General features: G+C 38.1%; 1 protein-coding gene across 1 annotated transcript; it reads left to right on the plus strand.

Moving 5' to 3' along the window:
* Nucleotides 1–26,359: 26,359 nt before the first annotated feature.
* On the plus strand, nucleotides 26,360–55,801 carry HDAC2 (histone deacetylase 2). The gene is made up of 14 exons (XM_032274983.1): nucleotides 26,360–26,785; nucleotides 36,570–36,682; nucleotides 37,979–38,096; nucleotides 40,006–40,080; nucleotides 40,528–40,666; nucleotides 43,058–43,199; nucleotides 46,907–46,999; nucleotides 47,080–47,188; nucleotides 50,332–50,472; nucleotides 51,028–51,136; nucleotides 52,048–52,178; nucleotides 52,946–53,101; nucleotides 54,676–54,733; nucleotides 55,427–55,801. Exons 1-14 carry the CDS (start codon nucleotides 26,734–26,736, stop codon nucleotides 55,455–55,457), a joined length of 1,467 nt encoding a protein of 488 aa, XP_032130874.1. The 5' UTR covers nucleotides 26,360–26,733; the 3' UTR covers nucleotides 55,458–55,801.
* The last annotated feature ends 16,288 nt before the right edge of the window (nucleotides 55,802–72,089 follow it).

Consider the following 72,089-nt stretch of genomic DNA (forward strand, 5'->3'; position numbering starts at 1 on the left):
ACCTTCTCCAGAATTTTTTATTAATGAGGTCTAAAATGGCATTCAATTTTCCAGTAGCTACTTCACATTTTCATCTCATATTGAGTTTTGTGGCCAATTAAGACCCTCAATGTCATAATTATTGAGCAGTGAGGCCAAAGCATGCTAGGACCTCATTGGCAGCCTGATGAGGAAGTAGAGGGAGGGAGAAGAGGAGCACAGCACAGGGAACTTGGTATTAATCTGGAAGTACTAACATGGGATTGACATCCGCTAATGATCTGTGAAAGATTTAATACTTTATGTAGTGGTATTCTATTCTTTTTTTTCTGAGATGAAATCTTGCTCTGTCACCCAGGCTAGAGTGCAGTGGCATGATCTCGACTTACTGCAACCTCCACTTCCCAGGTTCAAGTGATTCTCCTGCCTCAGCCTCCTGAGTAGCTGGGACTACAGGCATGCACCACTATGCCTGGCTAATTTTTGTATTTTTAGTAGAGATGGGGTTTCACTATATTGGCCAGGCTGGTCTTGAACTCCTGACCTCATGATCTGCCCACCTTGGCCTCCCAAAGTGTTGGGATTACGGACGTGAGCCACCACATCTGGCCAGTAGTGGTATTCTTTACACCTTGATTAATTTTTCATGATGTATATATTTCTAACAATGCATAATTACAGAATCACTTTTTTTTTTTAGTTTAAAATAACAAAGACAAACACTGGATTGATTTAAGTGAGTGGGAAACAGCAGCAGATAATTCTGGACAGCCACAACATCTGGAGTCACTTGGCTAACCATTCTGTGGACCAAGGTCCATTAGAGTTGGACAAAAATCTAGCCAATAGACAATGGGGCTTGGGAAAAAGCTCCAGGCCTGGACACCTGAGAAAGGTGGTTAAAGACAGGATGGGCCCTTTGGGGCTCAGCATACAGGTAAGTTAGGAAGGAGAATCATTAGCTGCAGGGACAGACAGACTAAGACTTTTGTCCTGGGCGGGACTCGGAAGAAGTCACTTCACTTCTCTAAGCCTGTTGTCCTATCTGTAAAATTAGGAAAAAATGTCTTTTGTGGGATTGTGGTGAGATTACTTGAAGGGGAAAATATATATCTGCTCCAGAGTAGACACTGAATATATAACAGTTAAGGACTTGGTGGGCTGTATGTTTTGAGCTAGGCTGGATTTCAGGCAGAACCATGCTCAGTAGAGGAATCAGAGATCAGACAGATAGATAGATAGATAGATAGATAGATAGATAGATAGATAGATAGATAGATATATGAACATGTGCAGATCGTGCAGGTTTATTACATAGGTATCCACATGCCATGGTGGTGGTTTGCTGCATCCATCACCCTGTCATCTACATTAGGTATTTCTCCTAATGCTATCCCTCCCCAATCCCCCCACCCCCTGCTACTCCTCCCCTAACCCCTCACACCCCAGGACCCGGTGTGTGATGTTTGCCTCCCTGTGTCCATGTGTTCTCATTGTGTAACACCCACTTATGAGTGAGAACATGTGGTGTTTGGTTTTCTGTTCTTGTGTCAGTTTACTGAGAATGATGGTTTCCATTTTCATCCATGTCCCTGCAAAGGACATGAACTCATCCTTTTTTATGGCTGTGTAGTATTCCATGGTGTATATGTGCCACATTTTCTTTATCCAGTCTATTATTGATGGGCATTTGGGTTGATTCCAAGCCTCTATTATTGTGAACAGTGCCACAGTAAACATACGTGGGCATGTGTCTTTATAATAGAACGATTCATAATCCTTTGGGTATATATCCAGTAATGGGATTGCAGGGTCAAACGGTATTTCTGCTGAAGCAGAACCCACAACCACCCCTTTTCCCAGGTGCTCTGTTCCCGGAAAGTTGAGGCTTTGTAAGTCCCTGATGGGCTGCTGTCTTTTTTTTTCTGAGATGCCCTGCCGAGCAAGAAGGGAATCTACTTGACAGGCTGCCCGCAGAGGACTTGCTGAGCTGCAGTGCTGGGCTCCGCCCAGCTGCTGTGTAAGCTTTGGCATTGTTTACACAGACATTGTTGAAGCCCCCTACTGGAGCCTCAGCAATGACAGGCGCCCCTTCCCCCACCAAGCTGGGCCATCCCAGGTCGAGCTCAGACTGCTGTGCTGGCTGCAAGAATTTCAAGCCAGTGTATTTTAGCTTGCCGGTCTTCATGGGGGTGGGAACTGCCAAGCCAGCTCCCTTGATTCCCTGGCTTCAGCCCCCTTTTTCAGGGGAATGGGCAGTTCTGTCTTGCTGGTCTTCAAGGTGCCACTCGGCTAAAACAGTCACCCGGTTTTGTGCTGGAAATCCTGGGCGCTGGCACGGTAAGCGGCAGAGGGAATCTCCTGGTCTATGGGTTGTGTAGACCATGGGAAACGTGCAGTATCTGAGCCGGAGTGTTGGAAAAAGTCCCTAATGTCTTCCCATGACTAGGAGTGAGAGTCTGGCCCCTTGCACCTCCCGGGTGAGGCAGTGCGCCACCCTGCTTCAGGTTTTCCACCTGGGGCTGTTCGCTGTCTAACCAGTCCCAATGAGATGAACCTGGTACCTCAGTTGGAAATGTGGTGATCACTTGTCTTCTCGCTAGGAACTGCAGATGGGAGCTATTACTATTTGCCATCTTGGTAAAAGTTTTACTGTTCTTTTTTGAAAAAATTTTTTTTATTTTACTTTTTCTGGGTACATGTGTAGAATATGCAGCTTTGTTACATAGGTATACATGTGCCATGGTGATTTGCTGCACCTATCAACCCATCATCTAGGTTTTAAGCCCTGCATGCATTAGGTATTTGTCCTAATGCTCTCCCTCCCTTATCCCCTAGCCCCCGACAGGGCCAAGTTTGTGATGTTCCCCTCCCTGTGTCCATGTGTTCTCATTGTTCAACACCCACTCGTAATATGAGTGAGAACACATTTGGTTTTCTGTTCCTGTGTTAGTTTGCTGAGAATGATGGCTTCCAGCTTCATCCATGTCCCTGCAAACGACATGACCTCATTATTTTTTATGACTGCATAGTAGTCCATGGTATGTATGTGCCACATTTTCTTCACCCAGTTTAACATTGATGGGCATTTGGGTTGGTTCCAAGTCTTTGCTATTGTATATAGTGCTGCAGTAAACATACATGTGCATTTGTCTTTATAGTAGAATGATTTATAATCCTTTGGGTATATACCCAGTAATGAGATTGCTGGGTCAAATGGTGTTTCTGGTTCTAGATCCTCAAGGAATTGCCACACTGTCTTCCACAATAATCAAACTAATTTACAATCCCACCAACAGTGTAAAAGCATTCCTATTTCTTCACGTCCTCACCAGCATCTTTTCTTTCCTGACTTTTTAATGACCAACATTCCAACTGATGTGAGATGGTATCTCACTGTGGTTTTGATTTGCATTTCTCTAATGACTAGTGATAATGAGCTTTTTTTCTATGCTTGTTGACTGCATAAATGTCTTCTTTTGAGAAGTGTCTGTTCATATGCTTTGCCCACCTTTTTACAGGGTTGGTTTTTTTTCCTGTAAATTTAAGTTCCTCGTAGATTCTGGATATTAGATCTTTGTCAGATGGATAGATTGCAAATTTTTTCTCCCATTCTGTAAGTTGCCTGTTCACTCTGAAGCTTGTATCTTTTGCTGTGAAGAAGCTCTTTAGTTTATTTAGATCTCATTTGTCAATTTTGGCTTTTGTTGCAATTGCTTTGGGTGTTTTAGTCATGAAGTCTTTACCCATGCCTATTTCCTGAATGGTACTGCCTAGGTTTTCTTCTACGGTTTTTATGATTTAGGTTTTATGTTTAAGTCTTTTATCCATCTTGAGTTAATTTTTGTATAAGGCATTAAAAAGGGATCCAGTTTCTGTTTTCTATGTATGGCTAGTCAGTTTCCCCCACACCATTTATTAAATAGGGAATCCTTTCTCTATTGCTTTTGTAAGCTTTGTTGAAGATCAAATGGTTGTAGGTGTGTGGTGTAATTTCTGAGGCCTCTGTTCTGTTCGAATTGTCTATATCTCTGTTTTGGTACCAGTATCACGCTGTTTTGGTTACTGTAGCCTTGCAGTATAGTTTAAAGTCAGGTAGCATGATGCCCGCAGCTTTATTCTTTTTGCTTAGGATTGTCTTGACTATGCAGGCTCTTTTCTGGTTCCATATGAAATTTAAAGTACTTTTTTTCTAATTCTGTGAAGAAGTCACTGGTAGCTTGATGAGAATAACATTGAATCTGTAAATTACTTTGGGAAGTATGGCCATTTTCACCATATTGATTCTTCCTATCTGTGAGCATGGAATTTTTTTCCATTTGTTTGTACTGGTCCTGTAATAGGGAATAAGTCCCATGAGATCTGATGGTTTTATAAAGGGCAATTCCCCTGCACACACTCTCTTCCCTGCCACCATGTAAGAGGTGCCTTTGCTCCTCCTTCACCTTCCACCATGATTGTGAGGACTTTCCAGCCATGTGGAACTGCAAGTCCATTAAACCTCTTTTTCTTTATAAATTACCCAGTCTCAGGTATGTCTTTATTAGCAGCGTGAGAACAGACTAATACACTGTTGAATCATAAATACTGATCCAACCAACAATTTTCAGCACCTCTGATATGTGATCACTCTGCTGCAGCTGACACCAGCTATATCTCCAACTCCTCTTGGCTTGTGTGCCTCCATTGACACCATGCTTCCACATGGCCTCCTCCTACTCTAATGCTCCCACAGTCTCCTCTCCAGCAGGAGGTTCTTCGCCTCCTCTTATAAATACTGCTGTTCCTTGCAGTTCTGTTCTGGGCCTCTTGTCTTCCGATTTCACACATTCTTTCCCAGTGATCTCATCCACATACCTTTGATTGATTTTCCACTATTTGCTACTGACTCTCAGATCTTATATCCTGTTAATTACTCATAACTCAAAACCCCTCAAAGTTCTCTTGGAATCTTTGCATTGTGGTGTTATTTCTGAGGCCTCTATTCTGTTCCATTGGCCTAAATATCTGTTATGCCTTTAATCTTCGGCCTGCCACCTCCTTGTTTTTCCCGAACTAGAGCTCTGGCTCAAAAATAACAACTGCTATGGTTTGAAGTTTCTCCCTTAACCCTACTAATTCATATGTTAACCCCTAAGATGATGGTATCAGGAGGTGGGGCCATTGGGAGGTGATTAGGTTATGAGAGTGAAGCCCTCATTAATGGGATCAGTACTCTTATAAAGGGGATGCCAGAGAGCTCCCTCTCCTTTTGACTATGTGAGGACACAGAAGATGGCTGTCTATGAACTAAGAACAGGCCCTCACCAGTGTCTGGTGCCTTCATCTTGGACTGCCCAAGCCTCCAAAACTGTGAGAAAAAATGTCTGTTCTTAATAAGCTATTTAGTTTATGGTATTTTGTCATAGCAGCCCAAACGGACTAAAACAACCACTGAGCAGCTAAGTCATCACCATAATCAATGTAATCAATCCTATTATATCCCAGTGTTTTAAAAACTATTTATCATGACCCAGTACTAGTCCTAGAATTAATTTTGTGGGCCATAATCAACTTTTTAAAGAATAGAACAAATAATAAAATGGAATGGAATAGAAATAGCAGAATGCTTTCCACCCTAGTAAGTATTGTTTTAAGATTTTTTAGTGTGTGTGCATTAGGTTATAATAAAGATTGTATTTTTTAATTGTGTCTCATAGACAAAAGTTTAGTGCCCACTGGATTAGACCACTGTGTCTTTCAGAGCACCCTGAATCAAATTATAAGAAAAATAATTTGGGAACTAAATTTTCCAGGCTCAGTCACAGGGTCCTGGTGCTTACTTGCTGTGTTTTCTTAGGCAAGTGACTTAACCTCTTTATTTCTCAATTTTCTCATCTGGAAAATGGTTTTAAAAATTGTATCTCCTCATGGACCTATAGCGAAGATTAAATGAATTAATATAGTTCTTGCCTGACATGGATGAGTGCTTTCTAAGTATCATCTACTCTAAAACAATAAAATATCTAAATACTTTATTAAAGATATTAAAGTCATGAAAGTACATGAGAGATATTGAAACATAAACATACTGTATGTAATATGAAAATAGAAAAATTCATCAGATTGCTTTACCTAAAACAATCACACTTTGAAAGACTTTGTATTCATTCAGTGTCCTTTCTTGGCTTGGGAATCTTCTTCACCATTTTAAAGATTTTTTAATCACTTCTTTTGAGGAAATTTTGACTTAATTTTTATAGGTCTAATAAATGATTATCAGCTTTGGATTTTATTTATATCCTGTAGGCATGGAGGTTATTTACGTATCATCCATGCCTCCTTCTTCCTTCTTACCCTGATATTAGTATAAAATATGCTTCCTGATATTAGTAAGAGATATGTTTCTGTTCTACACATCCCCATGCTTCTGGGAAGGGACTGTATTCCTCACTTAAGGCAATGCTTCCAGCTTTGTTTGTGAGTGACAAAAAACTAAAACAAACAACAACAACAACAAAACAGTGCTTTTATAGCAGTGTACAATAAAAGGAAGTGGCCACTCTGCTTGGAGATGACTGGCCAGATGTGACAGTGGCTTTGGGGCAAGAGCAAACGGCAGCCCTAAGGCCTGAAGGGATCAATATCTCTACACGTGTAACCCATTCTCAGCATAAGGTGGAAACCTCTGGACTCTAAACCAAGAAGTGTATGTCTTTCCGACTGCCACAATTACCAGTTCAGCATGGGCTTGTGATCAAGGCTGGCCATGGAAACTGACAAGAAGAACTTAGACCCCATCATATCTTCCTCTGTCTTACTAGATGAGAAGGAGGACGACCATTGCCCTAATTGATGCCAACTTTAGGATGACACTACCTCTGTGGATGGTAGAAAAAGTCATCTAAGAAACCTGGCTCTGACAAAGCTGCAGAGCTGCATCAGCCAACCCTGAAGCCTCCCCTATTCTGGATTCCCTATTAAGGAGATAATAAATGTCTTTATTGTTTAAGCCATTTTGAATTATGATTTCAGTTACATTCAGCCCAAAGCATTTTAGCTGATTCAATGGCTTGTTCTATTTTATAGATTTTTCAACACTATAATTCACAGAATTATACTGTACTATGAAATATAAAGTATTACACACAACTTTGATAATTGGTGTTATGGACCACAGAGCACAGATAATCACAAGTGTTTAAATTTGGGGTTTTAGTTTCTTCTCAGACCCCCATTAACCCTTCCTTGGAAAAGGTTACTGCTAAGTAGCGGTTTTTTGCTCCATCCACATCTCATTTAGATTCTTCAGCTTTTTGGTGGAATCAAAAAGCACTTCCCTAAGTCTGGGTAATTTCAGCATGTAAGCTGCTGGAAGCCACAATGACACCTATCTGAGTAACTGCTTTTTTTGGTAGTCCATAGGACACTCTAGCTCAGCAATTTCATATTTACTATAAAAAGATTTGAGTTCATAAAATCAATAACTGTGGGCATGTGTATTAGTCCATTTTCATACTGCTATAAGAACTGCCTGAGACTGGGTAATGTGTAAAGGAAATGTTTAGTTGATCTATAATTCAGCATGGCTGGGAAGCCTCAGGAAACTTACAACCATGGTAGAAGATGAAGAGGACGCAAGCACCTTCTTCACAAGGCAGCAGGAAGGAGAAGTGCTGAGCTAAGTGGGGAAGAGACTCGTGAGAACTCACTCTGTCACAAGAATGGCATGGGGGAACCACCCCCATGATTTGATTACCTCAACCTGGTCCCTCCCTTGACAAGTGGGGATTATAGGGATTATAATTCAAGATGAGATCTGGGTGGGGACACAAAGCCTAACCATATCAACATGTAAGCCCTTTGCCCTCAAAATGGCCCATGATCGATTGTGCTGGCTCTCATGTTGTGGCCATCTTGAATGTGTCAAAACTCTACAACTGCCACAACTAGGAAAATGCCAGGGCAAACACCATGAGAGCTTTTTTGTATATCGGCCATTGCTCTCCCAGCTCTTCTTCAGGCTGCTACCTGGCGTCATCCTCCAAATGTATTGGCAGGCATAGATGCACCCATGGAGCAGACAGCCTGGGAACTCACAAAAACCTCCCATATGGACACCATTTCAAAGCCCCCCCCCCCCCGCTTCATTGACAGAGAATGGGCAATGGGTTCCAGCTCCTGCTTGTGTCTCAGCAGGTGAGCGTATGCAAAAGGAGAGGAGGGGACTTAGCTTCCACAGCCCTAAACAGTGGTTGGGACAGTAACAAAGCAGCTCTGAAGATCCCAACCACACAGCTGCCCCTACATTTTCAGGCAGCTTTGGATGACAAGTGGTAGCAAACTCACATCTTTGGCTTTGCAATCGCTGTAAAGGAACTTCCTCCTTCTCTGCCACTGAAATTCATCTAGAAGATGCACATCTAGATATGAGTAGGGGTCACTTGAATTGGCTAGCTTATTCTTACAAACTCCCTGACTGCTTTTTGTTTGTGTGCCTAATATTAGAAATATTAAGGAGCTGAAGAGCCTTAGCTGCTCTGACCCCTAAACTTCTCTTATGCATTAGGATAGCCTCCACTCCTAACTTGGCTGTTTGAATTTAGCATCCACAGAGCACCTACCCCTGGAGAAGGATGACTGAGATGGGACAGGTTTTGGGGGTCCCTTCATGAGAACCTCTGTATTCCCATCACTTGAAGATACAGAGAGGCCAGTCCTTGACCTATCCCAAAGCCAGTTCCAAGTTCTTGTCCCCAGGGTATGTGATGCTTCTTTGAGGAAAACTTAATATACATATTTGTTTTAACTAGGGAATGCCCTTTTGCACAGTTAATGGCAGTTTTAGCAGTTGGACTTGACGACCTTCATTTTTAAATGAAGGTTTCATATGTTATGAAATTATTTATAAAAGTAAAGTAAGTAACCATCCATTGTCCTCAGAGATTAGTTTGAGGTCACTTAAATCTATGGCAGATGCTAAAGCCTAGGATTTTAAAGATTTTGGAGAACAATAAACATCAATTAAATGTAGATTGAGACCCTTCCCTGATAAAACAAACAAACAAAACAGAAGATTTTCAATAGAGGAAAACTTAGGTGGTAGCCCTCTTATAAAATTATTTATTATTGAAGACCTACATTTTGAGAATTATACTATCATTTACAGCACTGATTTTCTAGGCCGTAATGTCCTTGGTTATTTATATGGAGCAAATAATCTGTTGAGTGAAAAGAAACAGACTATGTATATTCTTGGATGTAAATTGAGAAAACAGCAACTGTTCTGGGCAGAGCATGTGGCTGATGCCAGGGCCTTTCCTTTCTTGGCACCTTCAAGACCCCTTGATGGGACCAGCAACAGCAGCAGCAAATGGGCTGCTTCAGCGGACCGTTAGGTTTCCTGACATTGTAACTATGGCCCTTTTAGACAAAGTACCTCAGTATTCTTAAATGTTTCACTGAGGCGATCCTGAAGAGATCAAAGGATAGATGGAATGGGAGTCTCTTAGAAAGAAATATGACTTCATTTTTAAGTCTGTGAATTGAAATATTCATATTATAAGAATGTGTAATGGATATATACTCAGTACTCTTTATTTTTTGTTTAATTAAGGTGTAACTGATGTGCAACATGCTGCACTGTACACATTTAAAATATACAATTTGATGTTTTGACCTGTATATACACCTATGAAATCACCTTCACAATCACAATAATGAATATATCCATAAATTCCAAAAATCTCCTCTTGCCTCTTTGTAATTTTTCCCTTTCTGCTCCTCCCTTTGCTCCTCCCATCTCCAAGCAACCACTGATTTACTATAACTACAGTTTGCATTTTCTAGAATTTAATATAAATGAAATTATACGGAATGTATTTATTTTTGTCAAGCTTCTTTTACTCAGCACAATTGAGACTCAGCTATGTTGCTTCATGTATCAACAGTTCATTTTTTAATGCAGACTAGTATTCTGTTGCATGGCTATATCACAGTTTAGCCATTCACTTGTTAATAGACAGGTTGCTGGGTTTTTTTTTCCCAAGACTTTTGCTATTATAAATTAAGCCCCTATGAACATTCATGTACAAACCTTTATATGCTTGTATCCTCTTATTTCTCTTAAATAAATACTTAGGTATGGAATAGCTGGATCACAAGATAGATGTTTAACTTTAAAAAAAAATTAGAGACAAATTTTGCCCTAGCTGGCCTGAAACTCTGGGGCTCAAGCAATACTGCTGCCTAAGGCTCCCGAAAAGCTGAGACTATAGGCACATGCCACTGTGCCTGGTTGTCAAATTTTTAACTTTTAAAAGAAATGGTCAAATTGTTTTACATAGTGGTTGTGTCATTTTACATTCTCACCAGTGGTGTGTAAGAGTTCAAAATTTTTTTTTTTTTTTGCCTTTGTTAACACTTGAGGTAATTACTTGAGGTTCTAACTCTGGTCACTGTAACAGGTGTATAGTGGCATCTCATTGTGGTTTTGATGTGCACTTCTCCAGTGACTGAGGTTGAGCACATTTTAAAAAACTTGACAACTGTAAATCTTTGGTGAAGTGTCCTTTCAAATTTTTTGCCAATTTGTAGTGTACATATATTTATAATATTCTTTCATAAAAACATTTATTTTTGGCTAGCTCATACTAGATCAATATGATGAAGCAAATTACTACCTTTACCAACCTCTTATCCTCAAATCTGCTAAATACACTTTACAAGTAGAAAATTTGCAAAGTCTCATCCCATTCAAGGAGTAGAACATAGAGTTCTATTCTATGTTTGGAACACAGAGTTCCAAAAGTTTCCACTGCCTCAGTAATCATATACATAATGGGAATTTAGATGGTCTTGGGGCAGAGGGTGGGAAAAGTCAATTGTGAGCTGTGCATAGATCCTGGAACCAGTGTGTACAAGTGTCATCCAAAGAGAACTGAAAATCAAGGAGGTTAGAAAGTTAACTGCTGGACTGGGCATGTTGGCTCATGCCTGTAATCCCAGCACTCTAGGAGGCCGAAGTGGGTGAACCATAAGGTCAGGTCAGGAGCTCAATACTAGCCTGGCCAACATGGTGAAACGGTGTCTCTACTAAAAATACAAAAAATTAGCTTGGCATGGTGGAGGATGCCTGTAATCCCAGCTACTGGAGAGGCTGAGGCTGGAGAATTGCTTGAACCTGGGAGGCAGAGGTTGCAGTGAGCCGAGATCATGCCATTGCACTCTAGCCTGGGGCAACAGTACAAGACTCTGTCTCAAAAAAAAAAAAAAAAAAAGAAAAAAAAGTCGACTGCTGTTTTTAAGTGGCTCTGGGTTAAAGGGCAACAATAGGGTCTTTTTTTATTTGCCTTTGTTCTCTTTTCTAACATGACTCACAGGAGGGTGCCACCCCTCATCTTCTGCTTCACTGCATGGTGGCAGCAAGAGACATATGAGATGACTGGGAGCCAACAAATTCACTGAATGTTAATCCCAGGGCTCTCTTGAAAATGACAATCTTAAGAGGGTTCACAGAAGCCTAAACTTAAACAGACTGGACACACCGAGTGGGAGGGGTGGTACTACTGGGATTAAGTGGCTATGATTCAGTAGGTATGATACTACCCAGTGTGGCCAACAGAGTATTTCAAAGATGGCTGCAATAATTCTTTCAATCCATAATGTTTTTCTGAAATGTGGCCTTGACATTGGAGTAGTGGGCTCTATGTCACCCCACCTTAAATTCGGGTGCACCTTTGTGACAGCTTCATCCAAGAAAGTGCTGTAGAGGTGAAGTTACGTGACTTCTGAGGCAAGATCATAAAAATGCCATCTTCTTCAACTTTACTGGTACATCCATTCTTAGAACCCATCTAACCACTCTGTGAGAAACAGTGAGGAACCACATGGGGAGTCTTAAAGTCTATTCCCACAAATAACTTTACACAGGGAAAAATGAAAACTACACAGTGGAGAAACCTGGTAGACACCACCTTGACCTAGTTATCAAACAAGACCAATAGATAAGGAAGATAGATTAATGTGTCTCCTGTCACGATCACTAAGGATACAACATCACTCCTGTAATATTTCTGCAGATATCATAGCTAAATGTAATACATGATCTTGGATTGGATGTGAAATTAGCAGAAATAATGGCAGTAAAAAAACTATTGGGATAGTTTGTAGAAATTTTAATACAAACACTGAATTAGATAACAGTTTTATATAAATTTCCTAATTTTGATGACTCTATCTGATTATGTAAGGGAATGTCTTAGTTCTTAGGAAATACACACAGAAATGTTTCCAACCTACTTTTAAGTGGTTTAGAAAAAATATGTGTGTGTGAATAATTGGTGAATCTGAGGAAATGGTATACAGAAATTTCTCATACTATTCTTGCAATTATTCTGAAAGTTTAAAATTATATCAAAATTGAAAGCTCTCCCCAACCCTCTAAAAGAAGGTAAGGACTTAAGCGTTCATGGGATAGGGCTGGTTTGGACATGGGCAATACTTACTTACTGCTAGATGCTTCTTTGGATCCAGCAATGCTCACAGGCTGGCTGTGTTTTAGAAAATAACAGATGATCCTCAGGGAATGGGAATAGACTAGAGAGTGATGTCATGGGTATTTAGACAGGGGTTTAGACCAACAAGGATCTCCCTACAGCAGAGTGTGGCCAGTTTGTGCAAGCTCTTCCTTCTGTGACACCTTGTGGCAATAAAGAGGTATTGCGGACTTCAGTGCCATCTGTTCACCAGGACTGACCTCTTTTTAATTCTGTCATTTAGAGTTCTTCCACAGTTTGAGAGGAAAGATGTTTAGGAAGAGATACAATGCTTTCAGTTTGTATATGGCATGTGAAACTTCAAACTAGACAGGGGAAAAATAAGAGATGTAACAGTGTTTGCGTCCTTAGTTTATAAATAATGCCAATCACACTTCCGCAGCTTTATAAGCTCCTGTACAGCAATTGTGTCAATAACCATGCAAGTACTAAGAAATAATGACAAAAGTATAATTGAACAGTTCTCTCAAATGGGAAAAGTGCAACTGCAAAGCAAAGTTACGTAATAGTGTCCTTTGCATTTTAATGTGTTCTTGAAAAGCTATGAGTAAACTGAACTTTTATAACTGCAACCATATCTTCACTACACCTTGAGAAGAATTTAAAATAATAGTATAGAATAACATTTTGAAACGTAAAGCCATAGAAACTTATTTATCTAAATACTCAGTCTTTGAAAAAATGTTTTGCTAAAGTGCAGTATTCATACAAAATTAGATATTTACATAGAAGCCAGTGATAAATCACGTAAGCTTAAACGCATGTTTTATAACTGTGGACCACATACTAGGAAATTAGTTTGTATAGTTATTAAAATAATTTATTGATAAGAAGGGTGAATTTTTGTATTTTATTTTGAATTTGCATTATATGTTAATGAAAGCTGTTTTGGTTATAAATAAGAGAGATCCACACCAACTAGTTAAAGCAAAAAATGGGAATTCATTGGCCCATATAACTGGGGAGTTTAGAAGTAGTGTTACCTTTCAGGCATGGCTTGATCCTGGGGCTCCGGTGTTTTCTTTATAGCTAGCTAACTGGCTACCTCTTCTTCTATCATTTATATCTCTTTGCTTCCCTCTGTATTTTTCTCAGTTCCTCTTTGTACAAACAGGCTTCTCCTTAAGGTCAGGGAAGACAGCCAAAAGTAAATAGAGTAAGCTTCTCCAGTTTGCTCTATCAGCAATGTCTGGGGAAAATATTCTGGCCCAATTTGGATCACAAGCACATGCCTGGGCTGGGAGGAGGGAGCCCATGTACATTACAACCCTACCAGGATCCTGGCCCAGGATGGGTGGCAGAGCAGGATGTTAGGAGTTATGGTTCACCTATAAGAACCATAAAGATGAAAAAAAAAAAAAAAAAAAGGTAGTAAAGATGAAAAAAAAAAAGGTAGTAAACAGACAAAAACTATAGTTAAAACTGTCCCCTATGCTTCATTAATGTACACTTTTATAATTCTAATAGACACAAGTATAGATAACTACGTATCAAAAATTGGACAAATGCATGAAGACGTATTTTAACAGATTCAAAGAAAGCACTATTTGTAAAAGCTAAAATTTTTTTTTTTTTTTTTGAGACGGAGTTTCACTCTTGTTACCCAGCCTGGAGTGCAATGGCACGATCTCGGCTCACCACAACCTCCGCCTCCTGGGTTCGAGCAACTGTCCTGCCTCAGCCTCCCAAGTAGCTGGGATTACAGGCACGCACCACCATGCCCAGCTAATTTTTGTATTTTTAGTAGATACAGGGTTTCACCATGTTGACCAGGATGGTCTCGATCTCTCGTGATCCACCCGCCTCAGCCTCCCAAGGTGCTGGGATTATGGGCATGAGCCACCACAGCTGGCCAAAAATGTTTTAATCTAATAGGGTTTAGTTAAATCTTAATTTATTCTCAAAATGTTTTTGCATGTATTTATACAGAGATGTATTATTGAGAAAGGAAAGGCAAATTTAATACATTATGCATTTATAAGACAGTATATAAACAGTAAGTCCCAATTTTTGTTTCACAACATATATCCTCACCTGCTTACATAGACATATGCATTCAAAAGTAAGGAAGTACGTGCAGCAAAATGATATTAAGGGCTGGGAAGAGATACATGATAGATTTGTTTCCTTTTTGTATTTTCTTATTTTCTATTAAATAACATATAAAACAAAACTCAAATTCTATATAACTCAAAGTTTTATGCATTTGACACTAGTTACAAATACTAATCCATTCCTGGCCAAGTGCAGTGGCTCATGCCTGTAATCCCAGCACTTTGGGAGGCCGAGGCAAGTGGATCACCTGAGGTCAGAAGTTTGGGATCAGCCTGGCCAACAAGGTAAAAACCTGTCTCTACTAAAAATACAAAAATTAACTGAGCATGGTGGCACATGCCTGTAATCCCAGCTACTTGGGAGGCTAAGGCAGGAGAATTGTTTGAATATGGGAGGCAGGGGTTGTGGTGAGGTGAGACCGCGCCACTGCACTCTAACCTGGGTGATAGCACAAGACTCGATCTCAAAAAAAAATAATAACAAATAATAAAAACAAAAAGCAAACACTAATCCATTCCAAACTATTGTGGTGCCTCATGGCAAAATTCAGAAGTCAGGTCTCACTAATTTACCCAGTTAACATGAGCTAAATGATTCAATTTATAAGAAAACTTTGGCTAAAAACCTAAGCGGGCTACACTGACCTGCAGAAAATGTTTGGATACCAAGCATTAGTAATGTTTAGATACCAGGCACTTGTCAGTAAGTGGATCTTGGCTCATCTATATCAGAATCACTTTGAGAAGCTTGTTAAAATGCAGACACAGCCGAGCACGGTGGCTCACACCTGTAATCCCAGCACTTTGGGAGGCCAAGGCAGGCAGATCACCTGAGGGTGGGAGTTTTAGATCAGCCTGACCAACACCGAGAAACTCCATCTTGGCTAAAAATACAAAATTAGCCAGGCATCATGGCGCATGACTGTAATCCCTGCTACTTGGGAGGCTGAGGCAGGAGAATCACTTGTACCTAGGTTGCAGTGAGGTTGCAGTGAGCCCAGATCGTGCCATTGCATTCCAGCCTGGGTAACAAGACCAAAACTCTGTCTCAAAACAAAAAAAAAAAAAAAAAAAAGCAGACTCCCGGGGTCTCAGTCCAGATCTTCCAATTCAGAAATATAGAGGGTAGGTCAAGGAACTGGCATTTTCTATCCATTCCCAGGGGATTTTTATATACACCGAAGCATGAAAACTCCTGTTTCAGAAATGATAAGGTAGGAGCAGTATAAAAGGGAACTGATCAGTCTGCCAAGACAGATTTCCCTACATTCTTTATAATTGTTATTAATAGCACAGTTCTTTTGTATAACATTTTGACTATGAAACACTAATCAGAAAAGTATCAAGTTGTCATTGAACATTTGAAAAATACATATTGGTCTCAATATTTTTTTCCCAGTAAAATATACTTCAAATTTTTAGGGATTAAAATTCATAAAAATCACAAAATTCTTACTAAAGTAACTATCCTAGGATCACATCTATGTTGTTAACAAAACAGTCTTGAAAGTACATACAGTTCTTGAAAAAAAAAAAAAAAAAGGAATGTAAGTAAGAAGGGAGAAAAGAAAGAAAAACTCATCAGAATTTTGCTGGGCACCAAAAAAGAACTTAGGGCAAGTACTTTTACAGTGATAAAATTCCATCAAGGGTAGTCTCTAAATGATTCAAAATATAATTTTAATATACCAAATTTCAATTTATAAATTAACTTACGAGGACTCTACAATTTTAGAGAGTACCTATATCCTAAAATTTTAAGATAATAAAATGAAAAAATAATAAAATTATCCAATTAACCTTGCTTCAACCCTTTACCTAGTCAATGTGCATTTGCAAGTATATTGTAATGGAAAGCAGTGAGTAATAAAGGAGACAATTAAATGGAAAATTTTTGTTTAATAGAGTAAAATGAGTTAAGCTAAATTCTGGTAAATCTTTATTATAAAGATACTGAATAATTTTCTATTGGAAAGAGTAAAAATCTTTCTTGCCTGCTGTAAATACTTTTTAAGTACTTGGAAATATATTAAAGGAAAACTCAGCAAAATACAAAAATTATGTGAACTTTTCAGGTATGTCCTTCTTCTTTAGTTTCTATGGTGTCCTAATAAAGAAAATTTTAAAGGTGGGAGAACTGCAGTGTACCAGATTGCAATTATGCATCACACGGCTTATTCTTAAGTGACATAGTACCAATTCTTTTACTATGCTTGCATTAGTAGAGTTCTCCAGAGAAATTCTCACTATGTATATTTGTATGTTCTCATTATATAAATATAGTGAGAGATAAAGAGATTATTTTAAGGAATTGACTGTTGTGATTATGGAGGCTGGTACATCCAAAATCTATGGGGTGGACTGTCAAGCTAGAGACCCAGGAAAGAACCAATGGTGCAGTTTCCAGTCCAAAAGCCATCTGCTGGCAATTTCCTCTAAGTAGGAGGGGGTAAATCTTTTGTTCTAGTCAAGGCTTCAACTGATTGGATGAGGCCCTCTCACATTATGAAGGACAGTCTGCTTTACTCAGTCTACAAATGTTAATCACATCCAGAAACAGCCTCATGGACACACCCAAAATAATCTTTCACCACATGGCCCAGTTAAGTTCACACATAAAACTATCGATCACACAGAAACATCCAAAACAATGTTTTACTACATATCTAGGCATTGTGGCCCAATCAAATTGACTTATACAATTAATCATCACAATTGGATCTGATATTTATCCATTTTTTTTTACTATATTCATAAATAGTTCCTTTTCCAGTTGAAAATTTTATAATAGGAATTAAGGTTTTCAAGTTATTTTATAAAAAGAAAGATGAGTCATTCAATATAATATGACAGAGAAAACCATTAGAGTTAGTCATATCAGCCATTTGAATCAAGAGACTGGACATTTTTGGGCAGTCCAGTATCTTGGCCCTCTTATGTTTGCATCTCCCACCAAAAAGTCAGGCAGCCACTCCAGTTGACTCCTGACAGAACTTTATTCTGAAGTGAATGTCATAGAGAAGGGAGGAAGTTTAGAACCTATCCTGGTGATGACAGTGGCAGCTGACTCCAGAGCCTGGCACTGGTAGTGATGTCGTTATCAATGGCAGTTTTCAGTGAACACTGTGGAAGCGTCATTGTAACCAGACTTCTCGCATGAAGATATTTGGCTGTGGTTCTGCCTGTCTTGCATCATTTGATTCCCATCAATTATCCAGCCAATCCTGTTCCTTGGGCCTTCCTAACAGTATTGTGAGCTACCTATACCTTTCTAGTACATTCCTTTCACTTATGGTAACTAGAATTGACAGCCACAAATCCTCACTAGTGGAATACTCATGACTAGAAAGGTTCAAGAAAAGTTATTGTGACATATTTTATAAAGTAATTATAGAATAAGTGGAGCTATTATGATATGTCACATAGCCTGGATTAATCTCAGAATATACAGACTTGTACACATTTATAGTCATCCCAAATCTGAAGACAAGTAAGTTTCCCTGATGCTATGGGCTAAATTGTGCCCTCCTTAAAATTCTTATGTTGAAGTATTAACCCCCAATACTTCAGAACATGACTCTCTTTGGAGATAGGGCCTTTAAGGAGAAAGTTACATTAAAATGGGGTTATTAGAGTGGGCTGTAATCCAATATAACTAGTATTTTTATAAGAAGAGGATATGAAGACACAACACCACAGAGAGAGAGATGATTACATGAGTATACAGTGAAAAAGCAGCAATCTGTAAGCCAAGGAGAGAGGCTTTAGAAAATAAAACACAAAAAAACCTGCTGACACCTTGATATTGGACTTCTAGCCTCCAGGATTGTGGGAAAATTTCTGCTGTTTAAATCATCCATCTATCGTATTTTGTTATGGCAGCCCTAGTAAAGTAATACACCTGACTTGAAGGATCTCACAGTTTTGTAAAGGGAGATATTTATATGTGAACATATATGATAAGTTGCATAAAGGATAGTAGAGGACAAATGCAGAGATTTAGGAAAGAGAGGTTAGAAAATGCTATATAATTTAGATATTGTTCATGTCTTATTTATAAGCAAGACCTTTTCTTAAGCCTAATATAAATACTACTTGTTTAAGCTTAAGAAAAAATGAAAATGTATTTGGCTAATTAATCTACCATCATGAATGAAAAGGAGGTTTTTGGGAGGCTGAGGTGGGAGGATCGCTTGAGTCCAGGAGTTCAACACCAGTCTGGCCAATATAGTGATACATTGTCTCTACAAACCTTTTTTTTTTTAGTTAGCCAAGACTGGTGGTGCACACCTTTAGTCCCGGCTACTCGGGAGGCTGAGGTGGGAGGATTGCTTGAGCTGGAATGGCTGAGGCTACAATGAGCCAAGGCCACGCCACTGTGCTCCAGCCCGGGCAACAGAGTGCGCCCCTGTGTCAAAAATTAAAAAAGACAAGGAAGTTTTCATACATCATAAAAGTAAACTATCAAGCAACTAAAGGAGGAAAAAAAAAATAAGCCTCAACATCTTATTTTTAATGTTGTGTTTGAAAGACACTTTCTAACATATTAATATACTAACAGATGTAAACATAAACATTTATTATGTCGATAGATAGAAAATAAAACCAGCATCAAACTATCCCTACAAAGCAAGATGGCCAGATTATGATGATCCTAGGCCCTCACACTGAACAACCTATGAAGAAAGATTGTTATCAGCACAACCAAGGCCAGAGTCCATAGTGAAAAGTTTAATGCCCTAGAAAATGTGAACATTTTATTTTAATAAAGAGTTAGCAGCATCAAAGAAAACAGAGTCTCTATGATTGTGCACACCCAGGTAGAAGTTATTGCTTTATTAAGGAAGTACAGTAATTTCTTGGGACATAGCAATATAAAATTTGAGTGAAAAGGAAAACAAGGTCAATTAGAAAAGGGAGAAGATAGGAAAAGGTCAGTTGGTATAATCTAACATGGTAATATTACTGCTGCTCAATAATATCACTTCTAGATTATCAGCATTCCCTGTTCATGTTCCTATAAAAAAGATGAATCTTCGATGGCGTATGATTCTATTCAAATGCTTTCCTTTAATAACTTTTTAATATTAACATTAGCACAAATAGGTTAACAGCATATCAATTTTTCTCTTCTAACTATCAATCTGATGGAGGTTTCCAATTAAACCTATCCAAAACTTATATAAAATTTCCTAGGAATTTTCTGTTTTCTACCTATGATCAGAAAGAAGAATCTAGGCATCATTCTTATTTGGATGAATAAAATATCCAAATTAGAATGACTCCTAGATTCTGTGCGTTTATAGTATAAGAAAATTTTCATTGCTTACAATGCTTTGGCATTACAGCTTACCCTTGAACAAAACAGGTTTGAACCATATTGTATTCTGGTTCAACCAAAAGGAGCCTTCCACGGATATAAAACTCATGTATATGGCGGACCAATTTTTTTTATCCTCGGGTTCCACAAGACCAACAGTGGGACTTGAGTATGAATGGATTTTGATACATGCAGCAGGTTCTAGAACCAATCTTCAGGTATACTGAGGGAGAGATGACTGCATTTTGTCATGAACTGTAAAGCATTTAAGATTTCCCCCTTCTTGGAAGCTAATAAATTAATCTGCTGGTTTCATGGATGCTGGCAGAAGTCACAAAAATCCTGGTTAGGAGACAAAGTACTTTATTGCTTATAGCACAGAAAGCAGCATTAGCATCAGTGTATGTGTCAGTTCCTCTTGCCCCCAATGCCACAGGGAAAATGTACTGGACTTAAATGCTACCTGCATACTTAGTGGGTTGCACTGCAAAAGAGAAACCCAGATCCAAGGGTTCAAACTTCTTGAACAAGCAGCAAACAAGCCAATCTCCCTTACCCTAATAGTGAGCAGTTACACGAGAGTCATTGTACAGTCACCCTGACCCACTTAGTTGTCTGTGTGTCTAGCTACAAAATTGCTCAGTCTCAGGAGACAGATAAGACTTGCAATCTGACATACTTAGCAAGGACACTCAGGACCAAGACAGATCTTCCTCTTCTAACCATCTGCCCTTATATGTTCTTGGCAGAACTCAAAATTTCACATGAATATGTGACTCTACTGACCACTGTGATTAATCTGACACATAGAGGCTTAATTCCATTTGTCTTATATAGCACTAATTAAGGTACTATCAACAATACTAAAGCAGCAGGATGGAGTATTGACTTTAATCATGACCCCCAGAGTTCTGAACACCATAAACCAACAGGTATTGAGAAAGTTAGTGGCTTTCTCCTGAAGGCTTTAATTTGACCTTTCTACTTGGTTTGTGGCATTTATCTACTGGATGATTTAAGGATGGTTCGGAATCTGACATCTGTTGCAATTCTATCATCTATAACAATTCTGGTCAGTGAGTTGAGTCGGAGCTGATTGCCTTCTAAAGCCCAAGTGGCATTATCGATCACTTCAGCTGAACTTAGGGACAATTTTTTTTTTGAGACAGAGTCTCACTCTGTTGCCAGGCTGGAATGCAGTGGCACAATCTTGGCACGCTGCAACCTCTGCCTCCCTGGTTCAAGAGATTTTCCTGCCTCAGCCTCCCAAGTACCTGGGACTACAGGCGCGCCCCACTACGCCTGGCTAATTTTTTGCATTTTAGTAGAGACGGTGTTTCACCATATTGGCCAGGATGGTCTCCATCTCCTGACCTTGTGATCCACCCACCTCAGCTTCCCAAAGTCCTGGGATTACAGGTGTGAGCCACCACGCCCAGCCTCAGGAACAAATTCTTATCACCTTTTCTAATTATCTGACTCCTATCATTGGGACAACCAACCACAAAGTACATATATATGAGTCTGCTTTTCCTCTGGAAAGTTCCTCCAAGTAACTAAAGGTGGCCCTATTTCAGAGAGATACCCACAGTCATCTGAGGACTATGTAATCTATTCCGGGTTCCTTAAGCTATCAAAAGCCTTATATGACCATACCTAGGATACAAGTTACTATGATCTTGGAAGAAGAGAAATTAGTGCTTCGTTTCCACACAAGATGTACAGTCCTGGGGGTGAAAAGATATCCCTAGAAAGTGTTGATTAATGGCCAGGCATGGTGGCTCAGGCCTGTAATCCCAGCACTTTGGGAGGCTGAGGTGGGCGGATCACCTGAGGTGGGCGGATCACCTGAGGTCAGGAGTTCGAGATCAGCCTGACCCACATGGAGAAACCCCGTCTCTACTAAATATACAAAATTAGCCAGGCGTGATGGCGCATGCCTGTAATCCCAGCTACCCTGGAGACTGAGGCAGGAGAATCGCTTGAACCTGGGAGGCAGAGGTTGCGGTAAGCCAAGATTGCTCCACTACACTCCAGCCTGGGCAACAAGAGCAAAACTCCGTCTCCAAAAAAAAGTGTTGATTACAGTAGTTGGGGGCTCCCTGGTGGGATCAACATAAGTCCGAGAGCATAGGTTCAGTGCCTCCAACATGAGAAAGTCTCCCCATCTGGAAAAAAGTTACGGCAATCAGGATGCTGTCTTTAAGCCTACTTCCTGGTATTTAGCATTCAAAGTCATTCCCCCAACCCCAATTCCTACTTATTAGCAGGTAATAAACTGGAGGACCATTCATTTTCCAGTTGTCCATACAATTTGTTCGACATGTTTACCACCAAATCCTGCGGACTTTCCTCAAAATCTGCTAGTTGGCTAACAAAGCCCTTACACTTCCTTTTTCAAACAGCTATGTCTCTGTCAGCATCCTTTCATCATCACCAAAAACTGCTAAGGAATGTAAACTCTAAAATTTTATCCTATTTGCAAGCTGACAAGCTAGCTAGCCACAGTTTCTCCATGCTAGTATTAGGCCCAAGACTCCTGTGTTAAGGGATAATTTATTGCTCATGGCAACAGCGGTGACCAGAGAAACAGTATTAATTTTTGTGCTGCTGTTCTGAACCCCAATTCCCATATGCCAACATGAAGATGCCATATAATACTTGGACTGGCAATGAACTGCATTATAGTACAGGAACCCTAAACTTAGAGAATCTGACTCTTTTATAATGGTTAGTAATCATGCTTGTTCTTTGTTCCAGAGGGAGTCATTTTCTCTATCCTGGAATGCCATTTACTACAAGAACATCACTGAAAAGATACTTTCAGACAAAGCCAGTACCTCTGTTCTCAAGATATTCAGAAACCCAGAGAATTGCCTCCCATGGGAAGCCTGTAGTTAGTAGAAATTACCAGAAACCACTAACTTCTAATTCAGATTTTGCATGAGTAGGATGATATTCAGCTACTTATAACAAAATCCCAATTACAGTGGTTTACCTAAATGTGTTTTTTTGTTTCATTTTTCTTCCTGCATGTAATCAGAGTTCAGAGGTGGACTGTCCAGGTCTGAAACAGCTACAAATGAGGTCATCAAGGACCCAAGTCCCATTCTTCTGCTCCACTATTCTCGTCATGTGGCTTTCCACCCCACGGTCACAACATGCATACGCCACCTCCATCTGTATGGTTCTGGTGCTAGGTGGAGAAGAATGATGACTGGATTTTAAAGAATGTTAAAGATGTTAAGATAGGAAACAGGAAGAATTCAGATACACATGTAAGATGACCAGAAGACATTAACAAGCTGATTTTCTCAGCTGCAGTGTGGGTATAAAAATTAGAAAATTTGAGCAGGTAGGTGGGTTAGATCAAAGTGATACTGTGTTTTGAAGGTCATGGGCAAAGCATTAATCAATTAACAAGGTGACAGGAATGACTTGAAAGGTTTAATGTAACAGTAATTTAGCAGATAAGCTATAGTTCAAAAATATATTTTTAATGTAAATGGATAATCTGAAATATTGTTACACAAATGCACAGTTCAAAAGTACTATAATCTCTCATTGTTAGAGGTTGATATTCAGATTTATGAGTTATAGTTGTAGTATTGTGTAAAGACAGGCACTTGCTTACAAGATCAGAATTCAGCTTGAGGCTGTTTTAGTTTATGACAACACTTTAGTGTACCACTGTACTTTTCTGTCTTCTGTATCACAGTATGGAATTGCTACACAAAATTAGCACTAAGAAATCTAAATTTCCTTAGATTAGAAATAAGCTTATATGAATAATTCTCTTATAGGAATCACAAATTAAACTATCTGCTACAGTTGTCAGCAGGGTTTAGTTTTTAGCATAAGCTGAGGCCATCAGTTTCTTAACAGTTCTGTTCTTAATCATTTTTAAGAGATCATTTTACTGAACAATTTTAAAGCACTAAGTATCTTCAAGATTGAAAAATTAACTATCTATAGATGGAGCAGAAACTAAAGAAAACCAGTTAAAGGAAAAAGGCAATCCTTAACTATGTATGCATCTTATGAATTATCCATGCTTTCAGCTTGTTTCCTTTTACTGCATACTGTCTAAAACTCCATATTTTTAAAAAGGTTTGATACAGAAGAGTTTGATACAGAATGTGGTCAATGAAATTCAAACCTTGTCAATGGGTTTCAATAACTGATGTCACTTTTAGCTCTGCTAATCTAAATTTCATTATAGAGATTAGGGACAGAATTCTCTTGGCTAACTCCTATCATTGAATAAAACTCCTTCTCCAACACCAGTTTCTTTTTTTTTTTTTTTTGAGACGGAGTTTCACTCTTGTAACCCAGGCTGGAGTGCAATGGCGCGATCTCGGCTCACCGCAACCTCCGCCTCCTGGGTTCAGGCAATTCTCCTGCCTCAGCCTCCTGAGTAGCTGGGATTACAGGCACGCACCACCATGCCCAGCTAACTTTTTGTATTTTAGTGGAGACAGGGTTTCACCAGGATGTTGACCAGGATGGTCTCGATCTCTTGACCTTGTGATCCACCCGCCTCGGCCTCCCAAAGATTACAGGCTTGAGCCACCGCGCCCGGCCCACCAGTTTCTAAAGGTAATATAACTTGCTTCTATTGGTTTAAAATTATTAAATAAGTTTCTCTCAGCCAATCAAAAGCTACGTCCAGGCTCTTCTCACAAGTTCAGTGGTAGGTGCTGTGGATGCAAACAGTAACTTAGTAATTGTCACTGTTATTATAGTAATTGTAAAATCCCTTATTCATACAGTTCATTTTTAAAAAGCATTCCATATTAATTTTCTTATTTGAGATTCTCAATATTCATGAGAAATTACTCTCCAAATAATACTGCCCCATTTTACAGAAAAGGCAACTCAAAAAAAGTTTAAGTGACTTGCCCTAAGTCACTTAATAGAGAAACTACTATATGCAAGACAAACCTGGTCCCTTCACTTACAACACTCTGTTGATAGTGGGACATTCAGACAAGTTATGGGCAACTGCAACAGGGTTAAGTGTTGAGCTACAGCATACAAGGTACATGGCATGGAGAACAGTCCTGTGGGGAGAGGGGTCAGGGAAGCCTTCCCAAAGGAAACAAAGTCTCATTTCAGACTTCAATGTGTTGGCCCTGGGGAAGAACATTCACTGCTACTAAATTATGTTAATCTGTTCTCAGAATCTTCCAAGTTGATTTTGAACTTGATAGAGCACAACTTAGAAGGTCAATTAATTTTACCCTTAGGCCAGTGTTTCACTCGCCCTAATTTCTGTACCAACTACATCAGTCACCTGGGGTCTTGTTAAAAATACAGAGGGGGTGGAGGGAGGGCAGGGGCCGCCACAGACTTCCTTTTTCTAAATCTCTTGGGGGTGAGGTTGAGGAAAATTGCTGCTTTAATTATGAACACCTTCGGGATTTTGAAGTTAAACAGCAAATTTAAAGGGTACTTTTGGTAGTAACTCCAAATGGTTCCAGCATCAATACAGATTTTTTTTTTTTAATGGGGGTAGAGAAGAGAGCACGCATTTGGGGCGGGGGAATCGTAAATGATAAAATTGGGATGGGTGCTATAATACAGGCTGTTAGCCTCTAGCCCTCACCTGCAAGGTGGCTGGCTTAAGGTAGGTGCGTGATAAATGCAGATTTATTGAACACAGGAACACATGTATTCATAACTTTCAAGAGTTTCAAAAGTCTTTCTTTTAGCTCTCTGCTCCAGTCTTCCAGTGTCTGGCCAGTAGCATCGCTGGTAGAGTGGAACAGCTAGGGTGTGTGGAGTTTTCAGAATGAGTTCAAACCTCCGGACATATCAGTTAGCAGTAAGAGCAAGTTCCTCAATCTGCCTCCATCTCTAAAGGAGTACAATTACTACTTACCTCCTAGAGTTGTTGTGAGAGCTTTAAATGAGATTAAGTATTATAGATTATCAATGAAATATATTTTAAATGCAAGTGCTTAGAACTGTACCTTATAAATGAGCTCCACAAATGCTTATTAAAACCCGAGGGGTATCCTCTACCATCTGTAATAGGTCCCCTTACTAGATTAGTACCTCATATCCATTACGAGCCAAAAAAAAAAAAAAAAAAAAAAAAAAAGATAACGACAAAAGAGTAAACTAGGCTACCAGGCACTGGGGCTACAGGCAGCAGCCCAGCGGGCTCGTGGGCCTGGAAGGGTTGCGGGTGTGGGCTCTCCCCGCCGGGCTTGTGGCACGTGGTCGGCTTGGGCGGGAGCTTCGCGACAGTGGGGGAGGGGAGCAGCGTGGGACGCCGAGGAGGGGTCCAGACCGCCAAGGCTACGAGGCGCCGACTGCGCAGGCTCGGGACAGCCGCAACCATTGCTCGCAGACCCGAGGGGGAGAACGTCCAACGGGTAGCATGCTACCCGGATCTACTTGTAGCAGCGAAACCTTGTCGCCTTCCTCATTTTACGAATGTTGTATGGCGCCACGTGCGCAGGCTTTTCACCCTCATAGGGCCTCTAATCCCGAGTGTGAGGCAGCTTCCTTCTCCAACCATGCCTCTTCCTCCCCCGTGAAGGTCGTAGTGGATGCGCCCACCTCCCTGCGGCCTCCGGAGGTGGTTTGGCGGCCCCCTCCCCTCCCCAGCGTCGCGAGTTGGTGCCGCTGCCACCCCCTGCTCCGAGCTTTCGGCTCCTCAGCCGGGCGGTATCGAGCTTTCCCGGCGCCCCCTCCTCTCCTCCCTCAGACCTGCCTTTCCCCGCGGGACTACCGCCCCCACCTTTCCCTCAGCCTTTTCCTCTCCCGGCCGAGTCGCGGCGGCAGCAGCAGCAGCAGGAGGAGGAGCCCGGAGGCGGCGGTGGCCGGGGAGCCCATGGCGTACAGTCAAGGAGGCGGCAAAAAAAAAGTCTGCTACTACTACGACGGTGAGCGGCCGGGTCGGTGGCAGGGTGGGCGCGCTCGGGACGCCGGGCTCCGCAGCCGCCGTTGCCAGTGGGCGCCGGGGCTGAGGGGTGGGAAGGAGGAGGGACCGACGATTGGCCGCATCTTAACCCGTTCCCGGCCCGGCGCGGTTAGCGCGAGACCCTTTTCCTCGCGCAGCCCCCGCGCCTCCTGCGGACGGGAATCGCGGGGCCGCCCACCTTGTTTCCTGTCTCTTTCCCTTCGGCCGTGCAGTTTGTAGCCCCGAAGGTAGCAGCTGCAGGGACGGCGCTGGCCTACCCTGCCTTGGTAGTGGCTGCGGCGAAGGGACGGCCCATTCTCTCCCCTCTCCCGCCCACCATTCGTGGCAGCGCAGGTTTGGGGTGCCCTGCGTCGGCTTCCTATCTCCTCGGCCCGCCTTCCCCGAGGCAAAATTTCTATCCCGGCCCTGACTCTACACAAAGCCCCGCGGCCGCGAGAGCTCCGCCCCTCCTGTCCCCTTCCCCCTCCTCGCCTGCTCGCCTCCCCTCGCCTGCGTTCGGTCTGGCTGAGCGTCGTCTTCCTCGGCTTCCACCCTTTCCCCGGACCTCTCCTTCTGGTGGGCTCTGGAGAGTAATTACTGAGGGTGGGGGCCCAAGTCTGGTGTGTGGCTTTATCACACCCATGTTTTGCGTGGGCTCCAGTCCTCTCCTTTGTTCGCGCGGTCTTTGAGCGCCTCTTTCTCTGGATTCAAATGGAAGGGCTTCACTTTCTCAGTAACAACAATTCGGGTTTTCCAGTTTGAGACAGGTAGCCTTCGCAGGAAATAGGAGGTAGTAGGGAGACGTGGAACTGTTAAACTGCTTGTGTTGTAGATCAGACTCGATGGGTCCTGGCTTGCCTCCGAGAGAGGTGGTTACCACCCACTTCTTTGTTGCTCTTTGTTCGATCAGGAAATATACCCTGCTATGGGGATTTAGAGAGCATTGGTATCTTGCGAAGGCTGTTCCTAGGTGGTGGGAATCCTGATGTGGGAAAACTTTGAGGAGAAGTGCAGAGGTACTAAATAGTCTAATAAGGTAAATTTGAGCTCACCGTGAATTATAAAAGTTAGATAATTTAAGCATTCTCTAATTTGGAGTATGAGCAGTAAAATTAAATCTCCGAATCCTGCTTCCTGTGTTTCCTGTGCTCGATGGAGTAGTAACCTGTTTCACAGATTTCACAGTCTTGGTAAATAGTTTCTAATAGGTTGCTCTTGAGAGAAGGGATTCCAAAATTTAACAGAGAACCTATCCTAGGCTCCTTGACCTGAAAGTCCTGTCTGATTTGTATGAAGTAATACAAATTTTGGAAGCTGTTTTCTACATTTGGTGTATAAATCACAATATCTTAAGAGAGTTAAGACCCTAGAGTACAAGCTCAGAATCCACCTTTAATTTGAAAATGGCCGTAGTGTCTCTTTTTAGTTAGCAAGGATTAATCTTTCAATGACTGTTAGATAAAATAACCACCTGTATCATTTGGGGGAAAGTCTGAAATCTTACAGAATTGATCTAAATGATCTGATCTGCGATAGCTAGGACAGAATAACAGCCCTGCTTTTAAAAAATTATTTTTCAGAGGACTAGATATATGTGTTACATAAATTGATTTGAAATTATGCCATCGTGGAGGGGTGGAGTTGGAAATACATTTTAATTTCAACATGATTTACATTGCATATTTTGGGTTATTCTTGCCCTTCATTGCCTGATCAAATTGGAAAGGGAATAACCCTGTGTATAAGTAAATTTGTAAAATTATGTTATTTCTAAAGTTTAGAGATTTATTCATCAGGGCTTGGTGTAACAGGAAAGCTTTAAAGGTTAGGGAAAGTGGTAGTCAGGTTCTTCTGGAAGCTGTCAGTTGCTGTTGGTAGTGATGGGCTCTGAGGAAGTAAGCTGCTTGCAACTTCTTGTCACCACAATGGAACCCTGGAACCAGGAGGGTACACTTGAGGAGCAGTTTGTGAACGGCTGTCTGTCTAGTCCTGGGCCTATTTATGATAACCTTTGTTGAGGGAGTGGGAGCAGGCACTGTTCCCTGGGGAAGGATGTAGGGTGGAATATTTGTCTTGTGATTGTGACTTAATATAATACTTTATTGTAGCCCATTCAACTGCTTTACCTGACGGCCAGCAACCAAGTGAATAGCTGATAGTTTGGAAATCTCTGGCAGGTTATTTTGTCTTTTGTATGTGACTCTCGCTTGTTTTTTAAGGTGGAGTTCTTAGTTGCTTATATTTCACATACTCTTGGAATTTTTGTGGGAGGGACAAAACATTTTGCAGAGATTTAAATTTCATAGGTATTATGCTAATTATTAATATGTGATAGCGTGCTGACCTCATCCAAAAACTTAAGTTTTTATTATCGGAGAACACTGTTTTGTCAGCTTATAAAAGTAGCAATAGTAGTTCTTTTTATATTTTGAGAAGAGAATGCAAGGAAAGGAGGTTCCCTACCAAAGATTTGTGTCTTTATTATAACTTGGAGTGGGAATGGGTTGTATCTGTAGTAATAGGGTCTGAATTGTCTGCTAGCATAGGTTAGATGGTTTTAACTTCTTAGTAAAGGAGGTAGAAGCAAGAAAGTGAGTGAAAAACTAAAGGAGGGAGTCCTGTCTTTAGTCTTCCTGGGGCTGTTAGGCACACTGAGCCTCTTGGCCACACAGAATGTCTGCCGTTGAGACTGTATGCATCTTAATGAAGGAACTTATGAAGATCTATATATTGTTCTCTGCACACTTTATATAATCTTCAGGTAACCCTTTAGGTCACTGAAATTCTGGTCCCAAGGAAACCTGCAGACGTTGATGGATTAGGTATCCTTAAACCTTTGAGGAAGAAAAAGTTATTACGTCTCTGACTTTAGCTATTGATCTATGCTTCCAAATTCCCAAAAACATACTTCTAAATCTTGTTCATTCTTTATACACTAGAAGATCATCAACAATCTGTAAAATGATACAGCTAATTAGGTAGTCACTAAGATCCCTTCTGGGCCTTAAAACGATGTGATTTTTCTCTGCTTAAATATAATTAGCAGCCAAGCTGTGTTAGGCTCTAGTTATAATACTCACATTCTTAATACTTTATCTAGACATGTTTATACTTTGTTTTGAATTAAACTTGAGACCAAACATATTTAGTGCCTGTTTTATGATGTACACAGTATAATAGCGTTTATATACCTAATCTATGTAACTATACACAGATTGCTCTATGCTCTGTATTTTCCTCTGAGAGCGATGCATGATCAGATTTGGAGACAAGTGGTCCAGAAAAACACACGAAAAGACTGTATAAAGATCAAACTATATAAACATAAAAGTTGTCAAGATTTGGCCAGGCTTGGAGGCTCATGCCTGTAATCCCATCACTTTGGGAGGCTGAGGCAGGCAAATCACCCGAGGTCAGCAATTTGAGAAGACAACATGGTGAAACCTCATCTCTACTAAAAATATGAAAATTAGCTGGGAACCAGTAATGTCAGCTACTTAGGAGGCTGAGGCAGGAGAATCGCTTGAACCCAGGAGGCAGAGGTTGCAGTGAGCCAAGATAGTGCCATTGCACGCCAGTCTGGGCAACAAGAGCGAAACTCCATCTCAAAAAAAAAAAATGTCGCCAAGATCATACCTCCCAACATACTCCTTCTTTAACAAATTATAGGAATTCTACTTGGCAGCCAGCGATTGTCAGATTTTCTTAGACTTGTATTTATGAGTGGTACCAAAGTCTTTCGCTGAATAACCTTTAATACAAACAACTTCATGGGTTCTTAACTGTACTATAAATATTTATTATCCATGAAATAGATTGGAGGCAAATCAGTGCTAAGTTAATTACAGCAGCAGTTTATAAATACCAATAATACTAATTGTAAAATAGAACATGACTAAATAAGACTGAAATTTTCCTCTGCTTGACTTGTCTTTTCCCCAGAAATCATTTGTTTCTCATTTCTTTCAAATTTTACCTTATCAGAGAGGCTTTCTTCTATTAATCCCTTGCTGCCTTATTTTTCTTCCTTTCGGTTGTACCTTGTAACTTTTGCCTCTCTCCTCACTAGAATATAAATTCTTTAGTACAGTCTCTCTCTTTTGTTTGTGTCTGTATCTTCACCAACTACATTTAAAAACATAGCTTTTTTTAATATGAATTAGTGATGAGTAAATGATTCTTTATTTTAATTTTTTTTTTTTTTTGAGAAGGAATTTCACTTTTGTTGCCCAAGCTGGAGTTTGGTGGTGTAATCCCAGCTCACTGCAACCTCTGCCTCCCACCCAACAACCCACCCCAACCCCCGTTTAAGTGATTATTCTGCCTCAGTCTCCCACATAGCTGGGATTACAGGCGCGTGCCTCCACACCCAGCCAATTTTTATATTTTTTTAGTAGAGACCGGATTTTACAATGTTGCCAGGCTGGTCTCAAACTCCTGACCTCAGTTGATCCACCCGCCTCAGCCTCCCAAAGTGCTGGGATTACAGGCGTCAGCCACCTTGCCCGGCCAATTGCTTATTCTTACAGATAGAACACTTTCATATAACCTTCTAATTCTTAGAACTACTCTGAGCTACATTTAGGTAGGATGGGTAGCATTTTGTGTATTTAGAAGAAATCAGATTCATAATTCTGCTTGGTGCAGTCTACCACTTTTCCTTTTCCACTTCCACAGTGACTCTAATTTTAATGTTCAGGGAGAAGTTAGCACTCGGAATCTTTTTCTTTGCTCCTTTTCAAAGAGTTTTCTCTGCTACCAAACAAAAACCCTTAACAAAAATTTTAATTGCTTCTGTTGACAAATCCTTAACGGAAAACACTTGGGATTGGAGAAGTCATCTCTTAGGGAATGTTAATAAATTCAAACTTGGAAGAACTCAAGTCTAAGGATTTTTTTTGGTAATGGATAGTAAGCCTCATTCCTCTGTATTTCATTAGCAGTCTGCTTATAGATACTTGTTCATTAAGTCAGCTTTGGGTTCAGTCGTATCAAATAGGCTTAAAGTTCCTACTGTGTGCCAGATAGACAAAAGATGGCTCAAGTCCTGAGAAAGAAACAAAAGACTGCAGGCATAAAGTGAGTTGGGGGATCTTTGATAGGGTAATCAGAAAAGGCAAGGCCTGAAGGAAAAGAATGGGCCAGCCTTAAAAAGAGTTTACTACCTAAGATTGCAAATAGGAAAGCCAGATAGTTATTAATAGAACTTGGTGCACTTAATGGGAAGGAAGACAAGAGGAAAATGTGGAGTCACATGTTAGGCAGTAAAAAGTGGGACTGCACAAAACTGTGTAGCAAGGGATTTGACTTTACCTTACCCAGAGGTGGAAAGTCATCGAAAGTTTTTCAAACAGAGCTCATTCATTCTTTTAAAATAATTGGTAAGTAGTTGTAGAATATAGGCTGGAAGCAAGAATTGAACACATATTGGTCCATATAAAATGTAATGGTTGCATTTTAGATAGAAATAGACACATTTAAGAGAGATTTGGACCTCAAACCGTAATAATTTTTGATGGAGCTGGGGTGTGGTGGTAGAGAATAAGGGATGACTCCTAAGTTTCTTGATTGAGCACTTACGTGGTGTGTGATACTACTCACTAAGATTGGGAATACAAATTAAGAGCTCTATTTTGAACATCTTATATTTGAGATCCTTACTGAATTCGTGTGAAAAGACCAAGAGTTAACCTTTGAGTTTATAATCCAGATAGGAGATCCTAGACATAGAAATCTGGGATTTGTTAGTTTATAGCTGGGGAGACTAAAAAAGATACAGCATTGATAGACAACTGGTTCCAGGACTTACTCCCAAGAGAAGAGAATTAAGGGCAGAACTACTGTTCACTGATGAACCCAAACACTTAGAACAGCACCTGCTTGGCACATAGTAGGCTCTTGGTTAAATGAATGAACTGAAAACCTTTGATCTTTAAAGGCTGGTGGAGGAGTAGCCTTGAGGTAGGAGTAAAATCCAAAAAAATGGTATTATGGAAGCCAAGGCTCAGAATGTCTCAAGGAAGAGTGACCTCATTGAAATGTGCTACTATATGTTAAAAATTGCTAGTGGGCTAAGTAGTCTGGAAGACAAAAATAATACAGTTTTTTTTTTCCTTGTTTTTTCCCTGAGTCTTTGTTTATAGTCAGCTTACCTTTGGGGCTAAAGGTACTTTTCACAGTCCTGAAATCCAAAATGATCTGAAAATTGAAAAAAAATTCGGTAACTCATTTGGAATCAGAATCTTAACCTGAATCGATATGAGGCTATTTGTGATCTTTATTCTGCTTACTGTGAATATTCACACTTTTTTGCTGCAAAAATGTTAATGTTTGATTGTATCATGCTACTCAAACTCTTTAGGCTATTGCATAATGTATAGCAGGTATACCAGATTATCTATACAAATCTGAAAAAGTTTAAAATTTGAAACATATCTAATTTCAAGGAATATGGATAAGAGATTGTGGACCTTAGTAGACACTTATATTCTATTAGCTTCTTGAAGGGTGAGCAATTTATAAAATTTTGCAGATAAATAATTCTTTATGGTAATTTCTTTGCATTGACAATTGAAGTTTGTTGTGTTCAAGGAACCACCTTGAGCTGAGTTTTCTGGATGCTTATTTCATTGGTAAAGTATTTTTATGTACAGGTTGAGTATCCTTTATCTGAATTCTTGGAACCAGAAGTATTTCAGATTTAGGGAGGTTTTGCAGTATTTGTAATTATTTACCAGTTAGCATCCCTAAATTCAAAAATCAAGAATCTGACATGCTCCAGGTAGCATTTCCTTGACCATTAAGTTGGTCCTCAAAAAAATTTAGGTTTTGGAACATTTTGGATTTCAAATTTTCAGATTAGGGATAATCAATCTGTATTTTGATGAAAATCAGTAACATTTAAAACTCCCAAATTAATATATTATTGACAATTTAAATGATGAATAAAAATTGTAGGGCCTTAAAACTTCTTAGCCTTTTTATACTTTATGAAAAGGTGAATGCCTGCAAGGTAGCCATCTAGAGAATTGTGAGATACAGAATTAAGTGGGAAAAAATTGGAGATGGTTATTTTATAACTTCTTTGTATTTTGGAAGAGCTCTTGATAAACCAAATAATTATTTGTTGGTTGGCTGCTCTGTAGATATGTATCATTTAGGTTCTTCGTGTATTTGTGGGACTGGGGTCCCTAAATTTCAATAGAGAAATTGTTGAAAGCTATGCATATTCATATAAAATTTGAGGACCTTATTAGTAAAAAGTAAATTACTGTGATATATTAGGTACATAGTTTGTTGTGTTCATTTTAAGTTAACCAAGACCTTTACAATATTTATATTTCATATTATGTCTTTTTTGTCAGCCTTTACCCTGCCATTTACAGTGACTATAAGTGCCCTTTGCATTCCAGGTTATTACTAAGAACATAAGCTGTGAGCTGCCCTACCAGAGTTTGAATCTAGCTCCTCCACTTGCTAGCTATGTAACTTAGGCAGTATTACCTGACTGGTCTATTTCTCATCCTTCTTCACTATTACACAATAGGAATAATGTAATAATACCCACATAATAAGAGTGTTGACAAGATTAGAAGGTAATATATGTGAAGTACTTAGAATAGTACCTTCTAGTAAGCACTCAATAAGTGTTAATTCTTTTTTGTTTTTTTCAAACACACTTGCTCAGAAATTACTACTGCGGTCTCCGATTATTAGGGCCCTGGGGCTTTCCACTTGATTTTTAGTGTGCCCATAACTAGAGTATTTGATGTTATGATGTGGTAGATGTTAGAGACATTCATTTGGGTAATTCTTACACAGAGGCAGATAGATGGAAGTTATTATGTAGTTTGTGTCTTTTCCATTTTAGGTCATATTGGAAATTATTATGGACAGGGTCATCGCATGAAACCTTATAGAATCTGGATTTCTAGTGAAGACTAGACTTTCATTATTTTTACTCTAATGATCTTTTTAGTAGTGATAACTAATAAATGCTTTCCCTTGTATTAATTACATGATGCTTTATAACATTAGTGGGTTTTCCATATCTAAGAATTTGTTGAGACCAGGCTACTTTCAAGGAACTATATCCTTTGTATTGCCACCATGTAAGGTAGAGCTTTATGGCAGATTCTTTCTTAATAGGTAGTTTATTTTCTGCATTCATAGCCTCTTAATTATCATTACAGAGGAATGTTGCAAAGGGCCATGGCCCTGGTTTGCTAGTTTAAATTCTATATATTGTTTCTTAGCCTTATTGGCGCCTACGTTTGTAAAGGTGGCTTTCTCTTTAAAAGATCTTGTGTATATGAATTGTTTTCAGAAGAGAGCTGTGTTAAAAATGAAGTTAAGTTAAAATTAGAGGTATGATACCAACAAAATCAAGTATTCATATTATTAGAAGCATGGATTTTGTAAAAAGTGATTATTTATCCTGTACTGTTATCAAATATGTGGGAGAGAGGACAGAAGATTTGGGGTTCTTTCCATTAAATAAACAAGAAGTGTATTTAGGGAGGACTTTGGAAGATTTAGTGGATAAATGGCATTCTTTATTTTAGCGTTTCTTATAATATATAAGCTTAATGTTGAAATTACAGAGTTCAAACCATTAAAATAGCTTGACTGTCCTGACCCAGTGGGTGATTTCTTTCAAGATCCTTCACAGATACCAAAATTCATGGATGTTCCAAGTTCTTTAAATAAAATGGTACAATATTTGCATATTAACCTATATATATCCTCCCTTACACTTGAAATCATCTCGACATTATTCATAATACCTAATACAGTGCAAATGCAGTATAAATAGTTGTTACACTGTATGATTTAGGGGAAGATGACAGAAAAAAATGACAATGACAAGAAAAAAGTCTATACATGTTTACAACAGATGCCACTGTCTGTTTTTTAAAAATATTTTCAGTCTGCGGTTCGTTGAATCCACAGATATAGAGGGTTGATTTTATTTTTTGAGAGATTTCTTGTTGTTTAGTATTATAAGAAACATTGGAGCTTTACTTAAAATTATTAATTTTATTGAAATTTAGTTGATGACTATCTGTGATTTTGGTGTTATTTGCTGATTTTTAAATAAAACATATATATATATAAATTTAAAGATATTGTGATATAAGATGCCATTTAAAAAGACAAGCTAGGAATTACAACTTTTTAGTCATAAAGAATGAGACAGTATTTTTATTGAAAAATGTCATGCTGTGTCCTTAAGGCACAAAACCTCATTTAGGACCTAAATTTTAGTTACCAAAACTTCCCTGATGGCCTGTAATGTGGACACAGTTTGTTTTAACATGCAAAATGCCAATTATAAGGGATTTCTGGAATGCTAGCAAATCATCCAAGAAGCTGTATTTGCTGGAAAAAAATTTTAAATCATACCAATAAAACTTAAGAGAGCTTACCTTAAGCATCTGAATTTGCCAGAGAATACTGAAAGCAGGCATCACTTCAAGGAACAGAAATTTTAAAAATTAGGGGTAACTAAAAATCAGAAAAGTTTGCTTTCCTTAACGCACAAATAAATGTAGTGTGTAATAATGGAGTCATCATCTGTTAAAAGTGTGTGTAGTGTCCTGGTCATCTGATACAGTTCGAAAGTTGCAAAATAAATCTAAGTTATTAAGATTTTAAATTTATTTATTAAGTGGTAAATGCCTTTTAATGATAGACATATATAAATTCAAATAGTTCATGGAGAGTCTCTTTTCTGTACTGTTTAGTTTGTGTCTTTTCTATTTTAGGTGATATTGGAAATTATTATTATGGACAGGGTCATCCCATGAAGCCTCATAGAATCCGCATGACCCATAACTTGCTGTTAAATTATGGCTTATACAGAAAAATGGAAATATATGTGAGTATTCCTTTTGGTACCTATTCAGCACTTATTTTTTTTTTTTTATTTAAGCTACTATGAAACTTTGTTATTCCACTTCCGAGGGCGTTCAGCAGATGAAAAGATGTGGAAGGAAACAAACTCCTTTTTTGTTTTATTCTTAAGAAATGAATAAGAATGAGAGCTATAGCCTCTTTTTTTATTTTTCCTTTAACAATTTTAAAAAGTTTCCTCTACCGTAGGCTTTCATGTTTCTAGAGAACAACTCAGTATAGCATACTATTTTTGTTACAATAATTGTTAACTTGCCTATGCTGCTGAAAACAAACTCCTCTTTTTATTTTATTCTTGAGAGATGCATAAGAATGGGAGCTGTAGCTCTTTTTTTCCCCTTTTTCGTTTAGCCATTTAAAAAGATTCCCCCTACTTTAGGCTTTCATGTTTCTGGAGAACAACTCAGTATAGCAACAGTCAGTATAGCATATTTATATATTTTTGCCATAATTATTAATCTGCCTATGCTGCTGAAAAGAGTAGCCTTGGGGCTATTACGAAATAATTACACATAGAATTAATCTCACAGATATTTACAGGGCATATAATAAATATGGTACACTGTTAGTGGCCAAGCATAGTACAGATAACACAAGTGCAACAGCTGCCTTAATGTTTTTGTAGATAAAGATGAGGGTATGTATAAACGAATATAGACACAACAATTAGCTATTTGGGGAGAAGAGAAATATTTAAAGCAATTAATAATGTTAGGCAATATATGTGAATATGTGAATTATTTTCAGTCACATGTAGACATTTAGAGAAGAGGGGAGGTTAGATAAGACTCAATCTGGAAGCCGTGTGTCATATATTAAATTGAGCTCTTTGGAGCAAGGCAGCTTAGGATACAAAAAAAAGATGAGAGGTCATGAACAAAGATTTAGAATTGAAACTCTTTTAAGGAGGTCATTGATGATATCACTGGATGTTTTATCATGGAAAAGGAGAGAAAGTAGAGTTCATGAACATACGTATTTGACTTTTTGCTGGTTGACCTATTTCATTAAAATAAGGCGCAATTAAATAATAGTTGATATGCCTGTCTAATGCTTTTAAAGGAATTTGAATTCGTTTTGGAATTGATTACTGTTCTCTAAAACACATGTATAAGTTTGGGTTAGTTTTGGAATTTATATATTTTGTTCTGGTAGATTTAGTTCTTTCGAGGAGACTGATAAGGGAATTTGTGTATTCGTTTGATAATACTGATATAACCAGTTGTATTCCCACAGTTCTAACATTTATTTCTCTTCACAGAGGCCCCATAAAGCCACTGCCGAAGAAATGACAAAATATCACAGTGATGAGTATATCAAATTTCTACGGTCAATAAGACCAGATAACATGTCAGAGTATAGTAAGCAGATGCAGAGATGTACGTTTCTAAGTAAAAAGTATTTTCACATTGAAAAATGTAAATGAGTATTTTTAGGAGCTTAGAATGATCTAAATCTGAATATTTTTCCTGTTGGTCTAATATGTAACAATTATTTACTGATTTGAAAAATCATTGTAACACTACTAAAGCTACTTAAGAAAAAAACAAACCTATCTGAAGTTTATTGGTTCATGAAACTGTTGTTTGGATATTCTGCTACTCCTAATTTGCTCCCCTGATAACTTTGGGTTAATACATATTGGTAGGGAGACCTCACTCCCATACTCCCTTGCTTCAAAAAAAAAAAAAAAAAAAGAGATTACACTTTGATTTGCCTGAGTTTGGCATATACCTCTTGTCTTTGTGTACTTCAGTTAACCTGGACTGTAATACCCATCTGTTTTTCTTCTTTGTTGAGATATTAGTAAAGCTTTTGAGTCCACATAGTGTTCTCTTGTGCAGGTTAAAAGTATTTTCTTTTTAGAGATTGGTAACAAATTGGCCTGAAGGTAGAATGCAAAAGTCAACCTAAAATTATTGGAACAGTATCTTTTAAAGCCTGATACTAAAGTTCATTCTCATTGGTGTTGTAATGATTGATTAGTGGAGGTGGTAGACATCTGATATTTACAACCTTGTCCACATTTTTACCGTAGATTATCTCATTTGATTTGTCGTAGTGGTACAAGATAACTAGAACAGATACTGTTTAATTATTATTTTTTTCCAGTGAAGATTCTGACTTTGAAAAAGAGGCATGGGTAGCCCTTGGGCAAATGAAATAACAGGATTGAATTAAAACCTGCATAATAATTAGTTCTATTAATAGTTATGATCCTGGCTGGGCGAAGTGGCTCACGTCTGTAATCCCAGCACTTTAGGGGGATGAGGTGATGAGGCGAGAGGATTACCTGAGGTCAGGAGTTCGAGACCAGCCTAGCTAACATGGCGAAACCCTGTCTCTAATTAAAAAATACAAAAAATTAGCTGGGTGTGGTGGTGTGTGCTTATAATCCCAGGTACTTAGGAGGCTGAGACAGGAGAATTGCTTGAACCCAGGCGGTGGAGGTTGCAGTGAGCTGAGATCGAGCCATTGTACTCCAGCCTTGGCAACAGAGTGAGACCCTTGTCTCAAAAAAAAAAAAAAAAAAAAAAAGATTATGATCTGTCTGAGCAGTAAGAAACGAAAATATATAAATAAAATAATGACCCTTATTCTTGAAGAGGTTACAATTCGGGGCATAGGGAAAGGGTTACATACATCATATCCCCTTCATTCTTTCAGTACTAAGAAACTGTGTCATGTTGTGTTGTTTGTCTGTATATGCTTTTTCCTTGTTGTCTTTAGTATCCCTTCTATATTTTGGCTCCCATGAACCTAGTTAATTCTTACTAACTTTGAAGATCAAGATTACCCATGGGCATAGGCAACCAGCTGTTACATCTTTTTGGTTTAAGTAACTTACTTACATGCATTGCAAAGTTACAGATAGATAATATGTGAAGTTAAGGAGTCGTAAAGAAAGTAAATCATAAAGCAATTGAAGTTACTTTTAGAATGTTAACTTATTATTGCAATATTAAGGGGAAATGCCTAGAAAATTTAAGTCTGTGTTTTAATTAAATAAGAACTGGTTTACTTAGACAGCTGTTGATTTCTTGTTAATAGACCAGAGATATCCCACAGATAATCCTGATAAGATTTGACGATGGTCTTTCACAGATAACACTTTAATTACCTTGGCTAAAACAATAAATATATTTTAAAGTTGTAAACATACATTATGAAGTGTGTGTTTGATAATCACATCAAGCAAAAATATATTGGTAGGAAATAGTTTTTGTAAGAAAAGGCTTTCCTTAATTTGCAAAGTAGGTTGAAATTAATGAAATCCATCTTCCACAGTTAATGTTGGTGAAGATTGTCCAGTGTTTGATGGACTCTTTGAGTTTTGTCAGCTCTCAACTGGTGGTTCAGTTGGTAAGTGCTAATGCAATCAGATTTAAAAGTTGAACTAAATTTGGTGTGTATCTTTTGGGTTATTTGTGTAAAGCAGAAGTTTTAAAGATTGTGAATTTTGATAACAAAAGGAAATCAGTATGTTTTTAGTAAAGTACAATTTACTTTCCAAACCTGTGTGTTTTGTGATTGTCTTACTTTTTTAACTTATATTTTTAGAGACTTCTTTCATCCCCTTGTTGTCTAGCTACCATTGTTATTACTGCTTTCCACATATACCATTATTTAATCTTAGGTCACAGCTCTGGTAGAATAATTTTCTAAGGAGAAACTGCCATTTGTGTCATAGATGATTTCTGTTTACTTTTATGATTTTAAACTCTTGCTTAGGCGTGGCATACTCTTAGAGGGTTTTTGTTTCACTGTACTAATTTTTTGTGTTAAATGTCGATCTTGTTTCTACCTCAGCTGGGGCAGTGAAGTTAAACCGACAACAGACTGATATGGCTGTTAATTGGGCTGGAGGATTACATCATGCTAAGAAATCAGAAGCATCAGGATTTTGTTATGTTAATGATATTGTGCTTGCCATCCTTGAATTACTAAAGTAAGTTAATTTATACTTTTTTCAGTGATAAAATGTTTTCATTAAAACACGAAAAAAGTCTATGGCTTTTAAAATATCAAACCATAGGTTGAAATAGTTTATGGTGAATTTTTTATGAATTTGTTACAAAACACTGAAGAAATGCAGGAAATTTGCCCAGTTCTTCAATTATTAAGAGTGAGAAGTATGGCCAGGCACTATGGCTCAGGCCTGTAATCCCAGCACTTTGGGAGTTTGAGGTGGGCAGATCTCTTGAGCCCAGGAGTTTGAGACCAGGCTGGGTAACATGGCAGAACCCCATCTCTACAAAAAAAAATTAGCCAGGTGTGGTAGCATGCATCTGTAGTCTCAACTACCCAGGAGGCTTAGGTGGGAGGACCTGAGCCCAGGAAGTTGAGTCTGCAGTAAGCCATGTTTCTGCCACTACATTCTAGCATGGGCAGCAGTGTGAGACCCTGCCTAAAAAAAAAAAAAAAAAAAAGAAGTGTATACAAATGTCAAAACTCCCATTTAAATACGCTTTTTAAAAAGTAGTTTGACAATTTTGATTTTAGTTAGTTTCAACTAATAATGACAATGACCTTGGAAGTTTATATTCTAGTGTTTTGTAAGTTTGAAAATGAAGACAAAAATTTGAAACCTGTCTTAATGGAAATTTGTTTACCTGTTAAGTTAGTCTAACTGCCTATCTTCCGTATCTGAATGAGGCTTTGTTCTCTACTGATGAATATAAAAGTATCTCTGAAGGAGCTATTTCTCCTTATCTGTGGCTGCAGTTTGAGAAGAGAGAGATCTATAGAGGTACTTATGAATTTGGACATTTTCCATGTTATATTTTGCCATCATCAGTTATAACACAGCAAATTCTTTATATTGTACTCAGCTCGTGTTTTTCAGATACTTAAAATTGATAATGACTCCTCAAATAAACAGTAATTTAGAAGTATCAATGTAACATCTTGTCAGCTCTTCAGGAGCAGAGGAAAACCATTTGCAGTCATTTGCCTTGTTTTTTAATTGACTATGGATGTTGGTTCCATTGTCTTCATCTCTTTGAGCAAGTTCTTGCCCACTCAGCTAATAGTTTTAAACAACTTTAATTTCTCTGGACACTTTTTTTGGGTGGTGACAAGATTTAATAATTGACTTGGTGCACAGCTTTCCTTGCCTAGGTAACACGTGAGCCACTCAGAAACTTTACCTTGACTGCAGCCTCATTTCTGTTTTTTAATCTTGGAAGAAATTTTGCTATTCTGTGATAGCTTTTTATATTCTTTTTTTTTCTGTCTTTTTCCCACCCTTTTTGTGGAGAACGGGGTCTTTTGTATTGCCCAGGCCGGTCTCAAACTCCTGGGCTCAAGCTGTCCTCCTGCTCTGTCTCTCTAAGAGCTGGGATTACAGCCTCTTAGAGGCTCTCTAAGAGCCTCTGCACCTGGCCTGCTCTTTATATTCTTATGAGAATATTCTTATGAGTGCTTAGTCTGGAAATATCAGTTTACATTTTATTGTTTTATTTAGCACAGCTATGGCATCATTACATAATAAACACAATGCTTTGCCATCTAATTTAATAACAAAATCTCACTTTCGCTGTACTTCAAAAGGATAACATTAGAAGTCCATTTTTCCCTTGTTTTGACATGAGTATGCATGCACTGGTAACAAATCATGAAATGGTGATTCTTATAGCTCCTAAAATGTGTTTGAGTTACAACTGTGTCACTGTAATCTGTGGTGCTCCAAGCACTAGTTTCAAGTGATGAGAGTAGCCCATGTAGCCTCTGTCACAGCTACTCAATTCTGCAGTTCAAATGAAGCCACAAATAATAAGCAATTGAGCATGGCCATCTTTAAGTAAAACATTTTTATGGACACTGAAATTTGAATTTTTTATAAATGTCACAGGTCAGAAAATACTCTTGGTTTTGTTTTTAAACTATTAAAAAAAATGTAAAAACTATTCTTGTTCAAAGCTGTAAAAAAGAGGCAGTTGGCTAAATTTGGGCCATGGGCCATAGTTTGCCAATCCCTGTTTTATAATGTTGAAGATTTATTGCAGAGGTGTTTTAAAGTAGCAATCTTGAATATGGTGTAATCTTCAGTTTTTAATATATTAGAAATATGTGCTATATTTTTGAAGCATGTAGAATAGAACATATTTCACAAAGAGAGCAAATATATATTTTTTAACCTACATTGGGCCACCAGTGGATATTTAAAGGCCTAAGGCTCAAACCTCAGATATCTGAATAGTCTTTTAGGCTGAAAGTAAAAGATGATTAAGCATTCTGGAATGCAAGAGCTCAAAATTAGGCTTCCTGAATTCATGGTGCTTCTTCCCATCTTAGAACCTTTAAAGAAAAAAACAAAAACTTATGGATTTGTTTTCAGGTATCATCAGAGAGTCTTATATATTGATATAGATATTCATCATGGTGATGGTGTTGAAGAAGCTTTTTATACAACAGATCGTGTAATGACGGTATCATTCCATAAATACGGGGAATACTTTCCTGGCACAGGAGACTTGAGGGTAAGACTAAATTCTGTCTGAATAAATATTGTGAGATGAACCTAGGAGATTAGTAATCCTACACTTGCAGTAGTATTGTTCCTGAGTTAATAATTTGAAACTTGTATGCAGAATTAAATTATTTTGTATGCAGTAACGTCTGCTAGAATTCACTGTTGCTGACTATAAGCAAAAATTTAATGAGAACTTAAGGACTTCTTTTTCTCAGCTTTCTTTGGTTGAATAATATTTTTGACTATCTACGAAGCATGAAGCCTTTCTCTTGATGTTCAATTTGAATCTTCAAAACTACCTATGTAGTTCAAAATAGCCTATGTTGCTATTGATTGTAAAGATCGGTGGAGAAAAATAGACTAGGTCTTTTTAGGTTCTGCTCTTCTCTTTTGTGATTGGTCTTGATTTTTAGTAGGTCTAATTTTAATCTTTTTTTTCTTGAGCTTCTAAAATTGGTAATGTATTTAGGTAAAGAATACTGTAGTGTTGCCCTGCCTGCCTGTTAAATTAAGTGTAGTTCTATTTTATTTCTGTTACCTTTTTCCATTTGATGCTCTTTTCTTTTATAACTGAAAACCACTTGTCAAATTCTCTTTCTCTAAACTCATTGAAGGTGTTTTGTCTCACTACAGTTTTTTTGAACCTAACTACATGCATGTTGAAATTTATGCAGTAATTTAAACAGCTGTTTTTGGTTCAGCCTGGATTATATGGGAGATATATCTTATAATGGGATTGAACAAAGTTCTAAACTATTTTATTAAGGCTATTTTTCATATCTATGGTATGTCATTACAATTTAGAAACGAGAGTTTAAAGAGTTGCTTTAAAGTATTCTTGAGCTGTATGGCTTTTCTCTATTAAATCATAATGTGATAACTTTCTCAGTAAACCCTTTAAGTAAAAGAGATATCTTAGTAAAACTTTTCTGTACTTATAGATGGGTGGGAGGTCAGATGTTTGGTTTGAGTTCAAACGATTTAGCTTTTAAAATTGCGGATTTGTCATTTCATTTCCTTGCCAGTAAACTCCTTCAATTTCTCTTGTTTCCCACCTGGTCTTATCTTACAGACCAGTGGTTCTCAAACAGTGGCCCCTAACTGAGGAAAGCAGACTAGCACCACCTGGGAACTTGTTAGAAACACTCATTCTTAGAGCTCAAAAACTCTGGGTGATTCTCCACCTTAAAGTTTGAGAACCACTGCCCTAAACTGATAGAATACTTTTGTCAGCAACCATTATGTCCTAGTGGAAGTCAAGGAAAACTCTTCCCTGATTTAAGCTTAAAGAATAAGATAATATCTTTGCAGCATAATCCTAGTTTATCTTAGAAGTGGCAAATGGAAACCTCTTTTAATTTCTCACAGCAGGTGGATATCCCTATGGTCTCTTTTCAGTTATTCATAATTCTTACAGTTTGAAGTTTTTGAAAATATTAGAGAATGCATGTTTTAGAAGGATTTGAGAATGGCTTTCAACATCTGTTTTCCTCACTTAAGATTTTATAATCACTGTATAAAATGATGTTCTAAGGATAACATTTGAATATTTTAAGCGTGTCCCTATAACTGAGAGAATTAAAATCAATCATTACATTATATGTACAGCTATATTTGGACTTTCTCTATAATTCACGTGTATCTTTGGATGTTAATTTAATCAGCGCTCCTTTTTCTGCCTGCTAATTCATTCTAAGGCTGAAAAGAAGGCTACTCTGAGCTTAGCTCATTGTTGAAACTCTGTTTGCTTTAATTCAAGTGGTCTAGTGGAAGAAATAGAAAGGTGGTATAGTAGCAGTTGCAGAATGAGACCTGGAAGAGGTAAAGCTTAGTCTAACAAGGGCAGCAGTTCTGAGTTACCAGCTAGTTAGTGGCATTTAGGATGAGAAGTGCTGACCAACTTTTCTGTGTTCTGAAATCTTAGGGTCAAAATATATTTCATCTGTATTTTAACTGCAGCAGGAGTGTAAGGGTTCACAATACTTTGGCTTTTCCACATTTGTATGACTTGTATTTAGTTAATAAATGTAACAAAAATTTAGGCTTCTTTAAGAAAAATTGGGAGAGGAGGTGTATAATTCAGCTTGCTTTTTTCTCATTGGATGTTGGGTCTTATAACTCTAATACTGCATGTAAATTTTGCTTTTGTAAAATTGGACTGAAGCTAAGATTATTCCATGAGAGGTTCAGAAATAACTTGCACAAGTGCTAGTAATCCTAAAAATTAATGGATCTTCAGACATTATAATTTAACACACATAAGACTTAGGTGACCCCCCTCCGCCCCAGCCCCCAGCCCCCAGCCCGGCACGGTGGCTCATGCCTGTAATCCCAGCACTTTGGAAGGCCAAGGCAGGTGGGTTACCTGAGGTGAGGAGTTCGAGACCAGTCTGACCAATATGGTGAAACCCTGTCTGTACTAAAATATATACAGTAGCTGGGCATGGTGGTAGTTGCCTGGAGTCCCAGCAACTTGGGAGGCTGAGACAGGAAAATTGCTTGAATCCAGGAGGTGGAGGTTGCAGTGAGCTGAGATCGCGCCACTGCACTCCAGCCTGGGTGACAGAGTGGGATTCCATCGCAGAAGAAAAGAATTAGGCATCTCGCAATCCTTTGGTATTGCAGTTAAAGTACTATTTTGTAGAAATGTCTGTACTATACAGTGTCTTCTAGGAATGCATATATATACACAGAAATGCATACACATGCGTACAAACAAATGCATGACAGATGCAAATAAATAAGTATATATAATACATGTGTATATCACTTAAGAGTACATGTAGTTGGAACCTTTGCATCTTTTGAGAGAGATTCATGCCTGAAGTGGTACTCATTCAACAGGTAGAAACAAAATTTAGTTGGAAGTCCAATTAAAGAACAAATCCGAGGCTGGACGTGGTGGCTTACTCTTGTAATTCCAGCACTTTGGGAGGCCAAGGTGGGCGGATCACCTGAGCTCGAGAGTTTGGGACCAGCCTGACTAACGTGGAGAAACCCTGTCTTTACTAAAAATACAAAATTAGCCAGGTGTGGTGCCACAAGCCTGTAATCCCGGCTTCTTGGGAGGCTGAGGCAGGAGAATCACTTGAACCTGGGAGGCAGTGATTGCAGTGAGCCGAGATCGCGCCATTGCACTCCAGCCTAGGCCACAAGAGCGAAATTCCGTCTCAAAAAAACAGACCAAATCTGGTGCTTTGGTCAGTAGCTATTAAATCTTCAAGAAAGTCTGGGTCATTCTTTCATCATAAGTCAACTCACACCAAGAGATTGTGAACTACTGGAAGGATTCTGCAGAGGATTGTCCTGCAGGGCTTTTTGGCTTAATTTATTTTCCACAGGTTTACTCGTAAAGTTGCCTCATCATCTTGTATATTCTGCTTGTAATGGGTTTTCTGGTTTAATGTAATAATGTAATTTCGTTGCCTTTAACTGCTTGTGTTAAATATCTTTTCTCCCAAAAATAATCACTATAGATTAATTGGAAATGGTTCTTGTATGCTTTACAAGCAGTCTTTTAAATACTGGAGCATATACTTATTTGCTTTTTATTATTTTCTTTCTCAATTTGATTGTTCCTGTCTCAACTTCTAAGATGAATTCAAAATTGGATCCTTAATATTGTCTTTTAATCTTTTCAAAATGTAGTAAACAAATGTCAAACTTACTTATAATAGATTATTCCCTAAAATCTATTTTAACTATGTATTTTAGGATATTGGTGCTGGAAAAGGCAAATACTATGCTGTCAATTTTCCAATGAGAGATGGTATAGATGATGAGTCATATGGTCAGATATTTAAGCCTGTAAGTATTATTATTTTCAAAATTGGAATGGAATTTCAGAATGTTATTAGAGATGCTAACATTTGTTGCCTTGTGCGTAGATCATCTCAAAGGTGATGGAGATGTATCAACCTAGTGCTGTGGTATTACAGTGTGGTGCAGACTCATTATCTGGTGATAGACTGGGTTGTTTCAATCTAACAGTCAAAGGTAAGCAATTTAAGAGTGGTATTCCCATTAAAAAAATGGTTTTTCTTCCACTCAGGAACTTCCCATAAAAGTTCTCATTGTCTTTTCTTGCCTGCTGTTTTAACACTATACTCTGTGCATTTTTCTTGTAGTTTTGTCTGTTGTATGTATGACTAGAATTATTCTTGTTTCATTGTGTCAGATTTATATGTACATTTATGTATGACTAGTTTTATAAGGTTTATTGTAGTTTCAACCCAAGGCAGCTATTTTTGAATGTTTTTGCTGTTTGAGTGTAAATAACATGCATTCTTGGTTACTTAATTGGATTATTCATTTCTCATTGAGTAGTAAGAGAGTTTAGCTTTCCTCACCACTTTGCCCACAGTATGCTTGTACCCTTCCCATATCTCTCTTTTTACAAATCAGAATTTGGTTGTGATATTTAGTGTTCACAGCAGCATCTTTAAACACTTTCCATCTTATCCAGTTTTTCTTTGCCTCTTACTTGTTCCTATGTTTCTCATTTGCTTGGTTTTTTCTCTACTTATTGCTAAACTACTGGTGTCTGAGTATCTTCATGTGTTCAGATTCGCTGAGTATTCTTTCACTTTTAGCTTCTTGAAAAACAGCCTTCTCATCTGTTCATGTTTTGATGACCATTTTCGGCAGACCTGGAGGGGGACACACAACTATTCTTTGCTTTTCTGTTGTATTGGATGCCCGTGGCAGCTCTGTTCTCTGTCCTTAATTTTTTCTCACGTTTTGGTGGAGCACCTTCTCATGTAGCTTGCTGATGAAAACCATGTGGGAGATTAGGAGTGCTGTACTACATATTAAATTTTAATCATATGTTGAAATCAGCATATGATTGCAGTCTAGGCCAAAGCAAAATATCACCATCATGGAGAATGGACTTCTAGGGTGTAAGAATAAATCTGAAATTTTACTTAATAAGATTTAAAAATTTATATGTAGGTTAGAAATGATTTTTATCATGAGTGTTTGTGTATGATTTTAGAGATTTTTTTTCTGTGTGAACTTTTAGGTAGCAAGTTGATACTTGCTTTGTATTCTCTAAGATGTGGAGAATTCTCAAATAGAACTTTGTCCAGAACAGTTGCTAGTCTAAATGGAATTGGACAACTAAATAGAGATATTAAAAGCTTTTTTGAGGTTATGATTGCTACTATACCAGCTAGTATTAAGAGTTGAATGATACTATTCTTAAGATGAATGATACTAAATTAATTGTCCCTTTGTAGGTCAACAGTGGTTAAACAGCAGCAGTTTCATATTGTAACTTTTTTTTTTTTTTGAGACGGAGTTTCGCTCTTGTTACCCAGGCTGGAGTGCAATGGCGCGATCTCGGCTCACCACAACCTCCGCCTCCTGGGTTCAGGCAATTCTCCTGCCTCAGCCTCCTGAGTAGCTGGGATTACAGGCACGCACCACCATGCCCAGCTAATTTTTTGTAGTTTTAGTAGAGACGGGGTTTCACCATGTTGACCAGGATGGTCTCGATCTCTTGACCTCGTGATCCACCCGCCTCGGCCTCCCAAAGTGCTGGGATTACAGGCTTGAGCCACCGCGCCCGGCCCTCATATTGTAACTTAATGTGTTAATAACCATCTTTTGCCTCAGAATGTTTATAAACTTTCAAAAATGATCTACCTAATGTACTTTTAAAAATATGTATTAACTGTCAGTTTTCCTGTTTGACTTGAAAGTCCTTAATGTTTTTGTACTTAATAGGTTTTATAATTATAAACTACAGCAGTTCACTCTTAGAAAAAAAGTTCACATTGTATTTTAGCTAATAGAGTTTCAGTTGTGTAAAGCATATAAGGATATTTGCAATTCCAAGTCTTAAAACTTCATTCTGAGTGTCTCCACTGCCAGCATTGATTCAACTTTTTCAGATCTGCTGAAGTTAGTTATTTCTTGTCCATCTCCTTGTTGCCCTCAGTTACGTTCTTGCTCTTGTGTTCTCTCCCATTCTTCATTTTTATGAATTTTGGCCTTTAAAAAGAATCCCTTTCCAGTCATTTTTGTCAAGTTTTGGACTGAAGGAAAAGTAAACGTCTTTCTTTAACTAGCTATCTTTACTTGTAAGCCTGTAAGTTAACTTTTTGTATGTTTGTTTTGTCTTTAAAAATATTGAAATGGTTTTTATCTATTAATGAGAAACTTTTGTAGTAGCAGTACTAAAAATTGGGTGCTGTAATTATGTGAACCACATAGTGCAACTATTGAAGAATGCTTAATGAAAATTCCCACAGTATACAATTACATGAAGAGAACAGATAAAGTTGGTAAAATTAACTCTGAATTGGAAGGAAATATAGAAAAACGATTTTTTAATAATGTTGTTTTTAGGTGGTTAGTTTTTTTGTTGTCCCTTTTTAATTTTTTTCTGAATAATCTTCAGTATGCATGAATGTCTTTTGTAATTGAAGGATTTTCTTTCAAGATTGAATTATGTGCCTAACTGGTAATATTCTGGGAAGGGAACTTACTGGTAACTTATAAATGATTATTGAATTACATGACATTTATCCAGAGAAAATACTTGCTTTTATGTTAGGTTTACTATTAATATTATATTTAAATTTTTACACATAAAAGTTGATTGAAATTTTCAAAAATAGTAATAGATATTTTTAATTCTTAAGTCAGTTATGAAAACTCATAATACCACTACCTAAAATTAATCCAGGTTTAAACTATGTTGTATAACTTTCCATAATAATTTTATATATGTCCATAGGGAAAGAAATGATAATAAAATTTAGGTTATACATAATGATTTATTGTAATCTGATTGTTTTCACCATGTAACCCTACATGCACATCTTTCTGTGTAATAAAATAAGTGTATATTCGTATTATAATCTTAATGTAGTTGCGTACTTGACTTTTCCATCAGGGACACTTGCTAAAATAGCTAGTTATGTCTTAATTTTTAAATATGTGTTACTGTGTGAAATGTGTTTGGAAAGGAGTTTTAGACTTGAAACTTTTTACGTTTTTATTCTTTAAATATTTAGAAAACCCATTTTGGTTGAATAACATTTTCTTTGCATTTATTATCTTTTTAAAATTTATTTTTCAAACTGTTACAATATGCAGATTTTGTTGTTACCCAAATCTTCTTGTCTTAGGTCATGCTAAATGTGTTGAAGTTGTAAAAACTTTTAACTTACCGTTACTAATGCTTGGAGGAGGTGGATATACAATCCGTAATGTTGCTCGATGTTGGACATATGAGACAGCAGTTGCCCTTGATTGTGAGATTCCCAATGGTAAGTGTTCTTATTATGATGTCTTTATAGTATGAACTGTCAATACAGATTCTCCTCCACTTATGTTGCAATTAGGTCCTGATAAACCTCATCATAAGTTGAAAGTATGATAAGTAGAAAATTGATATAATACATCTAACCTAGCACACATCATGACTTAGCACAGCCTACTTTAAATGTGCTCAGAACACTTAGGTTAACCTACAATTGGACAAAATAATCTAATATTGAGCCTGTTTTATAAAAATAAAGTGTTGACTATCTCATGTAATTTATTGAATACATGACGTTGAATATATGACATTGGCGTTGTAACAAGAAAGCCAGAAAACTGTAAGTCAAGCTGTTGAAAGTCAGAGGCTGTCTGTATATAGAAATATATGGATGAACGGTTAAATTAAACACCATTCTTTATCAATAGGAGAACATTCACTTTGTGTTCACTTTTAAACAGTTTCTTTGGACATATTTCACTACCTAAATCTGGATTCTGTGCATGGATTTTTGTGAAAACTAAGCTTGTAATATGTAACTTAATTTTGTTGTTTTCATTAGAGTTGCCATATAATGATTACTTTGAGTATTTTGGACCAGACTTCAAACTGCATATTAGTCCTTCAAATATGACAAACCAGAACACGCCAGAATATATGGAAAAGATAAAGTAAGAAATCATTGGATTGTTTAGATAAACATTTTATCTTAACAAAGATTTAGGATGTTTTAGAGGGCCAAGTGTTGTGTGTCCTTTAAACATTATTAGATATGTCTCTTGTCTTTTTCTGAAGGATTTGAAACATAAGTTACTGATTTTTTTTTTTTTTTAATATTTGAATTTTTTGTAAGAATGGGATATTGCTTTGTCTCGAATTCCTGGCTTCAAATGATCCTCTCACCTTGCCTCTCAAAAGTGCTGAGATTACAGGCATGAGCCACCATGTTCAACCGTTTAATTTCTTCAGTTAATGGACAGAATTTTTTTTATTAGTTGAAATGTATTTTAAAATTGCAAGGGGCACTGTAAGTTATTTTCATTGTCTGAAATATTGTTTTAAAGCTTTGTGTCCACAAGCCAAGTAGAGACATTATAGTCCATAACATGGGTTTGAGTCACCTCTGTACCACAAACAAGCTGTATGACATAAGTTCACTTGCCTTTGTGCTTATGTTTTCTCATCATTGAAATGGGGGACTAAAATAGTGCCTCCTTGGCCAGCCAAGGTGGCTCATGCTTGTAATCCTAATGCTTTGGAAGTCCAAGGCAGGTGATAGTTTTAGACAAGGAATTTATGACCAGCCTGGGCAATATTAAGACCTTGTTTGCAAAAAATTTGAAAATTAGCCGGGCATGGTGATATATGCTTGTAGTCCTAGTGCAGAGGCTGAGGCCAGGAGTTCAAGGCCACAGTGAGCTGTTATATTCCCATTGGGCTGTAGTCTGGGCAAGAGAGAGACCTTTTAATTTATGGGTTTAGCTAGATCAAAGATGAAATTTTTTGCTAAGTATTTTCTCTTGCATGTAAGAAGAATTGCTAAAAACTATTTTGTCTAATAAACTTTGCATGTGTAAATTAGGCAGCGTTTATTTGAAAATTTGCGCATGTTACCTCATGCACCTGGTGTCCAGATGCAAGCTATTCCAGAAGATGCTGTTCATGAAGACAGTGGCGATGAAGATGGAGAAGATCCAGACAAGAGAATTTCTAGTAAGATAATGCCTTGACTTCTCTGGTTTGTCAAAATGATACTTCTAATTGAAGGTTTTAGTGGCCTAAGAACTAATGAGCACACTATTATTGTCATTTTTGCCATTATCGGAGATTTAGCTTTCTGATGTGATGTCTCAAAACCTGATTTGGGTGTCAGCAGTTTCGGTTTATATGACTGGATATACATATATGATTGAAAGTTTTCAAAAATTGTCCACTTTACTATATTTGGAACTTAATGAGAAGACATATTTATCTAAAGTATGGTGAACTAAATAAACATCTGTTTGATTTTTATAACTTCTCATTACACTTAATATGATTGTTAAGATTGTAGCATAATGGCATGTGTAATGGTATAAACTGTCTAATGTGTTTGGTATTAGTATTATCTATTTGGTCTGCTTTACCTGTCAGCTCTGAAGTAAAATACTACTTTCTAAATAATGACGTTATTCCCATCCTCTATTAGAAAAACACCCTTTTTTTTTTTTTCCCAGAAATTTTTAAAAGCATTTTTAAAAGAAAAAAAAGAGATTCCCCCAAATCTTATTATGTGTTTTTGAACCATTTCTTTGTATGTGAAAGCAGAGTTTTCAGTATTAAGCAAACCATTCATTCTGTTCAAATCTTAAAGTCACTAGGCACCTGTTATCCTTTACCTTTGAATATGGTAACTGGTTAGTGCATTTGTATGAGTGTGCTGTAATGATTATAAAGCCTGTGACTGTTTTTGTCAAAATTTGTTAAAATCTTTTGTGCAGTTCGAGCATCAGACAAGCGGATAGCTTGTGATGAAGAATTCTCAGATTCTGAGGATGAAGGAGAAGGAGGTCGAAGAAATGTGGCTGATCATAAGAAAGGCGCAAAAAAGGCTAGAATTGAAGAAGATAAGAAAGAAACAGAGGACAAAAAAGCAGGTCAGATTTGTTTCTTGGTAATTGTGTTTTAATTGTAAATTTTTAAAATTGAGCTACAGTGTAATTTTTATGAGATCCTGAGGTCAGTTTCACAAGTATCAAAGGGGGAAGTGTGCTAGGTAGATGACACTTTTTTTCTTACATATAAATGGTACTTAGCTCTTAAAAGGTTTTATATAAATGTTATTGTTTCTATTTGCTTAAACCTTATTATCTTCTTGATAGCAGGTTTAAAATAGTGAAATTGCATTGTGAATATAGATTGGGTAAGAGAGAGGACAAAGTAATTAATGATGAGTCTATTCGTAGTGTATGGTCAGAACTGAACTTACAAGGTAAATTTTAATTACCTAAACCTTATTTAATGGGAGAAACCACAAAGAAGAGTTACATTATCCTTAGACCAATTTTGCCATTTTGAAAAAGGTCAAACAATGGATTTTGTTCAGAAATTGAAGAAAACATTAAAAACTCTGAGGAAAGATAGGGGATTTGGGAACCTGGGTTAGGGAGAAGATACTACTTTGATACATTACCTTACTTTAAAATTGTGTGTCAGCTTTAGGCAATTGAATTTGCTACTGGAATCTGTTACCTTTCATATGAATTCCCAGAACACTTACACATGCCTCTGCCGTTTTATTTAACACATCATATTATGGGATTTTGTCTCCCTGCTAGATTGAGCTGCTCATGGCTAGGGAACACAGTATCTTAAATATTTATATTCTCAGCACTTGATGCATTTCCTAATGCAAATAGTGGTGATGAGGACACTAATCTGTTAATTTTGATCCTGTAGCATGTGAAAATACTGATTTAGAGATAGTGATCCAACTTTTCCTGTATCTATAAAATGGAAGTTATGTGAGTTAAGGTGCCTCTTTTTTTTTTTTTTAACTAGAAAGTTGAGAATCTATAACATCTGACATATCTAGTTCTGTTCTTTTACTTACAGATTCACTTGTCAGTAAGCTACATACAGTTCTTTGTCTACCATTTTGTAGTTTTAACTTCCCATTGTATTACAATGATAGCTTCAGTCTGTATTTGTGTACTGATTGACATCAAATTTGAGCCAAGACTGAGGTTAAGAAGGACTTAACTTTAGCTGTAGGATTTTTCTAGCTTTTTTTCTTTTCTTTCATTGTCAGTATATCTTCTTTTTTTTTTTTTTTCTTTTTTTCTTTTTGGTGTTTTTAAAATCTTAATCTTTCCTGTGCTTAAAAAATAAACCCTCTATCTGGTGATGAGGCTCTTCTGATACAGCCTTGCAATTGTTAAAATTCTTCATCCTACAGAAAAAATGAAATACCACCACAGAAAGCTTTTTTTAAAAATTGTAGGTCAAAATCTAGAGTTAGGGCCACGTTTTCTCTTCCCTCCCCAGTCCTGTGACTATTGAAAGCTTGTACTGCCGTTGTTTAGGAAACATCCAACACAAAGCTTATTTAGATTGAATAATAAGATTGAATGATGGCTTTTTATATTTTAAAAATATATTTTGAAATAATATGTATATATATTTTATAGTTCAAAATAGGTTTTAATCTTTTCCTAATCTTTATTTTTAGATGTTAAAGAAGAAGATAAATCCAAGGACAACAGTGGTGATAAAACAGATACCAAAGGGTAAATGATATTTCTTATCAAATACTTTTTACATACTGTAAAAATACTAAACATGTTGGGGTGTCTGTGTGTTTGTGTACACACTTTAGAAATACTAGACTGAACCTTAGAACATGATTATGTGGTGCTCCGAATTTTAGCCTGTATTGGTATATAAGACAGTATATGCTACCTTACCTCTTGGTTTATATGTATCTGTTTGACTCCTTACCTGTTGCCTTTAAAACCTACCAAAAGACTAGTATTAATCAGTATAACTAAATCCATCAGTTTGTTTTTTGTACACAGTTTATCTGAGACCATTTTTTGCTATTACCTTTTATATGTGCACTTAATGGTTTTTGTGGTGTTCTTATTTCTGTGTACATGATTTTATAGTGTTGTGAGATAGGTAAATTTAAGAAACATTGAGCTGACATTAAGCACAATTTTTAAGTAAAAACAGTTGAGGATTTTATTGTAAATATGTAAATGTTTGGCCACACAATTTTGTGCCAGCCTTTACAGGGTAACTTGGAATAGATTATAAAATCACTAGAAAGATTAAGGCATTCATTACTCCAGAAACACTTAAGACATTATCAGCTGTTAACATTTCTTGACATGAGCCTAAAGGACCTGATCAACAGAATAGGTCAGTGCATTTTAACCAAGATTGCCATTTTTAATATTTCACGTTGCCTCTTTTAACAGAACCAAATCAGAACAGCTCAGCAACCCCTGAATTTGACAGTCTCACCAATTTCAGAAAATTATTAAAAAGAGAAAATATTGAAAGGAAAATGTTTTCTTTTTGAAGACTTCTGGCTTCATTTTATACTACTTTGGCATGGACTGTATTTATTTTCAAATGGCTTTTTTGTTCTTGTTTTTCTTGGCAAGTTTTATTGTGAGTTTTTCTAATTATGAAACAAAATTTCTTTTCTCCACCATGCTTTATGTGATAGTATTTAAAATTGATGTGAGTTATTATGTCAAAAAAATCTGATCTATTAAAGAAGTAATTGGCCTTTCTGAGCTGATTTTTCCATCTTTTGTAATTATCTTTATTAAAAAATTGTACTTGGATTGTCTTTTGTCTGTTTATTATTACAGTATGAAATCTTGTTTCAAAGGCTAACGACATCATTTCTGTAGACTTAAGTACACTCTAGGTGAAAGATGATTACAGCTTGAAAGATACCTATTTGCTGTTTGTTTGGGAAGAGTATTTACAGTAATTATTTATTTTTTCCATAGAAATTCTACCACCTTGCCCTTCTATAGCTTAACCAGTTAGTATCAGTGAGGATTAATATCCCATTACAATTTATGAAATTAATAATACAGGCTCTGCAGTTGAGATATAGGAGTTCTTGGAGCTGACCCAAAGAGTCTCAAAAATTGAAATGGAAGTTCTGAATTGAAAGAAGAAACTACCAGAACTGGTGTTGACCAGACTTGCCTGTGTTATATTGTTGGTTTAAAATGAAACCTGCTATTCAGACAAAACCTGCTTCTTTTACTGCATTTACGTGGCATCAAGGTTCCATTATTATTTACATGACATCCAGGTTTCTAAGTCAAGAAAATAAACAAGTGATTTATCATTCAACAACTGCTTATTGAGTGTCTGCCCATTTTAAGACTGTGGGAGTGTAACTGAATATAATGGAAAAATGCTTTCACGGATGGCTTACATTCTAGTGCCAGGAAGCAGACAAATGGGGATAATTCCTGCTACTAAGATGTGCAAAGAAGAAAAAACATTTTAGGAACTTGCCAAAATCAGTGAAATCTCCCTTTTTGTCAAACCCAAATTGATTCGAGATTAAAGATTACAGAATGCTGGAAGACAATTCAGTCAAAAATCTTTCTCTTCAGTTTATAAAATATTAAAAGAAAAAACTATTTCTCTACAAGCTTCTGTTAAATATCAGACATTTACAATAGCATCTAGACTTTTGTAATGAACAGCTGTGCACCCACCCAGATTTAACAGATATCTTTTGCTATATTTACTTCAGTGTTTTTTCTTAAAATATGCCGAAATTGAAGCTCTCTTCGTGTACTTTGTCATTTGTAATCCTCTCTCCTAGTCTTAAGAAGTAATCACTGTTCTGAAGTTTATGAATATTTTATCCATGTTTTTGCACTTTTGCTACATATTTGCTAGCAATCTATAAACATTTATGACATCAGGAACTAAGGAACTTAGCTTCTTCATTAGGGGGATAATGAAATGTATTTAGTGTTTGTGAAACATAGATGGAATTACATATAGACAATTCTGTAAGTTTGCTTTTTAAAATTTTTTAATTTTTCCATAAGTTACTGGGGTATAGGTGGTGTTTGGTTACATGAGTAAGTTCTTTAGTGATTTGTGGGATTTTGGTGCACCCATCACCTGAGCAGTATATACTGCACCCTATTTGTAACCTTTTGTCACTCACTCCCCCCTTTGTCCCCAAGTCACCAAAATCCACTGTAGTATTCTTAGCCTTTGTGTCCTCATGGCTTAGCTACCACATATTAGTGAGATTTTCATTCCTGAGTTACTTAGGATAATAGTCTCCAATCTCATCCAGGTTGCGGTGAATGCCGTTAATTCATTCCTTTTTATGGCTGAGTAGTATTCCATTATATAATACCACAGTTTCTTTTTCCATTCGTTGGTTGGTGGGCATTTGGGTTGGTTCCAAGATTTTGGAATTGCAAATTGTTCTGCTATAAACATGAATGTGCAAGTATCTTTTTCGTATGACTTTTCCTCTGGATAGATACCCACTAGTGGGATTGCTGGATCAAATGGTAATTCTTTTTTTTTTTTTTTGAGACGGAGTTTCATTCATGTTACCCAGGCTGGAGTGCAATGGCGTGATCTCGGCTCACCGCAACCTCCGCCTCCTGGGTTCAGGCAATTCTCCTGCCTCAGCCTCCTGAGTAGCTGGGATTACAGGCACGCACCACCATGCCCAGCTCATTTTTTGTAGTTTTAGTAGAGACGGGGTTTCACCATGTTGACCAGGATGGTCTCGATCTCTTGACCTCGTGATCAACCCACCTTGGCCTCCCAAAGTGCTGGGATTACAGGCTTGAGCCACCGCGCCCGGCCAGTAGTTCTACTTAGAGTTCTTTATGGAATCTCCACGCTGTTTTCCATAGGGTTGTACTGGTTTACATTCTCAACAGCAGTGTAGAAGTGTTACCTGATAACCCCATCCACGCCAGCATCTACTGTTTTTTTACTTTTTGGTTATGACCATCCATTACTTGCAGGGGTGAGATGGTATTGCATCATGATTTTGATTTGCATTTCCCCGATCATTAGTGATGTTGAGCATTTTTTCATGTTTTCCATTTGTATGTCTTTTGACAATTGTCCATTCATGTCCTTATCCCACTTGTTGATTGGATTGTTTTTTTCTTACTGATTTGAGTTTGTTGTAGATTCTGATGTTAGTCCTTTGTCAGATGTATAGATTGTGAGGATTTTCTCCCACTCTGTGGGTTGTCTGTTTACTGACCTTTCCTTTTGCCATTGAAAAGCTCTTTAGTTTAATTAAGTCCTAGCTTTTTATCTTTGTGTTTATTGCATTTGCTTTTGGGTTCTTGGTCATAAAGTCCTTGCCTAAGCCAATGTCTAGAAGGGTTTTTCCAATGTTGTCCTCTAGAATTTTTACAGTTTCAAGTCTTAGATTCAGTCCTTAATCCATCTTGATTTTTTGTTAGAGGAGAGATGAGGATCCAGTTTCATTTTTCTACATGTGGCTACCCAGTTATCTCAGCGCCATTTGTGGAAAAGGGTGTTCTTTCCCCACTTTGTGTTTTTCTTTGCTTTGTCAAAGATCAATTGGTTATTAGGCATTTGGGTTTATTTCTGTGTTCTGTATTCTGTTTCCTTGGTCTTTGTGCCTATTTTTATACCAGTACCATGCTGTTTTGGTGACTACAGCCTTACAGTATAGTTTGAAATCAGGTAGTGTGATTGATGCCTCCAGATTTGTTCTTTTTGCTTAGTCTTGCTTGGGTTATGCGGCCTCTTTTTTGTTCCATATGACTTTTAGAATTGTTTTTTCTGATTCTGTGAAGAATGATGGTGGTATTTTGATGGGGATTGAGTTGAATTTGTAGATTGCTTTGGCAATATGGTCATTGTCACATTATTGATCCTACCCATCACGAGCATGGGATGTGTTTACATTTGTTTGTGTCATCTGTGATTTCTTTCAGCAGTGTATTGTAGCTTTCCTTGTACAGGTCTTTTGCCTCCTTGGTTAGGTATATTCCTAAGTTGTTTTTTTTTTTTTTTTTTTTTTTTTTTACAGCTGTTATAAAAAGTGTTGAGTTTTTATTTGATTCTCTGCCTGGTCGCTGTTGGTGCATAGAAGAGCTACTGATTTGTTCACATTAATCTTGGATCTGGAAATTTTGCTGAATTCTGTTATCAGTTTTAGGAGTTTTCTGTAGGAGTGAGGTAAATGATCATGTCATTAGCAAACAGTGACAGTTTGACTTCCTCTTTACTGATTTAGATGCCCTTTATATCTTTCTCTTTTCTGATATCTCTGGCTAGAAGTTCCAGTGCTATGTTGAAGAGGAGTGGTGAGAATGGGCATCCTTGTTTTATTCCAGTTCTCAAAAGGATGCTTTCAACTTTTCCTCACTTAGTATTATATTGGCTGTGGGTTTGTCAGAGATGGCTTTTATTACGTTGAGGTATGTCCCTTGTATGCTGATTTTGCTGAGGTTTAATCATAAAGGGAGGCTGGATTTTGTCTAATGCTTTTTTCTGCATCTATTGAGAAGGGTTGTATTCTTCCAGGAATTTATCTACTACTTCTAGTTTTTCTGGTTTATGTGTGTAAAGGTGTTCATAGTAGCCTTGAATGATCTTTTGCATTTCTGTAGTATCAGTTGTAATATCTCCTGTTTCATTTCTTAATGAGGTTAGATTTTTCTCTCTTCTTGGTTAATCTTGCTAATGGTCTATCAATTTTACTTTTTCAAAGAACCAGAATTTTGTTTCATTTGCCTTTTGTACATTTTTCTTTTTGTTTCAATTTCATTTCTGCTCTGATCTTATTTCCTCTCTTCTGCTGGGTTTGGGTTTGGTTTGTTCTTGTTTCTCTAGTTCCTGGAGGTGTGACCTTAGATTGTTGGTGCTCTTTCAGACTTTTTCATATGGGCATTTAGGGCTATGAACTTTCCTGTTGGCACTGCCTTTGCTGGATCCCAGAGGTTTTGATAGGTTGTGTCACCATTGTCATTCAGTTCGAAGAGTTTTTAAATTTCCATCTTGATTTTCTTTTTGGCACAACGATCATTCAGAAGCAGGTGACTTAATTTCCATGTATTTGCATGGTTTTGAAGGTTTCTTTCAGAGTTGATTTCCAGTTTTATTCCACTATGGTCTGAGAGAGGGCTTGATATAATTTCAGTTTTCTTAAAATTATTGACGCTCATTTTTTGGCCTATCATATGGTCTTTCTTGGAGAAAGTTGCATGCGCTGTTGAATAGAATGTGTATTCTGTGGTTGTTGGATGAAAGGTTCTGTTTAAGCACATTTGTTCCAAGGTATAGTTTAAATCCATCGTTTCTTTGTTGACTTTCTGTCTTGATGACTTGTCTAGTGCTGTCAGTGGAGTATTGAAGTCCCCCACTATTACTGTGTTGCTATCTATCTCATTTCTTAGGTCTAGCAGTAATTGTTTTATAAATTTGGGAGTTCAGTCTTAGGTGCACATATGTTTAGGACTGTGATATTTTCTTGTTCGACAAAGCTTTTTACCAGTATAATTGTCTTTTTAAACTGCTGTTGCTTTAAAGTTTGTTTCGTCTCATATAAGAATAGCTACTCCTGAGCACTTTTGGTGTCCATTTGCATGAAATTCCTTTTTCCATCCCTTTAAGTTTATGTGAGTCCTTATGTGTAAGATGAGACTTGAAGGCAGCAGGTAGTTGGTTGGTGAGTTATCCATTCTGCAGTTCTGTATCTCTTTTTGTTTTTTCTCTTTTTTCATTTTTCTTTTTCTAACTAGGATAACCAGTTTAGCTCTGTATCTTTTAAGTGGAGCATTTAGGCCATTTACATTCAATGTTAGTATTGAGATGTGAGGCCCCATTCCGAAATTCATCATGCTATTGCCTGTTGGCTTTTTTTTTTTTTAATTCTATTTGTGTTTTATAGGTCCTGTGAGATTTATACTTTAAAGAGGTTCTGCTTTGATGTGTTTCCAGGATTGTTTCAAGATTTAGAGCTCCTTTTAGCAGTTCTTTTGCTGGTTTGGTAGTGGCAAATTCAGCATTTGTCTGAAAAAGAGTGTATCTTTTCTTCACATATAATGCTTAGTTTCGCTGGATACAAAATTCTTGGCTGATAATTGTTTTAAGGAGACTGAAGATAGGGCCCCAATCCCTTCTAGCTTGTAGGGTGTCTGCTGAGAAATCTGTCATTAATCTGATAGGTTTTCCTTTATAGGTTACTTGGTGTTTTTGTCTCACAGCTCTTAAGATTGTTTACTTTGTCTTAACGTTAGATAACCTGATGACACTGTCTAGGCAATGATCTTTTTGTGATGAATTTCCCAGGTGTTCTTTGTGCTTCTTGGTATTTAAATGTCTAGGTCTCTAGCAAGTTCAGGGAAGTTTTCCTTGATTATTACCCTAAATATGTTTTCCAAACTTTTAGAATTCTCTTCTTCCTCAGGAACACTGATTATTCTGAGGTTTGGTTGTTTAACAGAATCCCATTGTCTTTGTTGGATTGGGTTAATTCGAAGGACCTTGTCTTTGAGCTCTGAATTTCTTTCTTCTACTTGTTCAGTTCTATTGCTGAGTCTTTCCAGAGCATTTTGCATTTCTGTAAGTGTGTCCAATATTTTCTGAAGTTTTGATTGTTTCTTCTTTCCTTTTTTTTTTGAGACAGAGTCTTGCTGTCTTGCCCAGGCAGGAGTGCAGTGGAGTGACCTCGGCTGACTGCAGCCTCCACCTCCCAGGTTCAAGTGATTCTGCTGCCTCAGCCTCCTGAGTACCTGGGATTATAGGCATGTGCCACCACACCCGGCTAATTTTTGTATTTCTAGCAGAGACAGGGTTTCACCATGTTGGTCAGGCTGGTCTCAAACTTCTGACCTCGTGATCCACCTGCCTCAGCTTCCCAAAGTGCTGGGATTACAGGCATGAGCCACCATGCCCAGCCAATTGTTTTTTCTTTATGCTATTTCCTTGTGTATTTTCTCCCTTCACTTCTTGTATCATTTTCTGGATTTCTTTGCATTGGGCTTCGCCTTTCTCTGGTGCCTTCCTGATGAGCTTAGTAACTAACCTGAATTCTTTTTCAGGTAATTCAGGGATTGGCTTGGATACATTGCTGGTGAGCTAGTGTGATTGTTTTGGAGGCATTAAAGAGCCTTGTTTTATCATATTACCAGAGTTGCTTTTCTGCTTCCTTCTCATTTGGATAGGCTCTGGCAGAGGGAAGGTCTAGGACTAAAGACTCTTCAGATTCTTTTGTCCCAGTGGGTGTTCCCTTAATGTAGTTAGTACTCTTCCCTTTTTCCAATGGATGTGGCTTCCTGAGGGCCAAGCTGTAGTAATCGTTATCGCTATTCTGGGTCTAGCCACCCAGCAAGTCTACCAGGCACCAGGCTGGTGGTATTGGGTATTGTCTGCAGAGAGTCCTGTGATGTGAACTGTCTGTGGGTCTCTCAGCCGTGGATACCAGCACCTGTTCCAGTGGAGGTGGCAGGGGAATGAAATGGACTCTGTGAGGGTTCTTTGCTTTGGTGGTTTAATGCTCTATTTTTGTACTGATTGGCCTCCTCCTGGGAGGTGGCGCTTTCCAGAAAGCATCAGCTGTGGTAGCGTGGAGAGGACCCTGTGTTGGGCAGGGCGCTAGAACTCCCAAGAGTATATGCCCTTTGTCTTCAGCTACCAGGGTGGGTAGGGAGGGACCATCAGGTTGGGGAAGGGCTAGATTTGTCTGAGCTCAGACTCTCCTTGGGCAGAGTTTGATATGCCTGCTGTGGAGGATGGGGGTGAGGTTCCCAGGTCAATGGAGTTACTTAGGAGGTTTAGGGCTGCCTCTGCTGAGTCATGCAAGTTGTCAGGGAAGGGGGGCAAAGCCAGCAGTCAGAGGTCTCACACAGCTCCCACGCAATCTGACAGGCTGGTCTCACTCCCACCATGCCCCCCCCCAACCCGCAACAACACGAAGCCTGTTTCCATGCAGTGGGCAAATATGGCTGAGAACTTGCCCCAGCCTACCTGCCTCCCAGCTGCGTAAGCAAAGGGCTTTACCTCTTCCCCTGCCTGTGGAGTCTGAATGCAGGATTCATGTGCTATGACAAGTTCTGGCTAGGAGGCTTCTCCACTGGTTCAAATTTTGCAGAGTTCAGCTGGAGACTTCCTTCTCCCTGTGGCATTACCCCCGTGCCTCTGGCTGCCCTCTTGAAGGATCCCTGTGATCCCAGGCAGGAATGGCCTGCTTGGAGACCTAGCAAGCTCCCAGGGCCTTTACTGCTGTTTCCTCTACCCCTGTATTTTGCTGGGCTCTCTAAATTGACTCATTTCCAAGTAAGGTCGGAATCCTCTCCTGCAAAGTAGACCTTCAGTTTCCCTAGTGGGAGTGTATGTTTGAGGGTGGAGGATCTTTTCCCACTTTTGCCACGAGGGCACTGACACTATTTGGGGTGTCTCCTGGGTCCTACAGAAAATCTGCTTCCTTCAGAGGGTCTGTGGTCCTCTTGGGATTCCTGATTTATTCCTGCAGTGGTTCTGGAGCTAAAATTCTTGATGTGAGCCTCCACACGCTGCACTGTCTGTCCGAGCTGGAGCTGCGATCTAGTTCTGCCTCCCGTCCACCATAATGATCCTTCCTTAGTTTTAAATAAGAAAATACCATTTCCCAGGTACCAGATGTTCTGGCATCCTCCTTATGGATCTCCCAGTACATGCAGCTCACAGGACAACAGGGCCTGTGGTAGAGTCATCTAAGAGATCCTGGAGTGGATGGAGGAGATGGAACAATAAAGGCGGGAACTGAGCTCAGTGCCCGGGTGCTAGGAGATAAAGGCCTTGTGCTTTCTTTTGCTCAACATTCTGATCTACCCCTGTTGACATGTGTTAAGTGTGATTCATTTTGACTGTTATGTACTGTATTATGTTTCATTATATGAGCATACTGAAATTGTACACTTCAGTACCATAGTGTATCTCCTTGGGTGTATTTAAGAGGTTTTGTTTTTCTAAGTAGTTTATTACATAAAACTAAAGCCTCGGCCGGGCGTGGTGGCTCAAGCCTGTAATCCCAGCACTTTGGGAGGCCGAGGCGGGTTGATCATTAGGTCAAGAGATCGAGACAATCCTGGTCAACATAGTGAAACCCCGTCTCTACTAAAAATACAAAAAATGAGCTGGGCATGGTGGTGCGTGCCTGTAATCCCAGCTACTCAGGAGGCTGAGGCAGGAGAATTGCCTGAACCCAGGAGGTGGAGGTTGCGGTGAGCCGAGATCGCGCCATTGCACTCCAGCCTGGGTACCATGAGTGAAACTCCGTCTCAAAAAAAAAAAACAAAAAACAAAAAACTAAAGCCTCAAGAGAATTATCTAAAGCAATTTCAGCAAGGTGGTTTGGTACAGCATTAATGTACAGAAATCAGTAACACTCAATGACCAGGTCTGTTGGAAGAACAAAGACCCCCATTTATAATAAAAATAGCAAACATTTCTAGAAATAATATGTAAAGAAGCTGTAGTTCTGGTGTCAAGTAAGGTCAGTGTAACTTAGGATGTCAAAATACCCCAATACTTTTAAAAACTCATATAGGATAAAAATGATATGTGAAATCAGCACGGAAAGACATTTATTTTGTAAGTGGTATTGGGATAACAACTGGTAAGTAAATGGAAAAAACTCAGTAGTTTTCTTCCTTCCACTAGAAGATTTAAACAGGGAAAGATTAAACTGTCACTACGAAAAACGTGAAGAGATTCTTAAAGCAAATGGACTGGAAAAGGCCTAAGTGTGACACCAAAGTCAACTATGAAAGAAATGGTATATTTGATAGCAAAAACAATTAGTTCAGTGGACCAACAAAAACTTAGAAGCCAAGTCAAGAAAAATGACAAAAAAGACAGAGTGGGAGGCAGATTTGTAACTCATCCCAGGTCAAAAGGCTGATATCTAAAGATAGTAGAGGAGTAAAATGCATGAGAATATGAACTGGGAAATAAATACATATAAACAGTTTGTAAATATGAAAAGATCTTTAGCTTCAGTAAAAGCTATAGAGAGACTTATTTTTTACCCTAATTTTTTAAACCGGTTATGTTTATTTCTTTTTTTAGAGAAAGGATCTGGGTCACCCAGGTTGGAGTGTGATAGCAGGATCGTATCTCACTGCATCCTGGAACTGCTGGGCTCAGGATCTTCTCCCACCTCAGCCTGTCAAGTAGTTGGGACTACAAGTGTGCAGCATCACACCTAGCTGATTTTAAATTTTTATTTTGGAGAGATGATGTCTCTCTGTGTTGCCCAGACTGGTCACAAACTCCTAGGCTCAAGCAATTCTTCTGCCTCAGGCATGAGCCACTGTACTTGGCCTAAATCTGTTATGTTACAGATTTAGAAGTGAAACTCATGTCAGATTTGGTAAACTAAGACCTTAACTCAAAAGTAAAGTTCTTTAATTCATTTAATGAAGGTGCCATGTTGTCTCAGTTCTCTACGGTATGGGTGAACGCTGTTCTAAGTCAGCATTGGTACCCTAAGCTAGTTACATCATTTCTAAGCTTTGCGCTTCTACCAGAGCTACTAGCATTTTGTTGATGGGCAATTATTTGAAGTTCTTACATTGAAGTTATTCACCTGCATCTTCTGTTTCTTATGGTTTTGATATAGAAATACTTCTGAAGTTTTTCTGATAACTGGGATTCATAACATTTGTTATTCATATTGTGATAAAAATGATAGGGGCTTAGGCCGGGCGCAGTGGCTCAAGCCTGTAATCCCAGCACTTTGGGAGGCCGAGGCGGGTGAATCACGAGGTCAAGAGATCGAGACCATCCTGGTCAACATGGTGAAACCCCGTCTCTACTAAAAATACAAAAACATTAGCTGGGCATGGTGGCGCGTGTCTGTAATCCCAGCTACTCAGGAGGCTGAAGCAGGATAATTGCCTGAACCCAGGAGGCGGAGGTTGCGGTGAGCCGAGATCGCGCCATTGCACTCCAGCCTGGGTAACAAGAGTGAAACTCCGTCTCAAAAAAAAAAAAAAAAAAAAAAGATAGGGGCTTTATAAAACAAGTAGTAATCATTTCAATAGTTTAGGGGCTTTCTTCACCATAATCTTATGCAGATTACCTCTGTGCCTCAATTGCTTCCTAATTTAAAGTGAAGAAAACAATAGTCCCTACCTCATAGGTTTGTGGTGAGGATTGAGTTAACAACACAGTAAATGCTCAGTAAGAGTTGGCTACTATTTTTTTTCCTTTTTTTTTTTTTTTCCTTTTTTGAGACAGTCTCGCTCTTGCCCAGGTTCAAGTACAGTGGCACAATCTCTGCTCACTGCAACCTTTGCTTCCAGGATTCCGGTGATTCTCGTGCCTCAGCCTCCCAAGCAGCTGGGATTACAGGTGTGTACCACCACACCTGCCTAATTTTCGTATTTTTAGTAGAGACGGGTTCTCACCACATTGGCCAGGCTGGTCTTAAACTCCTGACCTCAAATGATCCACCCACCTTGGCCTCCCAAAGGCTGGGATTATAGGCATGAGGGACTGAGCCTGGCTTGCTATTGTTATGAGGTAAAGATAGGTAGACGGGTCAGAGTGATGCAGGGAAAAGTTTTAAATTCTCGAGTGTTCCTTTAGATGCCAGATGGGTTGTATATGAGCCTTTTGTTGCAGTTTGATGCCTACTAGTGTCAGACTACTAGGTTATGGTAGATAGAGAAACAATCCTTTTGAGACCTGATTTTAGCAAGGTTAAGAATAGTATTTGATAACTTTAGGGACATCTTAGTGCCTCTGTTATTTACTAAAGGATAATCTCAGGAAAATAATATTAATTGGATTACAGAAAAATAGAACTATCATATTGTTATCATTGGCTATTTACATGAGGAATGTGGAGAAATGCTCAGGAGGATTACAGCATTTAGAAGCTTCTCAATTGCTGCATTTCCTCACTGTACCACAAGATGGCAGATACTGCATTTTACTTTTTTTTTTCTGTTAGTGTGTTTCCACTGATAGTCACTTGGTGGCCCATGTACAAGCAGAGCAACATATATTAACAGGTTCTTTTAAAATGCAATATTGGATTAAAAACTATCTGAGTTAAACTACAATTAAGTGTACTTATTTAGGTTTTTCTGTAAGAATTGTAACACTAATTCCTAAGTTTTACATCTGCAAAACACAGTAGAGCGTATCTGGTAGTCATTGGCTAATTGTGACTGTGCTAGTCAGACAAAATGGAACTGAATATTAGAGCCAGAATAATTTTCTGTTTTGACTAGAGGTAAGAATCAGTATACAGAATGGAAAGAATTGAAATTTATTTCTAGGAATTGTAGCTTAAAATAGTGAAGTTAATATTCAGGGGTATTGGATGCCTGTCCCACAACTAAGTACCTAACCCCTTTGGTCTTTGAACACTGGAGAGCTGTGATTAGGATTATTAAGGAAAAATTCTTTTTTAGTAGAATAAATGGTTAGGGAAAGCAGACACCTTCATTAGATTCTGTTATTTGCTCTTTTTATTTAGTTATTTAAGGTTGTTTTACTCTAAATATTAAAGAAATGTATAATTATTTCTAAAGTAAAATGAGTAGCAGGATTCTGAATAGGAAATTTTTTTGGCCAGACCCATTTGGCAACCAGTGGTTTATGTTTAGGAATGAGTTGAGCAAAGAAGACTAATCTGTTTTTTTGTTGTGGATTTTAGATTCTATTAACAAATCAGTAGCTTCCAGCTTCTCTGTATCATCTAGTCATCTTTTTTGTTTCTTCAGAAATAAACATTGAGGGTCACTTCCATGCACTTGCACTAGCCATATCCTTAACAGGATGATGTACAGGTAAAACTTTTAAAGGAAAGTACAGGTAGGCAATTTCTAAAGGAAAAGAGAACACATTATCAAAACTGATTCTACTTAACAAATAACAACAAAAAGTCACTACACTTCTGGCAACAAATAATATTTTATCTAAAAAGACAAGGATTTCCCTTTTTGCTCTTGTTTTTTTTATACATATATTATGTCCTTAAGTGAGAAATGCACTTCAAAAAAATTTTTATGCTAAAGTCTGGCAGGAAAGTTTGAACTTGTGTTGCCTTTGACTAGACTAGGTGAGATTAAGGTGCTCAAGAGGACACTGTTGTGTGGCCCTGTGTTCTTGTTTTAGATAGTAGCCCTCCAAGTGTGAGGATGGGAGATCTACTTTTCTCCAGTATTTCAGAAGTTACTTTTTTTTTTTTGAGACCAAGTTTCACTCTTGTTACCGAGGCTGGAGTGCAATGGTGCAGTCTCAGCTCACTGCAACATTTGCCTCCCAGGTTCAAGCAATTCTCCTGCCTCAGCCTCCAGAGTAGCTGGGGCTACAGGCATGCACCACCACGCCTGGCTAATTTTGTATTTTTGGTAGAGATGGGGGTTTCTCCATGTTGGTGAAGTTGGTCTCAAGCTCCCACTTAGGTGATCTGCCTGCCTCAGCCTCGCAAAGTGCTGAGATTACAGGTGTGAGCCACTGCATCTGGCCAGAAGCTATATTCTTAAAAAGGCTAGATTTCTAATTTCCATAGAATCTAGGTATGTTCTTTTCAGAAAACTCAGCATCTGTTAGGAAAAGTTGGGCAAGTAGGTGCAAAAAATTTACTCTAAATACCATTTTCCAGGAAAAGAATCTCTATTATCCAAAGTCCAAATTACTACTAGCTATCATCTTCCCCAACAATCAAATAAGCATTGTAATTGTCAAACATATTTAATTGTATAGTCCAGTGTTTATATGTAATAGGCTTAGGTATAATTTCTGTGCTATTTCCTTTTGATGCCAAACACTCTTTTGTAATCTGTTTTGTTTGAAATCCAAATTAATGTGTCTTAAAGTAAATGACAAAGCATTGGGCTTTCTTAATGTAATGACTCTTCTGCCATCCTATTTCTAGAGTTAGGCAGAAAATTCTGTAAATCTATCTTATTTCCAGTGTGTTTGTGACTATGGTGGCCAATGAATCTGATTTCCCAGAAAAACACATCTGGACCCTAATACGTAAGATAAACAAGCCTCATATTAAATTGTGCTTCTGACCTGACCTGAAAACACCATTATCATCTAGAGCAGCAACATGTAAAGAACAATGCATTGGAAGTCATAAATACGGGTCTAGCACCAGCCTTTACGTTATACAGCTTTGCTTTAGGCAAGTCACTTAAATGTTCTGTGCTTCAGTTTTCTAAATCTGTGAAACTGAGTAGGTAACAGCTGACATGCTTTTCCACCAGTCCCAGTCTTTTACCTGTATCTGACGCCGCAGATCATTCCTTTCTGGCCTTGAGATCCATATCAACCCAGATAGCCACTAACCCAGATAGTTAGTTATAGTTGGCATTAAGGATAAAATGTTTTTGCCTTTCCTGTCCTGCAAACTCTTTAAAGTCCAATAGCAACCATATGCCTTTATGTCTTCATGTGTGTAATGGGTATGAAATCTATTTCTTGGTTATTGAATAGGAAACACATTAAAAATTTTTTAATGTCGATTTTTTCCTCATATTTAAATATTTACCAATAGAAATTTATTTTTTTAAAGTTTTAAATCAGTTAATTATACCAAGCATTGCTACTTTTAAAAATACCAAAGTCAGAGGCCAGAGTTTCCTGCTTTAGCATCCAGTCACAAGATGGGAACCATACTAATTTGAACATGTAAAGTTAATATAATAATAATAACAGGATTGGAATAAAGGATAAAATAAACAAAAAGAACTCTCTCCCTCTGTGTATACACACACACACACACACACACACACACACACACACACACGAGTAACAGACACAAGGAGCAGCCACCATTCCCAAGACTGAGGTTGAGTACCCAAGGAAGAGCCTACCTCCCCTGTCCAGCACTGAGAAACTCTAGAGAAGACACATTCATGAGTCACTGGGTGGCAGAGAAGTCCTCAGGGCACTGCATGGGTGTAACTTATTGAAAATTCACTCTGCAACTCTTGCTGGATATCTGCCCTCTAGAGTGCTAGGGAAAGCTGTTCATGGAAAGTTGTCTCACAGGAGGAATCTACCATGACACTCCCTGAGCTGGTGCAGAGGAAGCTGCTGTGTGCTGTTGACCATCATACACAGCGGAGGCCAGATCCTAGAGAACTGGCTGGAGATGTAGGAGTAAGGAGCTAAAGTGTGTGTTTCAGGGACCTGATGAGAAGAGCACACCTGAAAGTGTGCAAAGAAGCTTCCTCCACTAGCAAAGCTTAACATCATGCCAGCTGGCAAAATAGAAATATTGAAAGGGTTCAATTCCAATATTACAGTGCAAGCAATGAAGATAGTTGAAGTTGAGAGGCAATAAAGCGTTAACTAACCTATTCCCCTTTCCAAATGACTCTGATGTTAGCTTTTGTGTGCAATGAAGTAGTAAGTCAGCTATTATATCTGGTTTCAGCTTAGCTAGACCTGAGCCTCTTGCTTTGCCCTCTATTCCTTAAAAGTGAATCCATTCTCCCTTCCTGCACATCTCTTCCAGCCATTATCATCACTATTCTAAGAAGGTGAACTTGTTGATTTTTACCATCGAGAACAGAAGGAAATCTAAAACAAAAGATTTTGAACAGTTAGTGAAGCCAGATGATACTGAAGCAAATTGTGTGTACTTATGAGGCAATATAGGGTAATACAAAAGCCATTGAAACTAGGCTCCAGCACTTATTTGTGACCTTAAGACAAGTTTCCTATACCTCAGATTCCTCATCTATAAAATGGTGATAATATTAACTTCAGATAGCTATCAAGTTAAATGAGATATAAGTTTATCTCTGGTCCTTCCCAAAGCTTCACTAATATATTAAAAAGGAGGTAAAAATCCAGAAGGAAAATAGAAGAGGAAACCACAGCAGAAAGGGGAAATGATCATTTAGGAAAGTTAACAAGCAAGTAGTGGCTGAATCCACCTGCAAGCGAAAGAACCAGGGAGCAATCAGTTCCCAGGTCAGAACTCCAGAAAGGTCTAGAAATGTGAGGCATCATAGAAAACTGCAGTGCAGATTGGAGTTGAAAATAGGAAGACTGACTCATGTCCTCAAGAGGAGGAGTATTTAGACCCCTGGATACCCTTCCCTACCTTGAGAAGCCTAACAGGCACATTCCTTCACCCCAATAGAAAAGGCGTGCCCTTTGCTGAAGTTGAATCTGATTGGCTATGAGCTCAGAGACATAGGAAGTGAGGCTACACACTGAGAAAAATATAGTCTTCATGTTGAACTGTGAGATCTCATTGAATCTCAGTGTGGATCTCTTTGTGTTTATCCTTGGATTGTGTTGCTTCTTAGATTTGTAGATTCATGTATTTCATCAAATTTCAGAAATTCTTGGTAAAGATCCCAAAAAGCTGACAAACCACTAGGCTAGGAAAAAGACTATGTAAATAACTAAAATCAGAAATGGAAGTGGAGACATTACTACCAACATTACTGAAATAAAGATTATAAAGAATACCATGAAGAATTGTACACCAATGATTCAATAGCCTAGATGAAATGGAGAAATTCCTAGAAACACAGAAATTACTGAAACTGGCTCAAGAGAAAATGGAAAAATTTTATGGACCTATAACAAATAATGAGATTGAATCAGTAACCACAAACCTCTGAACAAAGAAAACTCTGGGACCAAATGGCTTCACTGATGATTTCTATCAAATGTCTAAAGAATTAACACCAGTCTTTTTCAAACTTCTGAAAAACAGAAAGGAATATTTTCTAACTCATTCTATGAAGTTTTCCTGATACCAAAGCTAGTCAAAAGCACCACGAGAAAAGAAACTACAGATCAATATCTGTTATGAATATAAATGTAAGCACCCAATAAAATACTAGCAAACTGAATCCAACAGCATGTTAGAAGGATTATAAATCACAACCAAGTAAGATTTATCTCAGGAATGCAGGAGAAGTTAAATATAAGATACTCATCAATGTAATACACAGCATTATTAGACCAAAGAAAAAAAAATACATGACCATTTCAAGTGACACAGAAAAGATATTTCATAAAATCCAGCACCCTTTCATGATATTTTTAAAATGCTCAGAAAACTAAAAAGGGAACTTCAACATAAGGAACATTTATGAAAAA

This window comes from Sapajus apella, unplaced genomic scaffold, assembly GCF_009761245.1.
Source record: "Sapajus apella isolate SASKATOON/1434 unplaced genomic scaffold, GSC_monkey_1.0 scaffold6, whole genome shotgun sequence".
Taxonomy (NCBI): Eukaryota; Metazoa; Chordata; class Mammalia; order Primates; family Cebidae; genus Sapajus; species Sapajus apella.

What these genes read in the sequence shown, in the direction of transcription:
- HDAC2 (XM_032274983.1), top strand. Translation starts at nt 26,734, where the DNA reads ATGGCGTACAGTCAAGGAGGCGGCAAAAAAAAAGTCTGCTACTACTAC. An exon ending in AGTCTGCTACTACTACGACG is followed by an intron (nt 26,786 to 36,569) that starts GTGAGCGGCCGG and finishes TTTCTATTTTAG; the next exon opens with GTGATATTGGAAATTATTAT. An exon ending in ATGGTCAGATATTTAAGCCT is followed by an intron (nt 47,000 to 47,079) that starts GTAAGTATTATT and finishes CCTTGTGCGTAG; the next exon opens with ATCATCTCAAAGGTGATGGA.